Raw genomic sequence first — 72,089 nt, 5'->3', positions numbered from 1 at the left:
TCTCCATTGGCATGTATACATATTATCGATTTTTGGTGGTGTTCGTTTTAGTAATCTTTTTTATATTTTTTTTAATAAATTCAAGATTTTAATATTTGCTTCTCAGGATATTGACAATTATTTTATCATCATTCTTATATTAGTAAATTGGATTTCATACGTTTTGCCTTTTTATTAGTTTCATAATTTAAAAAATATATATAACTTTAAAACTATTTGAATTGCGGCTATGTCAACATTAATTATTAGTCTTTGCGGCCACCCCCGCACCTCCACCCCCCTTGGAAGCAACATTCTAATATCATTTTATAAACTGCACAAAGTTATCATATAGCTTAGTTCAGCTGATATTTTCTTCAATGCGTTATTCTAGTTGAAGTAGGTTTAAATGCATCATTGGATTGACACAAATGAAGAGTCTTCTTTGTTTATCCTGCGAAAATTTGGCCTCACCTCTACATTCGGATTCAATCACCATTGAGAACGGAGTTGTCTCTTTTTTAAATCCAGCTGGAAGTTAATTAGTAAGATAAATGAATCAAGAAGTTGTCATATCGTTCACATCATAACATTTCTTTAAATTACATGTTTCCATCCATCAATCAAGCAGTCAATCTCATGAACAATGATGTAAAGGCCGGACAAAGTTAGCTCGAGCCATGCTGGCCTACCATGATGCTTTATTTAGACAAATCAACATCCATAAAGTCGATATCGATTAAGATACATTCCAAACTCGGCACTGAAAGTGAGGCTCCATATCTTGACAGGTTTACGTTAATCCTGCATGTATTAAAGCTGGAAATTAACACAGCCACCATTTTGATGTCCAGCAATAATTCAATTAGGATGACATTATTCTACATCATCCATGGGTATCCAAAGTATAAGTTGTCCATGATATAATACATGAGCAGTATGTAGAACTTGTGAATCTTGAATACTTCTGCTTGGTTCAATTGTGCAAGGACAACATTCATGACATTTAAAAATTTTTTCAGAGAAAAAAAAAAAAAATCTAGAAGTTTTCAGTAATGCGACAAGTGTTACCCACTTGGTCACTATGGTCTGAGGACATGACATGGAAGGCGAGATGTACAGATGAAGTGCAGCAGCATATCCTGACTCTTGGGAAGAGATGGTGCAGGTCGTCTTCATCACTTCATGTCAATGATCATGCTTGGAGTCATTCCTTGGCCCATCAAGAGGGGTCTACATATGATGACTTGACCTACCCCTAATTACCTTTCATATCCATATATAATTCCCCACCAGTCGATGCATCCTAGTATTTATTGGTCCGTAGAGAGTGAGTGTCTTTTGGTACAGCAAGTCCAGAAAAATCAAACAACATGAGAAACTATGAGAATACTATCAAAAAAAAAAAAAAAACTATGAAAATTATCGCCAGTTCTTTTCTTATTCATGATCCCTTATCTTGGAAGAGTCTGTGCGTGTGGAATAGGAGAGAAGAAAAAAAAAACCATTTATTTACTGATTACTTTAACCAACTTGTAATATTAATAAAATTATTTTCATAACCAAAGTCTCTTAAAGTTACGTTTATACATACATCCCTACATATTATTGTAAATAAGTAATTTTTATGTCAATCAAAATTATAGGGATCTTCTCCTTCTTTCCTTGTTTTAGTTATCAATAGAAAGAAACATTGTTTCATTCGAGAAAAAAAAAAAAAAAGAAAAAAGGGGGAGAAGCAACGTAAGGATATGAGGAAAGCTAGATATACGCAACTTTATTCCAATGCGTGGGATAAGTTAATTTTATATTTCAAACATATGACACCTAATCTTATCGTTTCACCAAAGTCCATCCTGATGCAACTATCTCATAATTGTCTTTTAATAGACTAAGACATTGGTTGGATTAGCCCATTCGGTTGGTAGGTGGATTCAGGAACAATGGGAAAGTGGCAGTGGATTGTGCCAGCCGAGATGGACTACTTCTAAGGACTCTTGACAATGACTTCATTATTGCCAGTTTAAAACCAAATCTAGAAGGTAGGTGCAGATGAATCAGTTTGAGAAGTGGACATGTTTCGCTGGTCTACCCTGAATAAGAAACTGACCAAAGATAAGGTCTTTATCCAGTTGCAACAATTTACATTGGAAGTTCTTGATGCAGGACTTTGCAACTACTGCTAAATATATTATGCAAGACGTACTAAAGCTTATCAAGTCAAGATATATGTCAAAGTTCTCTGACTAACTGGTTCAACATGTGGAGAAACAATCAAGGATAAAAAAAATTCAACTGATCCATGGAAATGCTCAACTTGAAGAAGTGATCCCAGTGTTTTTACTGTATATATGATCTCTAAGGCTGAAATGAGAGACAAACTACAGATCAAACTAACTTTTCTGGCTATACCAGGTCACAGTAAAGCAATTATAGCATCAGATTTCTAATAAAGACATAATATTTGCTTTTCCGGTGCTGCTTGGTGTTTTCACCTTTTGGAAAACTTGGCAATCAAATTCTTTGTGCCTTGTGCATCAACTTACAAAGATATTTCAAGCTGTTGCCTTCTCTCTGAGTTTTAAAAATTTCCACAGTCTTGTCCATTTATTGTTAATTGTTTGAAATAGAAGATACTACATGCAACAAACTACAGGACTTCCAAGAACCACTCCCCATAGCTTCTGAATTCTTCACCTGGGGCTGCCTTCTCATCCTGAGAGCTGACTGTAGAGGATTGCTCAAGTAGACATTCTATTTGTTTCATCAAATAAAAGACCACAGCTAGATCCGGGGCACCAATTTCAGAACAATGACCACTGTAGCGCAAGTAAATGAGACCATGTTGTTAAGTGGGGTAGCTGCTTCTGTTGATAGTTGCAGGGGAGCAGCACACAGACAGCATTTACAGACCACAGGCTTAGAGGGCTGATTGGTAGAAGGTACAAGCATATGTCTGGTTCAAGTCAGGATGCTTCTTGTTTGAATGCTTGGAGATGATCAACTTGCTATAGTTTTGAGATCAATTAATCAAGTGTTTCATACAAATTAGCAGTCAATTTCCTGAAATTACATCAGTTAGTTCGCAGCGACGTATCGTGGAATGGACTTGGATCTCTCCATGCAAATCTGGACACCCTTGCTGATGGTGCAGACTATAAAATTCTCATTTCTACGAATGTTGCTCCAATTCAATACAACAAAAATGAGTTGGGGCCGAAGAATCTTTAGTTAATTTATAACTTAATTCGAACTAGGTGGGTGGTAATTCTTTCTATTGCAATGTGGGAGTCTAGCTAAGACATGCGCAAGTTTAACCAAAAAAAGATACCACTACTAAGCAAAAGAGGAAGAATGTAACAAAAACTGAACAGGACTAAAAAAGTAGTAGAATGATGCCTTGGAGCATTTTAATGGCACAACTCTCTTTCTAGAATTGATATTCAAAAGAATTAGAAGTAGACGTTCTTGGTGTCCTTCCATGTCTTCTTCTTATACCATCTACAAGCGAAATATAATGAGCAAGAATTTGGCAAACTTGTTTTGTTTTAGTATTTAATTTATTATTGTCATGCAATCTCAGTGATCAAAATTTCTCAGTATCAATTTGATAATTATACTACAGGTCAGCTTAACATTGTTTCCCACACATAAATGGAAGCACATGTTCAAAGCTTTTACCATTCAAGACATGCCTTTTTGATTCAATTGGATGCTGAAACTTCATGCATATAAGGTATTGATTAGAGTATATTGTGATCAAATTAGATATTTCTTTGTACAATGAGAAGATTGAAAGCGGAATGAGGTTTCCTTTTTTTTTTTTTTTTTTGCTTTTAATTTCTTTATGCTATCATTTTTCCAAATATTCGTAACAATATCATCTTTTATGACAGGGAGTAACTTTGAGAAAGTGAAAGAACTGACATTTAGAGGATCTCATTCTCTTAAAATATTTCCTTTTTGAACTCATTTTGGTTTACACTACGACATATATTTTCTTCATTGCACTGGGGCAAGTGTGAAGAGAGAGAAGAAAACTAGAAATTAAAAACGGATGGGTGGGGAGTTAGGCCAGAAAAAGCCCAACGAGAAGGGTTCAACCTTGGCCAAGGTCTCGGCACTCGTCTTGCCGTTGTTATTGTTTTCTGGACTTTGACACACCATAGGTGGAAAGCCATACTGATGGATTTGATGAGTTGTTATTCCATGGATTGGCTCACGAGATGGGTTAATTTAATTACTTGCCTAATGAGATGACTCCATTGGTGTCCTTTGTGACTTGTTATTGAGCTAAATAGTGAAGGTTGGACTTGTTTGGTCTAGGGGAGAAATAGAGAAATAATGGGCCAAATTTCTTTTGGAACCATAAAAAAAAGGAAACAAAAAAAAATTCTGATTTCTTTGGTTTGTGAGGAGAATGCTCCAAATGAACTATCTTCATGATGATGAACTGAAGCTACGACTCTGTTGAAGTTTCTTTTGAGAAAGGGACCATGAGGATTTCATTAACTATTTCATTATTGGAACAGGAATCCGAGAGACCTAAATTTCAACTAAAGCATATTGTTGGAAATTTTTCTATTAAAATGTTGTAAATCTCTTGATTTAATATTACTATTTTGTCTTGATTATTTAATAAGCAGCTTTCTTGCACATACAAAATAAAATAAATAAAGTTTTAGATGTTACCTGGTTGGTGAACATACTGAAGAAAAGATCAAGTTATTTGGGTGTCTAAGATAAGGATTTATATTTAAATAGATTTATGTTTAATTTAATGACTATTCTAGAACATCAAAATTTTGAATTATATATTTTATTAATAAAGCAACACATATAACCTCTATCTTGTATGCATGAAGTTTAACAGATATTTCTTTATCAACCTTTATAGCATATCAATTGAAGAAGCTAAGAAATTTGATCCATTTCAACGGCATTTAATATTTTAAATATCTAAGAATTTGGGTATATAAAGGCAGTCATAAAAATTTTTCAGTCATCAGATGGAGGATCAAGTTCGCTGTTACCATTGAAAGCTTCCAAAAAAATAGAGAGTACACCATGAGACTCATGATACATTTCAGAAAAGCTACTGTCACGAGAAAGATTTTAAAGCCTAATAAGTGTTGAAGATGTGATTTAATCCACGTCTCAGATTTCTAACCCATATTTCAGATTTTTTATTTGATTTAGTCATTTATTTTTGTGTTTGACTTAGTTGTTAGTTAGTGGATGTTGTTTATTAGTAGTGGGGTTATGTGAGTGGTTAGTGGAGAGCATTTTATAGAGGTTGTTATTCTGTTTTGGAGCTCTGTTTTGTTGTAACCATTGCTATATAAGTTATGCGCTTTAGATATTTATTATAATGCATCTTAGAGTTCTCTCATTCTAGAATTAATGAAAATTTAGTTTGTGTTATTATTATTTAGTTTCTACTTCCTTCTCTTGCTATTTTCTGTGTGTTGCAGTCCCAAAAAAGTGATATCAAGTCTGATTGTTGCAGCAAGGAGGAAGGTATTTCGGCGTGAAGAAATCATCATTAGCTTGTGGTTCTAATCATGGCAATGAATACAAATACTGTAAGTATCTCTCAGCAGATGCTTCCCATTCTCAAAGGTGAGAACTATAATTCTTGGAGTCTAAAAATGAGAATCTTCTTTATATCAAATGACTTGTGGATTTTGGTTGAGAATGGATTTAATAATGATGAGGATAAGTGATAGCAGCTCAAAAGAAGAACTGAGGAAGAACAAGAAGAAGGATAACAAAGCCTTATTCTATATTCAAAGTGCACTAAATAATAAAATCTTTCTGAAGATCTTTGGGGCTACAAAATCAAAGGGTGTATGGGATATATTGAAGAAAAAATTCAAGGGGTCAGACAAGATGGTTTCGGTAAAATTGTAAATGTGATAATCCGGTCCAATTGGACCCAAAACCAGCTCACAAAGCCCACCAGAAAAAAAAAAAAAAAAACAGAGCAGGGAGGAAGACTCCCGATCGGAGTCTTCCTCTTCCCCGTTTCCGATCAAAAATTGGAGTCCTAGGGCCATTAAAAGACCTTAGGACGAGCTCTATAAGAATCCCCCTCCTCCCTCTAAGTGTAGAGCCATCAGCCACCGACGATCGCCGGAGTTTTTCTCCGATTTTTCCAATTGCAGCCGCGGCGCTTCGACCTGTGCTCGCCGCGATTTCATGCCGGTGGGGGTCATCGGAGGTTGTGGTAAAACCTCCTTCCTCTTCCCCTCTTCTTCCCCTTCTTCCCCATGCCTGTGGGCACGATGGCCGGTGACGGGTGTCGCCGGATTTGTTGGAAAAGAAAACCTCTGTTCTCACCGGTTCTTTCCTTGATTTTCCGGCACCGACGGCTAACACCGATCGCCGGCTATGGCCTTCCGAATTCAAGGGGAGTTGTCCTTTGCCGCCGGCCACCGCCGGGCAAGGTGCGGCCTTGAACGATCGGTTTAAGGAACCGGGACCTCTAGGTCCCCTGTTCCGGCCAAAGAAGGCCACGCGAGGGAAAAGAAAAAGAAAAAGAAAAGAAAAAGGAAAAGAAAAAGAAAAAGAAAAGGAAAAGAAAAAAAAAAGAAAAAGAAAAAAAAAAGAAAAGAAGAAGAAGAAGAAAAAGAAAAGGAAAAAAAAATATATAGTCAAATAATATAATAATAATAATAATAATAATAATAAAGAAAAAAAAAGAAGAAAAAGAAAAGAAAAGAAAAATATATAAAATAATAAGAAAAAAAAGAGAGAGAAAGTTTCTCTCATCCCTCTCTAAAGTCTTTCTCTCTCTAGAATTGGACTTTCTCTCTCTACTTCTCTCTACATTTTCTCTCTCTAGATTTTCTTCTTATTTTCTCTCTCTAGACCTTTCTCTTTATTATGGATTTCGTCTCTCTAGGATCATTCTCTCTCTGATTTCATCACAGATCCTAGGATAAACTTGAGATGAAAATATGATCTGAGACTGCTCCGAAATTCGTGCAGTAGATTAGATCTTGATCCGATCTTTCTTCGAAATTGATAACATCGATCATGGTTAATCCATATTAAGTCATCCTGATATAACCTCTGATGATCTCAATCATGATTGTCACTTTTGAAGGATACGAAGATTCTCTCTCCACTTTCTCTCTCTATTTTCTCTCTCATGACTGATTTCTCTCTCTAAAAAAGATCTATGGATCCTGTATCGAGTCATGTTTTCATCTTTTAGGGGTTCATATTGACTCTAACAAGATGATCCGAAATTGCTTTGATATCCTTGCTGTATGTCAATCTCATTTGATCGTATCAAAGATCTTTCAAATTCATTATTAAAGAACCCTATTGATTGATCTTGACTTTAATTCGATCTGTGCTTCATGATTTCTTGATCAAGTCACTTGAATCTGACCCTCAGATCAGAGACCCTGAATTTGCCCTGGTGTCTGGATGGTCCGACACATCCGGTCAACAGTCCTCTTTCCTTATGATTTAATCTTATTATATTCATGAAATAAAATTGATGATGATTTGATATTTTAAATAGGATTAATTGATTCTTCTAACGAAGTCTGAAGATCTAAGATGAACGAGGTAAGTAGATCTTATGCTCCTTATTTATTTTTAAATGATCATATTTTTATGCAAAGAATTGCTATTGATGAAATCATAATTTTTCATAAAATAAGGATCGGCATATGTGATATGAAAAAATATGTTTTATTATGAGTATTGATTTTATAAATATATTTTATGAAAATAGCATGATTATGAAGCATGAATTTTATTATTTTTTCATCTATGTATATGTATGCTTTAAGAAAAAGATATAATGATTTCAAAGGCTCTCAGATGGCTATGAATGAATCCCTTCGGGAAGGTCGACATCCGGAGCTAGCATCCACACGAAACACGGCCCTGCCAGCGGGTATAAAGTTGGCACATGAATTAAGAACTCTGTCGATTAAGAAACATGGCTCTGTCACGGGTATAATAGTGACCTTAGCATGAATATCTGTGAGCAATATTTTGAAACATGATATGAATACATGATGAAAATGATTTACGATTCATAATTATGAAATATACATGATTTATGCATGCATGATGAGTTTATAACTTGTTTTATTATATGCTCTATGAAATATTTATTTTCACAATAATTGATATTTGCTAAATGATGCATTATCATAGAAAACTTATGCTTGATCCGGTAAGGAAGCGGAAGTCTACTTACTGAGCTAGTGTAGCTCATATTCCTTTTGTTTTCTTTTTGAACAGAGAAATAAGATTAGGATCGGCAAAAATAATCCAAGCTTGAAGATCGGCATAGTAAGCTGAAAAATTTGGCAATAGAAGTTTAATTTATTTTATAATCATGGATTTTAGTTATTTATGAATGTTGAGATTCGGATTAGTACTTGCTTTTGGATTTAGATGCTCTAAACCAATATTGGTTCGATTATTTGATGAATAATAGAATTGAATCTTTTTATTTGATGGATTTTAGATGATTATGATGAATTGACTTCGTGTTATCGTGGGTTCCATCCCTCGGTAGCATGGTCGTGTTATGTCCCGGATTTGGGGCGTGACAGTAAATACGTAGAAAATTTGAGTCTCTTTTTATGAAAAATTCTGATTTATTCAAGAGTTCTCTACACGCATTAGTTTGATTGTTAATCAAATTTGGTCTCTTGGTGAAAAATTAATTGAACAAATAATTATTGAGAAAGTTTTGCGTAGCCTATCTTCTAAGTTTGATTATATTGTGGCTACAATTGAAGAATCTAAGGATCTGTTTAAACTTTCTTTTAATAGTTTGATTGGTTCTCTTAAAGTATATGAGCAGTATTTGAACAGACGTATAGAAGAGGTTATGGAATAGATTTTTTAAATGAAAACTAGTGAGAAGGACAGCAATAAAGTTACAGCTAAAGATTAGTTTTCGAGATTTGAAAAAGATCGCAGAAGAAACTACAATTCAAAAGAAAGAGAAAGATGAAAAGATCGAGGACGGAGTCAAACAAGAGGTTCATATAATCAAAGTTTTCATGATTCTCCTCAAGGTCAAGGTAATAAGCATCAAAACCCTATTAAATGTCACAATTGTGATAGATTTGGTCACATCAAAGCATTTTGTTGGAGTAGAAGTAAAAATTATACCAATTTTCATGAAAAAAAAGCTAAAAAAAATAAAGGTACAAATAGTGAATCATTATTTCTATCACGTCTCTCTTCTACTGATTATGGTGAGAATGTTTGGTTTCTTGATAATGGTTGCAGCAACTATATGACAGGTGACAAGTTCTTATTTGTAGAACTTGATGAATCTGTAAGATCTGAAGTTAAAATAGGAGATGATAGGCATGTAACAGTGTAAGAAAAAGATATTATTATTGTGACGTAAAATATGGTAAAAAAACTTATACATGATATGATGTATGTTTTTGGTTTAGCTCAGAATTTGATCAGTCTTGGATAGCTTGTAAAGAAGGGGTATTATGTCATCTTTGATAATGATAAATGTACATTGTATAAGAAAGTAAATAAAAAATTAATTACTATAAATTTTATGATCAAGAACAAGATATTTTCATGAATTTTTTTAGATCTGAAAATCAATACTTTGAAGGTGGAAAGTGGTGATGTTACTTTCTTGTGGCATAAAAGATATGGGCACCTGAACTTTAAAAGTTTACTATACTTGCAAAAATATAATTTACTGACTAGTTTGCCTATAATATCACATAATGATCATAATTTATGTGAAGAGTATATTTTTGCAAACAATGTAGATTTTTATTTGAAAAGAAAAAAAATTTGGAGAGCCAAATATCTATTACAACTTGTGCATGTAGATATTTATGATCCAACAAGAACACCTTCACTCAACAAGAATTTAAATTTCTCGATCTTTGTAGATGATCTTACAAGAATGACATGGGTGTGTTTTTTGAAGAAAAAATTTGAAGCATGTACTATTTTTGATCATTTTAAAGCTCTTGTAGAGAAGCAATCTGATTTTTATTTGAAGACACTAAAGACATATAGGGGTGGTGAATTTACATCTAACAAGTTTATGCTGTTTTGCAAATCTCTTGACATTCACAGACAGCTCATAGTGGGTTATTCCCTCAATAAAATGGAGTAGCAGAGCAAAAAAATAGAGTTATTGTAAAGAAAACAAGATATCTTATGAAAAAAGAAGTCACGGAAGCAATGGCAATATCGGTGTATTTGCTGAATATCTCACTAACTAACGTAGTTGATAGTAAGACTCTTTATGAAGTATGGTATAGTTGTAAATCTTCTGTTTTAAATTTAAAAAATTTTCGGTGCATTGCATATGCTCATGTTTCAAAGAAAAAGAGAGAGAAGTTGGATGATAAAAGTAAGAAATATATTTTCATTGGGTATTCAAATGGGACCAAAGGTTATAGATTGTATGACCCTTTGACTAAGAAGTTAGAAATCAACAGAGATGTTATTTTTAACGAGCAAGATACTTAAAATTAGTTTGAAAATACAGTGTTACAGCTAATAGAGATACAATTGAAGAAGAGAATGCACCTATTTTTCGTAGTGACAACACTTCTATGGGATAATCTAATAAAAAAGGTATATTTTTGGAATAAAACGATTAAGAAACAAGTTCTAGTGATATTGATGTATCACCTAAAAGATCATCTTTAAAAATAAAAAAATTACTAGATATTTATGAATCATGCCAATTAGCATGTTTTGTTGCAAAACCTACTTGCTATGAAGATGCATCCAAGCATGAGGAGTGGAGAAAAGTAATGAAAGAAGAAATTGAAGCAATAAAAAGAAATAAGACATGGAAGCTAGTGGACTTGCCAAATGAGAAGGAAGTCATTAGATTGAAATAGATCTATAAGTCAAAGTTCAATGCTAATGGATCTTTGCAAAAACACAAGGCAAGGTTGGTAGTTAAAGAGTATACACGGGTACTAGGTATTGACTTCTTTAATACTTTTTCTCCAGTTGTTAGAATAAAGACTATTAGGACTATTCTAGTAGTGGCTGCACGAAATGCTTGGCAAGTTTTTTAACTTGATGTAAAATTAGCTTTCCTAAATGGTGACTTAAAAGAAGAAATTTATGTTAGACAACCTGAAGGGTTTGAGATCCAGGGTAAAGAGGAGAAGGTGTACAAGCTAAAGAAAGTACTTTTTGGCTTAAAACAAGCTCCAAGAGCTTGGTACAGTAAGATCAATAATTATGTTATCAAGAATAATTTTGAGTGCAACAAGAATGAGCCAACTCTTTACAAGAAGTGTCAAGGTATAACTAAAATACTCATAGTTTGTATTTATGTTGATGATATGATCTTCATATAAAACTCTATTTCAACGATAGAAAGTTTTAAGGTAGATATGATGTCAACTTTTGCAATGATTGATTTGAAAAAAATAAAATATTTTTTGGACATGGAGGTTGTACAAAATTCTTTTGGTATTTTTTTATCTCAAGAGAAGTATGCTATTGATTTACCGAAAAAATTTCATATGCTTAATTGCAAACCAGCAAAAACACCCATGAATTCAAATGATAAGCTGATGGTAGAAAATGGTTCTGATAAAACTGATGAAAAAAATTTCAGAAGTATGATTGGTGGTTTGATTTTTCTTACTCATATAAGACTTGACATCATATTTACAGTGAGCCTCATCTCTAGGTTTATGCACAGTCCAAGTAATCATCATTTTGGAGCAGCAAAGAGAGTTTTAAGATATATGGCAGGAATGGTAAGCCTCAGAATCATGTACTCCAAGATAAATGAGTTCAAGCTCTTGTCATTTGCTGATAGTAGTTGGGATGATTGTGCAGATGATCGAAAAAATACTACAGATTATTATTTTTCTCTTGACTCGGAGCTGATTTTTTTGGTGTTCTAAGAAGCAATCTATAATTGCATTATTAAGTATAGAGGCTGAGTATATAGCTTGCATAGCAGCAGTCTGTCAAGCTATTTGGTTGAAAAAAATTTTAAGTGACTTGAAGGACAAGCAAGCAGCTGCAATTTCATTGATCTGTGATAACAAATCGATAATTATATTGGCAAATAATCCTATCTTTTATGAACGCTCTAAGCACATTGAGGTCCGATATCATTTTATCCGAGAGCTGGTTCAAGATGTGAGATCAAGATCGAATATTACAACATAGAAGATCAATTGACAGATATTTTCACAAAGACACTTTAGGAGAACAAATCGAGAAGTGAAGATCATTACTTAGCTTATGTAGCTTGAATCAAGAGGCTGTGTTGGAGATGTGATTCAATCCATGTCTCAGATTTCCAACCCACATTTCAGATTTTTTATTTGATTTAGTCATTTGTTTGTGTGTTTGACTTAATTTTTATTTAGTGGATGCTGTTTATTAGTAATGGGGTTATGTGAGTAGTTAGTGGAGAGCATTTTATGGAGGTTGTTCTGTTTTGGGGCTCTATTTTGCTGTAGCAGTTGCTATATAAGTTATGCGCGTTAGATATTTGTTGCAATACATCTTAGAGTTCTCTCATTTCAGAATTAATGAAAGCTTAGTTTGTATTGTTGTTGTCCAGTTTCTACTTCCTTCTCTTGCTATTTTTATGTGTTGCAGTTCTAAAAAAGTGATATCAGAGTTTGATTATTGCAGTAAAGAGGAAGGTGCTTCGACGTGAAGAAATTATCATTAGTGGTTCTAGTCATGACAGTGAACACAAATATTATAAGTATCTCTCAGCAGATGCTTCTCATTCTCAAAAGTGAGAACTATGATTCTTGGAGTCTAAAGATGAGAACCTTCTGTATGTCAAATGACTTGTGGATTTTGGTTAAGAATAGATTTAATGATGATGAGGATAAGTGATAACAGCTCAAAAGATAGAACTGAGGAAGAACAAGAAGAAGGATAACAAAGTTTTGTTCTACATCCAAAGTGCAGTAAATAATGAAATCTTTCTGAAGATCATTGGGGCTACAAAATCAAAAGGTGCATGGGACATATTGAAGGAAGAATTCAAGGGGTCAGACAAGATGGTTTCGATAAAGTTGCAAATATGTCGTAGAAAATTTGAGTCTCTTCTTATGCAAAATTTTAAATTTATTCAAGAGTTCTCTATATGCATCAGTTGATTGTTAATCAAGTTTGATTTCTTGGTGAAAAACTAACTGAATAAATAATTATTGAGAAAGTTTTGCATAGCCTACCTTCTAAGTTTGATCATATTGTGGCTGCAATTGAAGAATCTAGGGATCTGTTTAAACTTTGTTTTAATGGTTTGATTGGTTCTTTAAAACACATGAACAGTATTTGAACAGGCTATAAAAGGGTCACGGAATAGTTTTTCAGATGAAAACTAGTGAGAAGGACAGCAATAAAGGTGCAGCTGAAGATTAGTCTTCAAAATTTGGAAGAGGTCGCAGAAGAGGCTACAACTCAAAAAAAAAGTGGAAGAGGAAAAGGCTGAGGATGGAGTCAAGGAAGAGGTTCATATAATCAGAGTTTTCATGATTCTCCTCAAGGTCAAGATAACAAGCATCAAAATCCCATTAAGTGTCACAATTGTGGTAGATTTGGTCACATCAAAGTATTTTGTTAGAATAGAAGTAAAAATCATGTTAATTTTCATGAAGAAAAAGTTGAGAAAAATGAAGGTGCAAACAGTAAATCATTATTTTTATCATGCCTCTCTTCTACTGATTGTAGTGAGAATGTTTGATTTCTTAATAGTGGTTGCAGCAACCATATGACTGGTGACAAGTCTTGTCTGTAAAATTTGATGAATCTATAAGATCTGAAGTTAAAATAGAAGATGATAGGTATGTAACAATGCAAGAAAAAGATATTGTTACTGTAAACCTAAAATATGGTAAGAAACTTATACATTATGTGATGTATGTTTCTGATTTAGTTCAGAATTTGATCAGTCTTGGACAGCTTGTGAATAAGGGGTATTATGCCATCTTTTATAATGACAAATGCACGCTGTATAAGAAAGAAAATAAAGAATTAATTGCTACAAGTTTTATGAATCAAGAACAAGATATTTTCAAAAAATTTTTCAAATCTGAAAATCAATGCTTTGAAGGTGAAAAATGGTGATGTTACTTTCTTGTGGCATAAAAGATATGGACACCTGAACTTTAGAAGTTTAGAATACTTGCAAAAATATGATTTAGTGACTGTTTGCCTGTAATATCACATAGTGATCATAATTTATGTGAAGAGTATATTTTTGGCAAACAACATAGATCTCCATTTGAAAAGAAAAAAATTTGGAGAGCCAAATATCTATTACAACTTGTGCATGCTGATATTTGTGGTCCAACGAAAACACCTTCACTTAACAAAAATTTAAATTTTTTGATCTTCGTGGATGATCTTACTAGAATAACATGGGTGTATTTTTTTAAAAAAAAAATCTGAAGCATATACTATTTTTGATCATTTTAAAGCCCTTGTAGAGAAGTAATCTGATTTTTATTTGAAAACACTAAGGACAGATCAGGGTGGTGAATTTACATCTAACAAGTTTATGCTATTTTGTAAATTTTTTGACATTCATAGGCAGCTCACAGCAGGCTATTCTTTTCAATAAAATAGAGTAGCAGAGTGAAAAAATAAAATTATTATAGAGAAAACAAGATATCTATAAAAAAAAGAGGTCACAGAAGTAATAGCAACATCAGTGTATTTGCTAAATATCTCACCAACTAACGTAGTTAATGGTAAGACTCATTATGAAGTATGATATGATTGCAAATCTTCTGTTTCAAATTTAAAATTTTTTGGGTGCATTGCATATGCTCATGTTTCAAAGAAAAAGAGAGAGAAGTTGGATAATAAAAGTAAGAAATATATTTTATTGGTTATTCAAGTGAGATCAAAGGTTATAGATTGTATGATCATTTGACTAAGAAGTTAGAAATCAATAGAGATATTATTTTTAATGAGCAAAATATTTGAAATTAGTCTGAAAATACAGTGTTACAGCAATGGAGATACAATTGAAGAAGAGAATGCACCTATTTTCAGTAGTGACAACATTTTTGTGAGGCAATCTAATCAAGAAGGTATATCTTTGGGATAAAATGATCAAGAAACAAGTTCTAGTAATGTTGATGTATCACCTGAAAGATCATCTTTAAAGATAAAAAAATTAGTAGATATTTATGAAGCATGTCAATTAGCATATTTTATTGCAAAACCTACTTGCTATGAAGATGCATCCAAGTATGAGGAGTGGAGAAAAGCAATAAAAGAAGAAATTAAAGCAATAGAAAGAAATAAGATATAGAAGCTAGTGGACTTGCCAAATGTGAAAGAAGCTATTGGGTTGAAATGGGTCTACAAGTCAAAGTTTAATGCTGATGGATCTTTGCAAAAACACATGGCGAGGTTGGTAGTTAAAGAGTATGCACTGGTGCTAGATATTGACTTCTTTAACACTTTTTCTTCAGTTGTTAGAATAGAGACTATTAGGACTGTTCTAGCAGTGGCTGTACAAAATGGTTGGTAAGTTTTTTAACTTGTTGTGAAATCAGCTTTCCTAAATGGTGACTTAAAAGAAGAGATTTAAGTTAGATAATCTGAAGGGTTTGAGATCCAGGGCAAAGAGGAGGTGTACAAGCTAGAGAAAGACTTCATGGCTTAAAGCAAGCCCCAAGAGTTTGGTACAACAAGATCGATTTAATCATTTTATTAAGAATGATTTTAAGTACAGCAAAAATGAGCCAACTCTTTACAAGAAGTGTCAAGGTATAACTAAAATACTCATAGTTTGCATTTATATTGATGATATAATCTTCATATGAAACTCTATTTCAATGATGGAAAGTTTTAAGGTAGATATGATGTCAACTTTTGCAATGACTGATTTGGAAAAAATGAAATATTTCTTGAGCATGAAGGTTGTACAAAATTTTTTTAATATTTTTTTATCTCAAAAGAAGTATGCTACTGATTTATCAAAAAAATTTCATATGCTTAATTGCAAACCAGTAAAAACACCTATAAATTCAAATGACAAGCTGATGGTTGAAGATAGTTCTGATAAAGCTGATGAAAAGAATTTCAAAAGTATGGTTGGTGGTCTAATTTTTCTTACTCATATAGGGCCTCACATCATATTTGCAGTGAGCCTCATCTCTAGGTTTATACATAGTCCAAGTAATCATCATTTTGGAGCAGCAAAGAGAGTTTTAAGATATGTGGTAGGAATAGTAAGCTTTGGAATCATGTACTCCAAGGTAAATGAGTTCAAGCTCTTGTCATTTACTGATAGTAGTTGGGATGATTGTGCAGATGATCGAAAAAGCACTACAAATTATTATTTTTCTCTTAGCTTGGGGCTGATTTTTTGGTATTTTAAGAAGCAACCTATAATTGCATGATCAAGTATAGAGGCCGAGTATATAGCTTACATAGCAGCAGCCTGTCAAGCTGTTTGGCTGAAAAAATTTTAAGTGACTTAAAGGACAAGCAAGCAGCTGCAACTCCATTGATCTGTGATAACAAATCAGCAATTGCATTGGCAAGTAATCCTATCTTTCATGAACGCTCTAAGCACATTGAGGTCCGATATCATTTTATCCGGGAGCTAGTTTCAAGGTGTGAGATCAAGATGAATATTACAACACAAAAGATCAGTTGGTAGATATTTTCACAAAGGTACTTTAGGAGAACAAATTCGAGAAGCTAAGATCATTACTTAGCTTACGTAGCTTGAATCAAGGGACTGTGTTGGAGATGTGATTCAATCTGTCTCAGATTTTCAATCCATATTTCAGATTTTTTATTTGATTTAGTCATTTGTTTGTGTATTTGACTTAGTCTTTAGTTGGTGGATACTGTTTATGTTGAAGTTTTATGGTTTCATACATGCATGATTTTACAAATCGAGTATACAGTGAAATTTTAAAAATTTTCAGATTAAATCTAATTTAATCTAAGTATGTATAAGATTATATCTTCAAACCATAATCAGAATCATCATATGCGAGATGAGATTCAGATATAAAAATCAAATAAAAAAAATAAATTAAATCATACCTGGATATGGATCAATCTTCAATATGAACGATGATCATGGATATTTTTCGAAGGTCTCTTCTAGCCGTACATACGTCCGACCTCTATGGATATCCATACAAGACTCTGATCTAATCAGAAGTCTTTTGATTTCATCGGAGTGCTAGCTCCCTTGTAGAGATCGCATCTTGATGGTTGAAAAAATTTTTTTCTCCTAAGACACTCTTAGAGAATAAGAAGATATAGGAGGATCTTGATCTTTACGCTAGAGATCATAAGAAGAACCTTTCTTCTCTTTTTTTCTTAAAATTCATGCATCAAATCTCTATAATAGAGATGTAAAAATTTTGTCCAACTTTTGGATAAAAGGAGGAGGAGACATCTATGTCTAAATATGGACAAAAGGGAGGAGATAGAGATGTCTAAACAACCAACCTTTGGTTGTTGCAAGAAAGAAGAGATAGTTGAAACAAACCTCACGCCTAGGACCATGGATGCCGCCCCTTCTCTCTTGAGTTTTTTCCTCCATGCACTTCCTTTTGAGCGTCAAAACTTGGTGCTTGTCTCTCCTTGCCGTCCCATATAGGTGGGGTTTATATAGGCTAACAAAGAGTCCTAGATAGGGTAGAAGATAGAGTCCTAAACACTTAGGATTCTTGGAAATTTTGGATGCCCGCCCACAACCAATTGACGCCCAGATTTTACACATGAAAAAAAGATGATGACCTTTCTTTCTTAACATTAGAAGGGGAGAAAAAAGTGGCGTAAAGCTGGTTTGGGCGTGGGACTTTTGGGCACACAAAATAAGTTGGGCGTGGGGCTCTTTTAAGACATAGAGAGGAGTTTTCAGAATATGGGACTCTATCATAAGATGGCTGTTTTGATCTCAATAAAACACTAATAAATCTTAATCATTTTAGAACTTGATTAGACTCAAATAAATAGGAATCCAAATATGATTTGGAGCCCAATTAATTTGGATTAGATATCTCCTAATTGGAGGAGAAGTCCTAGTCCAATTGGACTCTTTCTTGATGCTTGAGTCAAACTCAATTTTAATCCTAATCTAATTAAAATTTAGTGCACCATGAAAAGAAGATTTTTAGTCCAATTAAAAATACATATATCCTAGTTTAATTAAGAATTGGGTCAAACCCAAATTCTAATTCAATTGAGTTTAATCGTTCGATCTTTTTGGGATTATCCTATAATCCTATAGGGTTGATCAAATCAAATCCAAAATGAGTCAAATTAAATCCAATCAAATTGGACTTGATACAAGTCCCATTGCTCAATCAAATTGACCCAATTAGCAATCCTATTGCTAATTAATCCTCCTATAACTCACTAACTCTTTAGCGAGTTACATAATATAATATTTATATTAGATCAATTATCAATCAAATTGATAATCAAATCTTTTTTACGATTCATAATCGTAATTCAACCTTCTGATCAGTCAAAAACTTTTTTGTGTGTGACCTCATAGGTTCTATTCCGTTTGATAGTGAGATATATTGTGATCTCTATCATAATATCATTGAAACACTTTTCAATGGATTGGAATAATTCTAACTCTGCCCACTAAGAATCATTGATCATCAAGATGATCCTTATGAGTCTCACAATCCACCAATGACATCTAGTAGTATGTAGTGGCAACCCAGCAGAATAAAATATGAATCTCTAGGTGCAGTTAGCGTATGATATAGTCCCTCTATCATGAGTTCCAATCAGATGGAGGTGATGGATGAATCATCAAACCTCAACATCGGTCGTATGATAGATTCAATCAGCTCGAGTCTATATGTGACTCTATGAAAATTTTTTTCATCAATCACAATGCTATGGTCATATACTTAAGGATTCAATCTCTTAAATCTCATAGAACTACTTTCTTCTGCTAAGATCGATAGATCTCATCTTGATGCACACCCCACTCCTATAGTGGACCAACAGTCACTAACATTCACTATAAGGGCTCTTTGAGATCCATGTTGATGTGTCAGTCAAACTCCAGCAGCCTCACTGCGAGCAGTAGTGCCATCTTAGATCAGAGGACCAGTCATACAACTGCAGCATCGAGAAAGTCACTAACGAGTGAGCAGACATCCATGTGACTTCTTGTGTTGGTTACGCTCAGTGCTAGTTGTTCTCTAACAACCACCTACACTCTCGCTCCAACGTCTCTACACTGCAGACTCGAGACCCATCTGTTCGAAGGAAGCGATCCGTGCACTGATCTATTCAATCAATCACCATCCCCATGATGATCCTATGATCAGGAGCAATTTAGAAATTAGCCATCAATGACACATGTCTCAAATTCTTAACTTTTTGAGAATATGTTATCATCTTGTTAATCCCTTGGATGATTCATAGACATATAAACATAAATGATAATATAACTATCCAATAAGTATAAAATTATGTCCTAAAAATATAAAATATATTAGCCAAGATTGGCTTCTAGGGCATACATCTAACAGTTTATTAGTAGTGGGATTATATGAGTAGTTGGTGGAGAGCATTTTATAGAGGTTGTTGTTCTGTTTTAAGACTATTTTACTATAACAATTGCTATATAAGTTATGCACATTAGGTGTTCGTTGTAATGCATTTTAGAGTCTTCTCATTTTAGAATTAATGAAAGTTTAGTTTGTGTTGTTGCTATTCAGTTTCTTTTTTTTTTTTTTTTTGCTATTTTCTGTATGTTGCAGTCCTAAGAACAACCACAATGGCATGAGTAAGATTGCATGGCTTTGTCCTCATGCTAGATTTTTGGGACCACTTGGGGGATCTTGCAAATCAGTTTAGCAACTAATGCAGTAAAAGATTGGCAAGGCCACCACACTATGATCCTTCTGCCTAATTGAGGGAGACATTATTGGTACACTTCTAGTTTAACTATTAGTTATTTCTATGCTTGGTTCACTCATGTCTAGAAAACTACAGAAAAAATATGTGCTAAGTCAATGGCTCAGGCAAGGGCATCATATTCTATTAGGAGAATTGTATGTCTAAGTTTTCATGATATGATAGGCCGTTGAGAAATTCACCCACTAATCCGAGGGTCACGATTGTTAGTTTGGCTGTCAACAGCGAGTCATGCCTACGGATAAGATTTGTTAGTCGTTGGTGGCAGCTGCAGGTCATACCCACATTCTATAGGTTTCTGAAAGATTTTAGGGATCATCTATGTAGTCGAATAGGCCAACGACCCAAAGTCAGGGGAGAATTGGCTATCAACAGTGAGTCGTGCCTACGGATCAAATTTGTTAGTCGTTGGTGGCAGTTGCAGGTTATACCCACATTCTATAGGTTTCTGAGAGATTTTAGGGATCATCTATGTAGTGAATAGGCCAACACCCAAAGTCAGGAGAGAATTGAGGCTTTGTCATCGGATGGATTTTGATCTTGAGATTGGTAAATATTTGATCTAGAGATCGAGGAAAGCTGATATGCACGGTGGCTTTGTTGTGGTTCCTTAGATCTTCTTTTGATCTCTGAGGTTGCCATATCGGCTAATACTCATTTATAATCCAAGAAGAGTGTCGGATTGAGCGGTGAATAACCTTCACAGAAGCCAAAAAAGATAAGAGTTGGTTGGATTGGATCTTATTGAAGAATTATTCCTAGTCCATTTAAAGAAGATATGGAAAAACAAGAAGTCCATCCTAAAAACACTATCTTGGAAGTAAATAGCTTTATTTTCCAAACATATCACTCAATATATTCTTAAGAGTGAAAGATCTCTCATTATTCTAGAAAATAAAAGCTCAAATCTTCACATTTTATCAAATTAATATTGGAGTTTACCTGGTAAATATTTTTAAAAAAAATCAGAAAATCAATAGCTAGACAAACAAAAGACAAGTAAAAGAAAGCGGATCGCTAATCCACAGCTACATAATTTTGTAAATTGCTCAAAAGTCAAGATAATACACAAAAAATCTCTACATAATATATTATCATCTGATAAGTAATTAATTTCATCCTATGTTAAACTAAATATTACAATTTAAAAAAATATCTTATGTCCTTTCTGCATTTTAACTATCTCTCAATATATTGAGAAAATAATTAAAATCTTTCTAAAAAAAGAAAATTGGATTGGTTGGTAATTGTGATCATCAAGTAATATTGCATGGGTCGGACAATGCAGCAGCTCTCTCCCTAATTACTGAATTCTTAATTATTACGAGGGTTGGTTAACTCATACCATAACAACTGCCAATTAATTTTCCCTTCCCCTATTTTCAGCATTCCCAATGTATGTCTATTGTTTACTATCTATAATGAAAACTCTTTGAATGAGTCATATGTTGGTAAAGTCATGAAGTCTACCCCCTCTCTCAAGCCATGTGGTTTTGTTATCATTTCTTTCTCTATCTAGTTTGTTGCTTCAGTGTTTTTTCTCCTTCAATGGGATTGGAAATTAAAATGCCCATCTGAATGTCTCACACTACTTCTAAAGCAAGGAGTACTACTATTTAGCAATTTTAATTGATGCAGTCATAATCATTGATCAATTATTCCTTGAATAAAAAACAGCATGAAACATACAATGAGATTTAGTTAAAAGTAACTGCTAATGCTGAGAACTAATTGCTTTCAAAAAATCATTGTATAATTACTATGCCAGACCTTGTGACTAGTATCTATTATATACACATCAATGTGAATGCAAAGGCAAATAATTCATTTATATATAATTCTATATTTTTATTGAAAAAAATACTATATTTCATGCATTAGATAGAAAACTACTAATTAGATCCACCAGTACCAGCACCCATTTTACAATAGATCTTGTAGTATGCCATCATCGTTCGCCCTTAGTAGATACTGCACTAATAATCTTGTTAGAAATTGAGAACATAGGTGCAACTATTTGTCCTACTCTTAGATGCACCTTGGATTTCTGTCCCCCCCCTAATTTTATTTTTGGGTGCTTTATTTTCTTTCAGATGTTTCCTTTTCTAGCTCACCATAATCGATAACATAAATAGTACAATATGCTGACATGTCCATATACATGAATCTAAATAAATAAATATTTTAAACCATAGTCTTTATGTCAAAGATTTAGCATTTAAAAATGATGAAAGGGAAAAAGTTGGGCACTTTAAGAAAGCAATTGGTGTCTTCTATAAGCAAAGAATGTTAATAAACTTGTAAAGTTATGTACACGCATCTGACCTACAACCTGATTAAAATGGATCATGCAAAGGTGTGCAAAAAAGTTTAAAGCAAGTAAGCTTTGAAGTAATATATACATGAACTATATTCCATGGACAGCTTTGTGAGATTAGAGGATATAATAAATACATAAAAAGGATTGAAGAGATAAACAAAAATTTTGGTCATTTAATGAGGCAATATTTATGGCCATCCCATGGAAAAAATATTACTAAACTACATGTTTCAAAATGAGAAAAGTGTTATCAACAGTTTTGCATGAACTTGCGAGAAGCTTTACTATCATCATTCATCAAACATAAATCTCAAAGTTTCATAAAATGGTACAGCATCTCGGAAACAAATTCTATTTCGAATGCAGCACACTAAATTGCACACATGATTTAGGAATAATATGGTGACAGATTTAGAACCAAACCTTTTTCTAACCGGTAATATCATATTCTTGCATCCTTGTGGGTTTGAACTGACTCAAGCATCCACATCAAGCATATTAAACATAAATTGTCACGGCTAAGGACAAATGATTAAACAAGTTATCAAAGAAACCCAAATATATAATCTTGTCAATTGGCTCCTTAACGTTGGAGAAACAAAAACGGATAAGGTTGGGTCTTCTTTTTGAGTTATTATGAGATCCAAATTTTCTAATCTCTATTGCCTGACTTATTGATCGAACATATCACTGTTCACCAGAGTGATGCCTCATACAAGCTGACAGATGTGTAACACTTGGTGTGCAGAAATCTTATGAGAAATGGCGCATTCATATGATCATTGGTAAAATATCTCTAAATGACTTGGGACCACCCTCACATCTATCTATAAAACAGCCCCAATGTGCTCAACTATTCATAGCAACGGTGATATCGTACTGAAGTTGTCACAATCCAATCAACAATCGAAAATGATAGCTAGCATAGGACATCATTCACGAAAATCGATGAATATACGATATTTGATAAATGCAAACATTTTCATTAGATTGTGAAAATTTAACGTGATATCATCATTGCAATGAATATTTCTTGATGGCCAGCCACATTGTTATAAAGATATGACCTATAGATTACCACCGTAATAAATAATTACCACATGGTTGTGCACTTTAATGCAAAGATTTCAAATAAAAATTATGGAAGAAAATCTGAAAATAATTAAAATTTATTAATTCTCAGTTTCTGTGTACAGATTTAGTGTTAATGCATGCAGACGCTGTCCTTTCTCTCTCATCCCAAAACTTTGTATAGTACTTGAAGCACCCTTGAAGGCATAATATATTGTTCCATCTATTTTGTTTTCCTTTTTAACATATCAAAGTTTTCAATTTGTACCATCAAATGGTTTGATACATTTGTCTGTATTTTGATATTTGATCGTGCGAAAATATCTATATTTTTTTTCAAAAGAATTTGATCGAACCAAAATAATTTGATGGGTTATTCTTAAAATTTTAGAATGGAGGACACATAGCAGTAGTATCCAGTGGTTGGCTAAATGGTTATAAAGAAACTCAAAATACACCAAAAAGAGCCATGGAAAAGGATAGCAGACATGACATGAGCCAACCTAATAGAAAGCATTAGTTAGGGCCTGAACTTTGGTAAGACTTATAGAGGCATTCTTAAATTGCCAAAGGTGGTCTATTTGTATGTGTCTTAATAGACTAAAAGCTAATTTATCAAGATTCGGGGATGGTCTTTCATTTGACTTTGGTGCAATCCATGGCATGCAGCATATCTCATGTCACGTACATCATGCTCACATAAAGCATGAAATGATATAATAGGAAAAAAAATGATAAATACATTTTAAATAAATAAATTATTAATTTTCATGCAGCTCCATTGGTATTGACTTAATCTTGGCAAAGGAATTGCATGTTTCAAGCTTGGCATGTTTCCAATGGTGAGGTAGATTAAAAGTTTGTTTGCGACTGCTGACACCCTAAATTACACTTGCTACGTGGAAGAATTGCCTATAACATGTATGCATTATATAAAATGCAAATTCCAATTCTTTGCCCATCTCTTAGTTCGTAATTCATAATTGTCATTTTATTTTCTTCAAAGTTTGGACTTTGTTGAAGTTGTAAATCTTAACAAGAAACTTCATAAGATCCTATTAATTATATGGTAAAATCACTTCCAACTCTTTGCCCAAGGTTGTCAAAATGTCTAAGCGAGGCCAAGCAATATTAGACCTCTTATATAGCCTAAGCAAATGACTAGATGCTTAGATGGCTACATACAATAAGATCCCTTCAAGCTTTTATGATACATATATCTTTAATCATATGCTAAATAAAAGTGTGCATTTATTATACACACACACTCTCTCTCTTTTTAATCATATATTGCATCAGAGCTATTAATTTTCACATTTTAAAAAGCCAAAGATCAAGGTCCGTTGGAAGGAGAAGACCAACAACAATATTACTACTATGTAGAACTAGCAGTTGCCAAATGTATTCAAGTAGTTAGCACCTAGTAAGAATATAAGGAGGGCAAGAAGCAGTAGCCAATGGGCTACAAGTCTGCAACCCAACAATCAAGGAGAAGGAGATAGCAAGAAAAAAGAAATAAAAATTACAAAATATTAAAAATGATTGGATAAAGAGAAGTAGTGGGAGTGGAAAAGAGAGATCAGTAAAATTAGAGGATAGAAAAAACTCGATTAGTTTGAACAAATACAGATTTGCTGGCCATTAGAGCCACAACAGCCACTTATGGCTACTGTACTGGATGCCCTGATGGTAGGCACTTCTCAACTCATTGACTGCTATAGGTGGCAGCATTTGCTTCTTATCCCATATGAGAATCAAATAGAGAAAGAAAGTGGGTTTAAAAGCATGCTTTGTCAAATTAAACACCGAAGGTGCTACTTTTAATAACACCTCTTTGTCCTTTGCTTTTCCTACTCCATATGTGCATTTTAAAAGCTCCACTTTGTATATTATATTAAATAAATGTATCTTATTAACCTTAATTCGTACTCACAAGAGAGAATTGATGAGAGAAATGGCTCCTGAGACCCACCGACCTGGAGTGAATATATTAAAAAAAATTTAGTTAGATTATGAGAATATAGCCATCCATGCGACCTCTCATGTGCAGTACACGTATAAGAATGTTACGAGAATAATCATACACATAGCATATATGCACAAAGGTCTCGTTGAATGTGTATAGTTTGACATTCCAATAAAGATGACAAGTGAGCTTGATCGAGTTAAAATTTGATAATTTTTTATTAAAACATTGAGGGGTGAATAAATAATTCATTGATATTTTTGTTCTTTTTAAGATTACATATTATATGATGAAGTTAAACTACATGTCATACTCTTTAGTAGTTTATCTAGAATAATAATTATTCTTATATTTGTTTATCAAAGTTGTTTGGCAGATATAAAGTTGTTTTTTTTTTTTTCTCGTTTGTTACATAGGTTTTCTTGTTCCTTGTGTCCCTTCAATCGCCATTGGCACCATCCTCCTCAGATGCTATGAATGGAAAAGAAAATGAAGATGGCCATTTTGTTTTGTCTGTTTAACTAGGATGTTAATAATCTAATAAGCTAATAGGAAATTGATCAACAATATATATATCAGGCATAACACCTCCACTCATGTGTAGCTCTAATCATACATGTGGAAGGGTAAACAAATCAAAATATAATTGAAATGAGTCAGAATAACAACCACAATGGTTGAAATGAATCAAGATTATACCTAATACAACTAAATAAGTAATAGGAATGGCAAACATATGACTTGTAGTAAACATGAGCTCTGATGCTATATTAATTAATTAATTAATATTAAAAAATTCAAGCTAATGTGGAGTGGGTCAATAATACATTAAGCTAAATAAGGATCTTCTCCTCTTTTAGCTCCTCAAACCCTATAAATTTTTGAATCTATAAAATAACCATAATGACTGCGGCCAATACCCTTCTTACTGTTCTTGGCCACCCCTCCAAAAAAGCTTACCACTAACAACTCACTTTACCCATAATCTTCTTGGAAGGCTATAGTTCTTGAATACATGTGCAATAGTAAAATCAAGTTATAATAATCCATTTGCACTCAATAATAAATATAAAAGAAATTGGTTATGGATTGGTACAGATTTTTATTACATATTTCTTAGATTAGTTTAAGCTTTTATCTTGATTTGAAATAGAGGGACTAGGTTGAGGGTGAACCATTGATGGGTGAGAAAAAGAGATACATTCTCTACTAATAGTTGCATAATGTTAGCTAGCATAACTCATTGTCTTTACCATAAAAGGTTTTACAATACACGTGCAAATATTAACACACACACACACACCACACACACACACACACACACATATATATATATATATATATATATATATATTAGATATGAGGTTCAGATTGATAGGATTTGACTCTAAATCTGGTTAAGTTTCCAACCATCTGATCCATATAGATCTCCATGCAGAAAATAAAAAGTCAATGATCACTTTTTATTTATTTCAATTTGAAAAAATATATAAAAAAGATTATTAATATGAATGGGATAAAAAAATATAAAAAGATTAGATCATTAATGTGGATGGGGTACAAAATATAAAAAGTCAAGCCATTAATGCCAATAAAATAGAAGTTTATGCATGCTAAGCATTACAATTCGAGTTTATATTTATTGTGACATATTTTTGTTTATCCTATAAAGTTTTCGTTTATTATGGAATGCTTCTACTTGTTCATTCTGACTCATGTGCACTTATTCTAGAAAGCTATTTATGTTTATTCTAGCTTATTTGTATTATTTTTAAAAAGCTTTGTATTTATTTTAGAAAATTTTATATCTATCTGAAGATTATATTTATCCTATATAATTTATATTTATCGCGAGAAGATGGAGATGATATGCTCCATTCATATTAATGGATCATTAATATGGACAAGATATACTACTTCTATCTTCCTGCAATAAACAACAATAATGCAAGATAAACACAAACCTTAGATATAATAAATACAACCTGGCCCCTTCAGAGTAAATATATTTTTTTAAATAAATAAAAATAAGTCCAAAATAAGTAGAAACAGAATAAATATAAATGATCTAAAATAAAAACAAACTCCATACGATAAATAGAAATACTTCAGAATAAATACAAACTTAAATCTTATTCGTATTAATGATATATTCTTTTTCTATAATTTTTTCAAATATAAATAATTGAAAAGTAGCCATTACTTTAATTTTGTTGCATGGAGATTTGTGCAAATTGGATAGCAAGATGGTGAAAAATTTAACTAGATTGGAGTCAAATCCGATCAATTTGAGTCTAGTCTCTTTCTATATATATATATTATATATGTATGTATGTATGTATGTGTGTGTGTGTGTCTTATGTATATTTTATATATTTATGTATGTATATAGTTAGGTTAGCCTCCATTGTCTTGACCATACAAGTATTTTAAGCTACTCCTATGAAACATCTTCTATCTAAGAAACATGCACACATTTAGCATCATACTCCTATACCTAAGTATTTTATCTTCATCAATCGTTTTATTTTATCCCACCAATTGAATCATACTAGCACTTGATTTTCATTTTGAGAGTTGGAATGCTTCACCACTCATTGAAAAAATAAATAATCATCATAAAATTTATTTTTTAGAGACAATCTTGGAAGAGAAAGAGGAGTTAACGCCCCGTTCTCTCTCATATGGTATGCCAAGAATATAATTAAGTATTGTACTCTACTTCATGAGTTATCTTATACTTTACTCCACCCATTAAATCATACCAGCATTTGATTTTCATTTGACGGCGACATTTCTATTCCTCTCATTGAATAAAATAAATAATCATCATGATAATTTGTAATTAAAGAAATAAATAAGGTTATTTAGAACGCAACCTTGAAAGAAAGAGAGGAGTTCATGCACTAAAAAAACCTCTCTCTCCTCGAACAAAGAGATGGACACCAAGAAAAGAAAAAAATATTTCTTCTAGATTAAAGAAGATAGGGTAGGTCATATGCCACATGTCTGTGGACTCACATATTTCTTGGATATTAAAATAAAAAAAATATAGATGCAAACTTTTATTTAAAATGGGTTTGAATCATAATTATGGGTATATTTCAAAAAGCCTTAACCACCAAGCCAGTAATTAGAGGACATAAATTGGTTGGATTAAATAAATATATCATGTTACAAATATAGTTATTTTAAGCAAGATGTGGCATTTTTATAATTAGTTCTTTTCATGAAAAAATCAATCCTTTTTCCTTTTGTTGGAAAATAAAAGAAAAGGAAATATATTTCATCTCATCATTTGATATTTTTGAAACTTTATTATTTATAAAAAATAAGAAATATCAATAAATTATGTATACTTATTTAATATAAATTATTTATTGCATAATTTTTATAAAATTTAGATGATTTATTATTATTTTTATTTATGTCACAGCTAAAAGAAGTTTAGAATATAGACATATATGAATTAGAATAACAAAATAAAAGTCTATCGATACTCATGCATATTTTTCTTGATTATATTTAATTCACTATAATAAAAATAATTTTTAGTGATAAATTGCTTGTCATATTTGCCACTAAATTCTTTTTTCTATTGTATTTTGATAAAAATACTGCTATCTTTCAATAAATAATTTTTATTAATGATACATTATTATAAATATTACTATAAATTTATATTTATGGTATATAACTTGAAGTGCTGAAAATGAGAGCTACTATTATGGTATTTAACTAGTATATCGATAAATAATATCATAATTTATAAGATTTTAAAAAATTACTGTTAAATTTTAAATATTAATTTTTATATAGAGCAAGGCTTCATCATACCCATCTTATAAAATATATTATTATATATATTCTTAGTATTATTTATTTAATGATATGAATGTATATTATATTATTTTTATATGTTAATAATATAAGTTATAGTTTGATGGTTAAGAGCTTGTCATTCAAATAAGAGATTATTAGTTTAAATCCTCCCTTTATTCTAATTATAGGATATATAATTTATTTTTTAATAATTTTTATCAGCATATAAAAAATATTGCCATTAAAATCACCTACATATGCCATCGAAATAAAAATTTTAATCGATATTTTTTAAATATTTATAATTAATTATCAATATCATCTCAAGATGGTACATAAAAAAATATCATAAAAATATCTATAAAGATATTTACCGTATTCTTTCTAGCCTATAACAGTACTTAAAAATATCATTAATTATAATTTTTATTGTAATGATTTTATATTTTTATACTTAAATTTATTTTAAAATAATGCTGTCTAATTGATTAGTCTAATAAATGTAGCAGTGATCTAATCTGTTGGTCAGGTCAATTTATGGTATGATTTAAAAAGTCTAAAATTGGAGGAACAATATAGGACATGTCTTTTTAATTGAAAGTCTTTGTATAGCTTCATGATATTAAGTGATTTTTAAGGTTACCTTGTGAAAAACAACAACTATGATAGATCAATTATTGATATGTTCATTTTTATGAAAAATTTTTCTATATCTCAAGATGGAAAGTAAAAGTTACTTATAGGTCGTATGTTGGTTCTGAATTTATTTTAAAATGGATTCTTAAAATAGGTATGGCTTCAAAGAAAAAAGTTTATTTGTGCCTTTCTTCCAATTCTTGAAATAAATTAATACTAAGATGAATCTATCTTTCCATCCCTTTCAATTGTATTATCTTATTAGGTTTTAAAAATGCAGAATTGAAATGATGATAGATACTTTTTGTTGATAGAGATCTATTTTAAAGTAAATTAAGAACTAATATGGAAGCTACAAATAATTTTTTACTTAACATCATGGAAAATACAAAAAAAAATTATAAAAAGAGACATGTCGATAATTGATCTCTTATATTTTTTTTTGTTTAAAGAAAATACTATGCAAGTCCAATTACTATCATAGAGTTCTATAAAAAGTTTCGATTGAAAATGGGTCTATACTTTCAATTAATTTTAAGAAATCAATAAAATAAAATTATTGAATTCAGAAAAGAGATCAATTTAGCCAAGATGTCAGTTGTGCAATCACTGAGTTGGTCAAGCTAGATTAAATTTAAAATAAATTAATAATACTAAATATTAAAGCTTTAAAATATGTTAAATTTTATATATCTATACATTATGCTTTAATTATAGCATAAGTATAAAATTATGATGAATTGTATAAATTTAAAAATATAAAAATTATTATATAATGAAAAAATTTTCAAAATAAATTTATTATTTTTAATATTTTAAAAAAAATCTAGAAGAATAAAATAAGTTTCTATTTCTCATATTCTGTCAAAGAGAAAAATTTTGATATTACAAAATCACAACTTATTAAAAGTTTATTTAATGATACATAGCAAAATATATATATATACAATGAATACAAGTAAATCATATAGAGTTAAAGGAATAATTCTGTTTAATACCTTATTTCAGAGGATTCTTTTAAAATTTTAAAATTGATTTGGGATATGGAATATTTGCCAACAGGTCCCACTATGTTTTCGAAGGGTGGACATGCAAAATGATTTATTAATTTTTGAATATAGAAAATAGATAAAGAGCGAGCAATGTCAAATTATCTTTTCAGTCTTAGTAGAAATATAGGGCTACCGTAAGATGAGAACATGAGATAAAATATTATATATAATATATATATAATATATATATATATATATATATTATATATATTATATATTATATATATATATATAATATATATAAAGAGCTAGCAATGTCAAATTACCTTTTCAGCCTTAGTAGAAATGTGGCTATCATAAAGATGGAGAATATGAGATTATATATATATATAAAAGGTTAGTATACTTGGTTTAGCTTTAAGTAATATCATTGGATATTTTTTTTAGTCTACAATCCTAGCTTTCTTTACTATGGATTTTGCATTTAGAGCCTCAACCATCGTCATGTCTTCATTTGCTACTTTTTTCTTTATTATTTACAACTACAAGGGTGACGATAATGAGGTGATGATCATTATAGAGGAATTTAAGTTTTTATTATGACCATAACTCCTTTTGATAAGAAACTACATGATTATCAAATTAACACCACACTCCACAATAGCTCATATATAGCACTTGATATTTTTATAATATTTTTATGCCATAATCATGTGTGTCGCATATGTGCATGATGTTAGTGCTATTAAGCATAGAACTAAAAAAAAAAAAAAAAAAGGTACAAAAAGCTTTTCTATTTAAAACTCATTAGTTAAAAAATAACAAATTAAAATATAGTATTGGTATTGAAAAAACCAAAAATAATTAAATGGCCTATTTTTTTCTGATTTAGCTCTTTTAGATTTCCATGATTTTCTGAAAATTATTTCTATTGTCGATTGATGACAAATAGAAAAATTAAGACATAAATGTTAAAATAGAACAAGGAAAGCTAACTTTCCATTTTTGTTAGGTGCATGTATTGGGGCCCCTTCCATTCATCCCTCTCCCTCGCAATGCCAAGCTCTCCTCGTTTCCCCATTTAACCTCCTCCATTCCCCCCTCAAATATTCCGTTCCGTCACCCCTTTACTTCTCCTTCGCCAACCCACCTCTCCTCCTCCGACTCCCTTCAAAGCTGCCGCCTTTCTCCCTCCCCTGTCCTTATCACCTCCTCGTTGCTTCCATGCAGTCTTTTCTCTTCGACCAGTCTCTGTTGTAGGATTTAAGAAGGCTATATAAAGCGGCTTTTGTGGTCCCCGGGGAGTTTTGCTGCTGGGATTCTGGCCAAGGATTTGGTCCTCCAGCCCTCTGCTTCTCTCTGGGGTGAAAGAATGACGGAAGAAGAGGGGAGGAGAAGCATGGAGAAGGAGGGGGAAGCCACAGACGAGTTCCCTGTGGGCATGCGTGTTCTTGCCGTCGATGATGATCCCACTTGCCTCAAGTTGTTGGAGAATCTGCTTCTCCGCTGCCAATACAATGGTTCGTTCTCATATAATTTTCTGTTTTTTTTTTTTTTTCTTGCTTTTATTTCTTTTTGGCTTTCTATATATAACAATGGAAAAAAGTTTAGTTTTTTATCGTGTTTGAGATTCTTCTCATTCTTAGTTCACCGAACATTTCTTTTTTCTATTTTATTGGTCATTTTTTCTTTTGTTTTGGTCGAAAGTTATGATTTTTAATGTGATTCTGTAAGAGGTGAAAGAAATTGTATTTTTTTGTTTTTTTTTTTTTGAAAAGAAAATTTGAGTTTTCGTTTTTAGAAAAGAAAATAATTGGGATTTAAGGAGACATGGATTTATTTTTCTTCAGTTACGACGACAACTAAGGCGACTGTCGCTTTGGAGTTGTTGAGGGAGAACAAAGACAAGTTTGATCTGGTTGTCAGTGATGTCCACATGCCGGACATGGATGGTTTCAAGCTTTTGGAGCTTGTGGGCCTCGAAATGGACCTCCCGGTTATTAGTAAGTTTACAGTGCTATTCTTTATTCCTATTTGTCTGATTAAGATGAAGGCTAGTCTCTTCCTTGACTGTTTTCCTTTGTAATTTGGAAGCATCTTTTTTCTTGAGAATATATGCAACTATCAATAGCATTTGAATTTTTCAACAAGAATCTTACTCTACCTCCTATTTGCATTTGATTTGTCACATTGATACCATAATAAAAGAAAGAATAGAATCTCTTCTATGTTGCATGAAATCTGAAAAGGAACTGATGATGGAGTCACTGAACTGTGCTAATATACAATCCAGTGGTGTCTGCCAATGGTGATACAAAAGCTGTGATGAAGGGAATAACTCATGGTGCTTGTGACTATCTGTTGAAGCCCATCCGGATCGAGGAGGTTAAGAACATCTGGCAGCATGTAGTGAGGAGGAGAAAGTTTGATACAAGATATCACAATAATGTGGAGGACGGTCCGAGGGCCCAAATACCTAATTCTGAAACCGTGCAGGGGCATGGTGATCATAGTGGTAAGGCTAACAGGAAAAGGAAGGACCAGAATGAAGAAGAAGATGAAGATTCTGAGGAAAACACTCAAGATCATGAAGAATCCTCTGCCCAGAAGAAGCCAAGGGTCGTTTGGTCTGTTGACCTACATGGCAAATTTGTCGCTGCTGTTAATCAATGGGAATTGACAGTAAGAACTTTCAATAATTATTTAGTTCATTTGGTAGAAGGAAAACATAATGCTCATACTTCCATAATAATGCCTTTATTAATCTTTTGATTGGAAATACATCATAATTTTCTAAATGCCATTGTTGCTTTAGTTTTAAGCCCCATTTTGTTGTTTCTGATAACAGAGGCTGTACCCAAGAAGATATTAGATCTCATGAATGTTGAAAATTTGACAAGAGAAAATGTTGCTAGCCATCTACAGGTTAGGCTTTGATTTTCAGTCAGTTGCTAGCATATGTTTTTTTCTCTAATATTTAGTACATTGTTTGAGGATGCATTATGTCATTTTGAATATTTAATTCGATTAACAATAGAACACTTTGATTGGAAGCTATTTACACCTTAGCTCAAAGCCAATAAGGACTCTCCTACTCTGGTGATTTCCTGATAATTACTTCTGGTGAATGGATCTACTTGTCCATTTGATTAGTTCCTTTTAAAATGGTTGTAAAAGTTGTAGGCTATTATTTAATTGGGGGTAAACTTTTAGATGTTTAAAATAATCCAATCAGGCTGTCTTTTAGAAATGCATCTTTTCCCTCCCTATAATCAGTTGCTTGTTACATGTTTGTTTCTTGCTGACTGCCTGAATTTCCATCTTGTGATTGCAGAAGTACAGGCTCTACCTGAAAAGGCTCAGTACCGTGGCAAACCAGCAAACTAACATGACTGTTTTAGGAGGTAGAAACTCCTCTTATACTAATACGAGTTCATTGGATGGTTTTAGAAATTTTCATGCATGGGGGGGATCTAGGCAGCTACCAGCCCTTACATCTTTTCAACCAAATGGATTACTTGGTAGAATGAATAGTTCGACTGCATTTGGAGTGCATAGTTTGGTGCCTTCTCAGATAGTTCAACATGGCCATGCACAAAACACAAGCAATAGTATCAATGATCTCTGGAAGCTTCAGGGCACCAATCTACCAAGAAACCATCAAGGAAATTCACTTCAGGGGATGCCAACATCTATGGGACTGGATCAGCTGCGACGACTCGAGTTAGGGCAGGAAGCAAACAACATCTTGCCCTCTAGTTTATCTAGCAGTGGACTGGCAAATGGTCTTAGCGGCAACTCTTTCACTAATATGGCAAACAAACCTTTCTTAGTGCAAGCAAATAAAGAGCAGACACATCCTGGTGGTTTGGACAAATATTATTCTGTTAGAATGCCTTCCTCTGGCTCAGACCCTTTTGAGTTTCCTCTTGGGGATTCTTCTCAATTTCCCAATCTTGTTAGATGCAATACTTGGCAAGATGCTCTTTCATTAACCGATTATCATGAAACCACTTTGCCCATGTGTGCCCCTTTTAGTAATAACTGTTCATCTCCAAGCAATGTTGGAGGCAGTGTTCCTTCAACAGTCTCAAATATGGACAGGGATATTTGTGGTCAATCTTCCATCCATGCTGCAATGGCACCTATGCATGGCTCATTGATAGGCAATGATGTACACGGCCATGTCGGTTCGCTTGGTGGGAGTATGATGCCTGTTGCAATGAGTGCTTATGAAGACCCAAAGTTCCCCGACATAGGTAGCTTAGACAAATCTAAGCAGAAATGGGAGGAACAGAAACAGAATCAGAGCTTTAATTCCAATGTCATATTCAGTTCCTCCTTAAACTCTTCACTGCCCAATCTTCATAGAAATGATCCTATTGGTAGTCAGATATTGAGCAGTGCTATTGGTAACCAAAAGATGGATACAGATGTGATTGGACAAACAGTTCTTGATGCTCGGGACCTCACACAACATGGAAGTATTGATAAGTCACAATGTAACTTCAGTTCTGCTGATTGCAGCTATAATGAACCTGTAAGTGCCATGATTAAGCCAATATGATCAATTTTGTTTCCCTCACACGACCTAGTAGTCCATATCTTATCTCCTAATCTAACTTCCAAACCATGATTGAATTTTGGGGAGAAAAGATGATTGGAGCTATTCTAAAATGATTGCTGGATGGTATTTTATTCTGTCAAACACAAATTCCTAGCACTCATCTCTTTCTTAAAACTAATTGCTTCAACTTTTTCCAGAATATGAATAATGTTTTGCATTGACAAAATCAATCTTTTATGAAAAGTCTCAATATATATCCTTGTTAGAGATATTGAGAATCCAACTTATTTCCTATAGTTCACATAGATCCATATAAGTGTCAATTTAGTTTTATCAGCCAAAAGTGTGGGAAATACATGGCTTGCAACATTGAGGTTACTTTTTGCTATTGGATCTGGCTTGAAACAATCAAAACATTTTAATTTGATGGAAACCATTGATATTATCCGCACAAAGTTTTACTTTTGGTCTGACCTCTTATTTCATCCAAGAATTTAATTAAATATTAACTGGAAGTTTTTGTTTTTAAAAATAAAAATTTACACTGATATTGATTTGCGCTGTCTTAGAGTGTCACTACACTCATGCATGTGTTCAAACCTGTGTGAACTAAATGTTTGTGTCTGGCTCCTACAAATACAATCCTTGTCAAATATGTATGCAAATTGAATATGCATCGGACATGGACACTTCTCATGTAAGTTTTCTAATTGCAGCTTTTGAAATTGTTGACTCCAACATGTAGTTTGGTTAGCTATAATAATGTTAGAAGTGAGCTTTTCTCGTTTTAGATATTGGTCAAGAATGTAAGTATTAAAATAACTTTGCATAATATATGTAGATTATTGGAGAAGCTAAGATAAGGGTGTTTTTGGTTCCCAGGAAACCCGTGGTAAAAGAAATGAAAATGAAAGCCTCCTTTATGAAAAGGAAAAAACAATTGAAATATAGGAAAAGGAAGATGAAAAATAAAGAAGATACGCTAATTTTCTTTTTCTAAGAGGGCCTCTGATTCTGTCTTTCATTTTCTGGCTGTTCTTTTGGAAAATAAAAAGTTCTACTTTCTCTGTAATATAGAGGAAAAGACTATCCAGATTGATACATTTTCTGGTGAACAAAATAGATTGGACACTGTTTTTTGCTGTAAGATAACAATTTCCATGCTGTTTTTCTTGCAACAAAGATCCTAAGAGGAAAAGATGGTGGTGGTGTTATTAGACAATCAAAATTATTGATCAGAAGGTCAGAAATATCAAAATTGCATTTACAGATAACCAATGATTGGACAAGAATATATTTTATAAAAAGGTTTGGCACCATGACCTTGTCTTTCGTTTTATTTCGTTGGCATGCGTCAGCATTAGAGAGACAGAGAGGTGAAAATGTCCTAAAAAGAAGTCAAGAATGGAGGAATCTTTCTTTTTCTTATATTTTGGATGGAATGCAAACTGTTCGTGGTACGAGGCATATGCTCCTCTCCATTCTGGGATGTTCTGTTATCGTAGTTTGTCAACCAGTTGTTGATGCATTTAACATGCATTTTGGATTTTCATCTCAGAAGTTTCAGAAATTTCTTCTATAGTTTACTACAGAGATTCATCCACAGATTATTTATCCATATTTAATTTGGATTATTTTCTGAGCCTAAATTGTAGTTATGTCCTGAAAAGTCTAACCAGCATTACTTGGACTCTCATCTATAATTTTATAGGTTGATGGAGAGTGGAATGCTTCCAACAATAAGTCCAGCACATGACATCAGAAGTTAGCTTTTTTCACATTCGGAGCTTGGTCAAGGATGGAGGTATTTACGAAACTTTGTTAATCTTGCAGAATGAGACATGTATTGTCATATTTTTAATCATTTAGTGACAACATTCTATATATTTTGCTAATGTTTCTTATGATCATTCTTGATGCTAAACCCTATAATTCTACTCTATATAGCAAACAATGTTATTTTTAGTTTTGTAATTCGTATGTATGGCCCCTCTTTAAGATCTTGCATGCATCATCAATTTACTAGTGCTGCACGTTTTGATGAGCATATCAAACAAGTTAGAATGTATTGAAACTTTTGAAATGAATAGTAAAATTTAAATTAATAATTTATTAAATTTTTTTTCGGTGTAAATATTTTATTAATGAGTTGGCACCAAGAAAGGAGTGCTCCATCAAATTCATATAGCACATAAAACACCTTAATATATTTTCAGTTTTATAGTATCAAAATCTGATATAATTCTTAGTTAAAATCATCATTTTTCTAAATGCATTCTTGCATGTCTTTTTTTAACTTTTCCTCTTTCCGAGTGAGACACTTGGATATGCACACAAATCTGACACAGGTCTGTGTCTATGCAACACTACATGCCCTGATTTTCTAGCGCAATAATTCTGAATGAGTCCATTGTACTTGACAGCTATTTAAGCATCTTGTAGTGATGATGTTAACAATCTGTAGAGTCTAACATATCGAATAGGTTGTTATGGAGGGCCCAATAAGATTTGCTGTAAGGATTGTGTTTTCAGAGGATTTGTTGCTGGATTTTATTGGCTAGAACTGCTTCAGTTGACATGAGGTCTTGAGATGAAAGCTTGTGTGGCTCTGGTCAATGCCATTTGTTGTGGCTGGGTGTATGTGTGAGGTACGTTGGGACCGAACACCTTCTAAGGAACTTGACTCTGCTGGTTGGTTGTAGGCTAGAAGTGCTGTTGTTGGCATGAGGGCTTGAGACGAAACCTTGGGCGGCTTTGGTTGATACCATTAGTTATGGCTGGGTGTTTGTGTGAGGTACATTAGGATCATACACCTAAGGAACTCAACTGTGTAGGTGATGAACAAAGCTAGTAGACGGGAAATCGATACTTTCTAGATTAAGATAATGCTCTTGAGCTTCTAGGGGTTGCAAAAAGGTTGGATGTGGACACAGGAATATGAGATAACTTACCAAATATTTGTGCTTGGGAAAAAAGGAACATAGTGGTGCTCCAAACCTAATGTAACACCATAGAATGTTATTTTCCATTTATTAGTATAAGAAAGACAGAAGTGAATAAGAAGCATACTGCAAGCAGAGCTGAGAGAACTAAATCTATACGAGAAACTGCTAAAATATATGGAAGGGAATTGAAAGGGTACAGTGCAGATCATGTACAACCTAAGGAAAGGCCCAATGGCTCAAGTGAGATGAGACTTACCAAGTTCTCCACTGCACAATATAGGCAAATATAGTTTGGGATCATGCTTTTGTTCACTATACCGATTTTAAAACCTCAAAAAACTCTGAAGCAGCATAACATGATTTTTCTTTTTTCGAGTGAAAGGGAGCATAACCTGCATCTTTAGGATGAACATTTTACATCCCTGAACAGAAGAATCCCTCTGTACTTGTGATCTCAAGAATTGCTGCTTATTGTGATAGTTGCTGATTTTTATCTGGTTTTATCTTCTCTTTCCATTAATCAAATTTGAACTGCACAGTATAGTAGTTGGACATGAGTTGTTGATTCTAGGTTGTACTACTTGATAGAAGTTGACTTATTTGTTGCCTGTGTTCCCTCTCATATATCCCAATGCATACAGATTTGAGCAGGGGAGCAGGACTTGCAGTCAATTGGAAACCTGAGACTGACGGTGTGGTATATCTAACCACCCAGATATAAACATTTTCAAGTTGACTTCCCAAAACTAAATAAAATGTTAGATTCTGTAAACCACTGTTATGAGTTTGTTGTGATCAAAATTTGTATCTCTAAGATTCCCACAATTGGTCTATCTGTTCAGCACAGTTCATTGCAAATCTGAATCGCTTGCAATTGTTGATTTCAGTTTTAGAAAAAAAGTATCTGTCCATATAATTTGCAGACGGAAAGATATGTTTATGTAGCTAATTGTATTATATTTGTCTTTCAGGTGCTTAGCATTGTCAAACACTTGAACTCATGAATGGAGAATTAGGATATGAATGTGAAAGTGGAAGAGAAACTCTTCAGTTCATTGGTGGTTGGTTTGTGCATAATTTCTAAACTTTAGTTTATACTGTTATTCAGTTCCTATATGTTAAAGGTAGTATTTGCCGCAGTTGTGTTAGTTTACCATTTCTTTCTCTAGAATGCTCAACATATGTGTATCAAATGACCACTTCATGGAAAATTGGTGGTTTTGCATTAAAATATTGTACAATGGGCCTTTATGATGGTATGAATGATCCTTGTTTTTCCAATGAAATGGGCTGGTCTTCATGTTGGAGGAGCATCAGAGTGTCGTTGAAACTTCTCCATCTAATGTGGAACTGATTGTTCTGTTCCCTGTGACCACAGATTTCGACCACTTGGTATCATGGAGGAGGTGGTGGCAGAAGACGGTTACTGTATTTTCCGAGATTAAAATAAAAATAGACTCATCTTACGATTACAATCCTTAAAATTTCCTTTATTTATTAAATTATTCATGAACTCATCAGAAGCTTGAGTTTTGTGTTCAACGATAGTTTATGAAGTTTTGCATAATTTTATAATTAATTTTGATAGCTGTTGTGCATTGCTGGCAATTGCAGTTGTTATCTCTCTCATTCTTGATGTTAACGAGTGTCTCAAAACATTATTTTACATTCTTAATTTTCAACATATAATTGTTCTCTTTCCCCTTTACTTTTTTTTTTTTTGATAAAATTTTAGCTCTCATTTTCCCCTTAACTTTTGATAAATTTTCGGGTAAAAATTTTTTTCCTAAGTTTACAGTCTTTTCTTAAATCTAGAAATTTCTCTCTTTGCTGAATAATTCTTAGACACCAAACTATTGACAATTGGTGATGTTTGGTGTCGAATTTATGCTGCGACTAATGATGCTTAGTGGCTATGATTGTAGTGATGGCTGATAAATGAATGGATCAGGTTCATGGCTTGCCACTCGTGAGCATGGTTGCCAGATTCTCAGAGACCAGAAAGGATGTTAAAATTCTACCTCAGAAAAAAGTATGAAGAAAATTCAAAGAATCATGTTATTTGATTTCTTTAGTAAGTTTAAGAAACATGATCCGAGAGAAGATATATGAGACATTGAGACCAAATAAGGCTTTAAAAAGAAAGTTGAATGCAAGATTTATTATTTTGCATGCAACAAATGCAAATACTAGTTGGATGCTAAATTTTCTACCTGTATCTACAAGGATTTGGACATCGAAGTGGATTCGGATGAATAATATCCATTTCATTTTTATTCCCATATAATACTTGCAGCAACGGAACTAATTTATTTGCACCTAGACTTCATTTTAATAAATCAGGATGCTAGATCTCAAGTTTTAAGCGAGTCTGGTAAATACTCAAGCAGCTCGACTTCCTGACACTCAATTCATACACCTGTAAACAAGATTTATGGGCATATCCAGAAATCATCACTTGAGTTTTTTGGATTGCTTCCCAGACAAACGATGGCTGAGAGTAATGAGATCAATGACAGCCAATTACGTGTAGAATGTCTAACACTAAGAATTCAACAAGCTTAATACACCTGAAAGCATTTGCTTCGCCCTTCCAGACAATCATACCGCATTCAGCTGGTGACTCACCAGATTCCACTTCTGCTGATTGTATCATCAATGCAATGAGATCACAGAACTGAAACAAAATTTTAAAGGATACCAAGTAATGAACTGAAATGATTAACACTCTTATTACAAAGCTGAGGTAGCTTCCACAGTCAAATTTACAAAGGAACAGAGCACATACATGCAATCACGAAACAGCACAATATCCACAACAAAACACCTAAAAGTTTTCTGGCTTCAACCTCAAAACTTCAACAATCAGCAAATTAATATACCATAGTGAGAACAGGAGTCTTCACCAAATCAAAGTGATACTATTAGGAAGAGAACATGGGTCATGAGAATAGGCTCAGACTGACTGAAGGCTGCCTGGTATCATCTCTAGGCAACTAGTTAGGCTCATATATAGGCAACAGGCTAGTTGTGAGCTATATTCTCTGATTTCTGACAATCATCCAGTCTTTAAGAGAGACTGTCAATGTTATCATTTCTCCTACAGGAGACTTGAATACAGAAGACTCAGATAGAAGAGGAGAGGATGGTCAATACTTATCATCTTTATTCAATCCAACTCCACCAGCTGAGCTCTCCTCTCTGCAGCTTTCTTTCTAACGAAGATGCCCCATCTGAAAGCTGCTTTCAGCTTAAGCCAACTTATCGCAGCCTTTGCATTATTTCGGTTATGCTCCTGCCCAAACATGCACTCACTCTGAGGCTCAAAGTGAGCACTAGGATAAGAATAATGAGCCTCACTGGAACTACCAAAAACTCCGACTCCATTTGTATTAAAGGAGCTCAGCAAGCACTGCATGTCACCATGTTCTAAGATCTCCAAACTCCTGATGCGAATCTCTTCCATGTAATCATTGAAATTCTGCTCTTCTTGCACATGTGGCCATTCTCCTGAAGTACAAGCACCGCCATATGATGTTTGTGGGGTTGCAAGAGCTAGCAGGGCTGAGTGATTACTGTGAGTTCCTTCATTCTGGAGACAAGTTCCAGAGCTTGATGAATGGTAGCCTTCAGGGTGTGCTGTTGGCATGAGACAATGGCTCATGCCAAGGGGGGAGTTGTAGTCTGTGGTGGGTGGATGTTGTGCCTTTTGACTACTCTTTACAGAATTCAGCAGGTCTTGGCCATCATACTCTATGGCATGGTTCCAGTCATCATATGCTCTCTTGACTAACAGATCAACTGAGACCTGTTTTAGATTGTACTTTATCTCACATAAAATTTTAAATCATTCAATAGACAAGGAACCATAAACATATCTTCCATATTGCTTCAAGTAAACTAAGTTCAATATTCCCAAAATGCATGCTAATCGATGAAAATAATTTTTTTTCACAGTTTAAAAATGGCATAAAGTGAAAAAATCAATAAAACATAACTCGCGAAAGAAGGAAAAAATTTAACAAGAGAAAAACATAATGACCAATCCCTTTGATGTAGGTTTTATTGACAGTCTCATTGATAAGAAGCAGCACCATACCTTTTGATCATGAGAAAGTGATTCAACAGAGAGAAACTGGCCATTTGCAATAAGTCCCCTAAGCTCATAAATGTGGTTAAAAACAGCTCCACTGCTTCTTGTTTCATCAGAGTAGTATACATAAAGCTTCCCACCTAGCACACAAGTCTTGGCATGCTCCACTGTGTTCTCCCACATCTTATTGGACACGGCACTTCCAAGTACCTATATAGTGAAAGCCCCAAAACAATTTGTAATACAAATTCAATGGAATTAAAAGAAGCAAATCGGTATTAAAAGGAAAAGAGGAGAGAACATGAAAGGAATATTGGAAAGTGAAAAGTGGGTCCTCACATTTCTTAATCTCTGTGGATCTCTGACAAGAAATCGGAGGAAATCTTCAACAGTTAATATATTGGCATTTACCAACTTCTTGTGCAGTGCTCCATCCTTTGCTATTCTTTCCAATCTCCATACCTCATCATGTAAGGCAGGTGGGTAGTGTTTCTTGTATACTATAATGATGACAGCAAAAATAAAGTCATGTTGCATTGAAAAAGATTCAAAAAGAATATAAAAGGGGATGATATAAAATTTAGAAAGCAGAATACAAAAGCTTACATTCTCCTCTGTGATCTTTTACGGCAAATGCCTCAGTCTTAGCCTCACGAATGCGAATGCCATCACAATAACCATCAGCCAGTTTCAAACCAATTCTAAATTTTCTGCTCCTTATCCAGCTAGAGTTGTCTGTGAAGGTCAGTTCTCCCAGGGTGCCAACTCCTCCTTTGAGAGTTACCTGCAAGTCCCCAGTGAGAAGTGGCCTCTTTCCTTCACGCTCCTTCACTTCATAGCTTTCAAAGTGCTCTTGGGACCAATCATCATCAGCTTCATCATTGAAGTCACCTTCCAGCACCATTACATTTAGTTTAGCCATCGATTCAGGCCCTGATGGGACAACCATGCCAGTGTTTGCATCCAGCAGCACAACATGGATCGCTGCACCCTGTTCCCCCTCTACCTTTCCTCCAGTGAATAGGTGAGGGGGCATCCTTGATCTGAAATGAAGTTGCAGCTTCCTCCCCCCTGGTCCGTCTATTCTCAGGGGGGAGGACCTGCTGTATTTGACAGTAGTTTAAATTGTCATATGTTCCTAATAGCTAGAGCTAGATTCGAATCATCTTCTCTCCAAAAGAAAATGCTGTAAACACTAGAACAAAAAGTTTCCCATGAAGTAAACAAAATCACGCTTTTCTCCATAGGCCCATCTCCTTAAAAAGCATTCTTCTCTCAGATCATAGAAAATTCTTAATAAATCTTAGAGGAGTTTGTAAGCGAGGATAGAGTCCATACACTGGCATGAATAGTAATAATGTTGTGAGTTGTTGTTAGAGTTTTTGTACAATCAGAAGGTTGTAATGTGAAAAAGGAACCAATGATATTCATAAAATTGATGCTACAAATATCCTCTAAAAAAAAATCCCAGTGAATGAGACTCTTGCCATTGCTAGGTCCAGAGAGTGTTAGACGAATGCAGCCTTACCCCTGCAAGTGGAGAGGCTGTTTTCGCATGTCAAACCTATGACATCCAGATCAAAATAGAGCCACCTTACCGTTGTGCCAGGGCCTGCCCTCTTGTTACAAGTGACCTCTACAAGTATTAAAATAAGAAACCTGTCCTAATAATGTATTTCTTTTTAAATAACAATCTATGATCTTGATGAAGTGCCACAAGTAGGTGATTACCAGGTATCAGTAAAGGTTATAAACGTATCATACAGGGTAACTAAAGACATGTACAAGGAACTCATAACAAGATGAAACCTTGTTAGAGTGCTGTTTGGGTGTGCATACCAAGTGGTGGACCCAGATTCTCATCACCTTGTTCTTGTCACAGAAGGAGAAAATTAGAGAATTATGGTTGGAAGCAGTAGAATATGCCATTACTGCACTGTAGCAGACTTTATATATACAATGTTTGCGATCACCTATGGTTGGCAATACTCCAATCTACATGTCCAGAAATATAGTATACGAAGAATATTTACAGAATCTTTTTTAGGGGAAGGGAAAGAGACTCAACCGCTAGGTCCAAATTCTTGAGCAATGAGCATGCACCAACCAAGACTCTAACCAAGAACCTTTGATTGCTAGGAAGCAGGGTATAATCACTGAGGCAACTCTCAGTTCATATATTTACAGAACAATACTTCCATTGAAATTGGTATTTTGTAACAAATGGAACTGACTATTGATTTTTAGGAAGATGATTCATGGTTTCTGTTGTTTCAATTGACATTGTATTAGGTATTGAGATTACAAAAGTAATATCAGATCAGAACTAAGGAAAATTGAAAAGGGATGTAGGAATCTATTCTTAAGTTGAGCCAAAACCTATATATATATATATATATATATATATATATATATATATATATATATATATATATATATTGCAAAATTGTTATGAGTCCTGAGTCTAAACAAAAGGACGGCAGATATCAAAGTGTTGTCATTGCTAGAAATTTGGCTCTATAATGAGAAGTATAAAAATCTACATGAAGACTTCATGAATAAACAGCAGCAAGAGAAAAGGTGGAGATATTATGGATAACATATAATGGAAGGATCTAAACAGAATGACAAAGCCATGGCGTATGCTTTGTCATATGCAATTAGCTTGTCAATACTGCATTCTGATACAAAATTATACACATCATTGTGACTTGATACATGATAATTTTTTGTGATTGGTTGGTATTAGTTATAATAAATAATTAAATATCTCACCTTCCGGTCAAACTGGCACAGCTTGATTTTGTCAATGCACGCTCCACTTCTTCACTGACCTGTTTTTCCATGTGAAACGCGACAGGATAAGTAAACAGGAGAGTAAGCCCCACTTCCTATTTAGATCAACAGATATATAACCTTGATAATCTAATTGCTTTAGAGAGGAAATTATTATTTATGAAACAACAAATTAAAATATTCAATACCTTAACCGTTATTGTAATTTTATCTTCTAAATTGCAACATGGAATTTGGCATGATACTACAAACATATTCCTGCCATAATGTCTATATCCTTTTATCATTCTCTCCCAAAAAGTGAGCATCTTTTGAACAATTTAGCCTATATTTTCACCATACAAAGAGAGCTGCAAACTGGATTTCTTCTTTTGACCTAATCCTGCAGGTAGTTCTCCAATATACTCTTGTCCAAAGGCAATTAAAATTCCATACATAACTGAAACCAAAACTAAAAATTAAAGAACTAATGGAAGGGCTATATTGCTCTTTAGGCATCCAAACCATGCCTAAATTTCTCATCATGATTTCAACTTCCAAAACAATCACCCACGACGCCCAAAAAGGGTGTCCTAATACAAGAGGCTCTCTCTGTTGCAGGGTCTGGGGAGAGTTAGATGCACACAGCCTTACCCCAATGTACAGAGAGTATATTTTCATGCTTCAGACCCATGACACCCATTTCATAATGAAGCAACCTTACCTTTGTGCCAAGGCAAGCTCTCAATCACTAACTACATCTATACCAGCAAATTTCTAATATACCAAGCCTCCAACTTCAGAACTAAGAAGAGAAGTATGTCCAAATCTTGATCATTCTTTATGTCGATACATCATTAAAGTATTCCTGTGAACTCATTCATGTATCATTTTTTTAACATCAGTGTTATGTGTACTCTGCATTGCTTTATTTTACACACATGTAAGGTCTTATTTTAACCCACAATTGGCATCAACAGAAGCCATTCAGAATCTTTTTAGACAGCCAACAAATAAAGGAAATCCGGCACAGATGGATGCCTCCAGCATGTATTAGTCCTACAAATTTATCTCCACCAACACATATAGCCATGCCAATTCTCTGAAATTGGTTCAAGTGTTCTAACGAGAGGCTGTAGCAACAAAATTCTCAAGCAACCAAGCTAAGAAAACATGAAAGCAACATACAAATTCCAATACATCCATCTTAAATAACAAAGAACCAAAACATGAAGGATGTTCAATGACTCACGATCCGGCGAAAAAGAGGCTCTAGAGTGGAGCAGAGCCTCTGCAAGCCATCCATCTTCAGCGCTTCTACTATAACACTGCACCCACGAAACCGCTAACACTCATCACGGAAATAGTTCAAAACAACACAAAACAAATTATTAATTCTCTATCCAGTATTACGAAATTCAGGAAAACAGAAACTAACCCAGTAAGAGCTGGCACTTTAGGCCTCTTGCTGGCCACCGAGGAGGAGGTCTCCGGCGCCGCCGCCTCGCTTTCCCATTCTGTGGGTGGCAGCCTCTTCTTCCCCCCTCTCATGGTATGAGAATATTACTGATTCTTATTCTTAAACCAAGATAGTAGTTACTGCTCTGGTCGGTCACAGTAGCTGGCGGTAGTAACCTTTTCTACTAATTGGGGGCAACAAAGCGGAAGCTTCTGGGAAGGAGAATTGTGAGGCAGGGACGGGGAAAGATCTCGGATCTGGACTCTTCTGATGGGAGTTGCGCAGAGAAGAAAAGAAGAGAGGGGGTTGGAGTTGACCAGCCCATGTATGAAACGAAAGGAGTTTTGTAGACTCTTTGCTTTTATACAAGAGAGGGATGAAAGAGGACCGTTGGATTTGAATGGGAGGGTCGCGATGGCTGGGACCCAACGTGGGTGGATACCGCGTTGGCGTTCCCTGTTCGCGTCACTTCGTCCGTCTGGCTTGATGCGGACGCGGAGGGGGTGACGGAAGCGGATTCCCCCGCAACGCTATCCTTTGACTTAGCCCCGTCCACAACGGACTTCTACTCACACACGTGCGATCAAATGCTTCCACTGTATCTACTCCCTAGGATGTTCGTGGAATCAACATGGTCCCTTCCCCGGTGATGGGGAAATCATTGCATGGACCAGGTCCAAGTGAACCGGGGCAAATCGCGGAGAATATGCACGGTGAATAGTGGCGTGGCGTCTTGTCTACCGTGGGATTTGGCATGGTCTATCGGACCTGGTCGAAGTAAAACTTAGACCTGGTGATATGGCCCGAGAGGCTGCAATCGACATTGCCGTCCATGGAAACACCAACATTTCACTTTTCAGAGCTGGATTTTGTAGGACCTTCAAGGCTGAAACATACTTTCCTTTTGTCATTGGTTTTCCATTTCCTTCATATATGGTCTCTCCTACATATTCTATACATACATTAAACATACATACATACATACATGCATGCATACTAATTATATTGCGGTTTGCTTAAATGGGGTTCACAGTTGAGTCTTGAGTGATGTCATTCCTCAAGATTTCAAGCGGACAAAGAGATCAAAAAATGCTGAATGAAAATCATAAATCATGCGTCCAGGTCTCACATCAGCCCAGATACGCAAAGGTCGAGAACGGCCTTAGCCTCAAAAAATGTCAATCCAATATTATACATAGATAAACACACAAAGACATGTGTAACTTAATATATTTATATTGTTTTACTTCTTAAGTTATTGATTCAATTTCGCTTTGAATTTGATTTTATATTGGTTGTTAGATTACCGTAGTACCGATTCACTCGGAGAGAGAATGAAGCAATGCAGTCAAGCCCCTCATCGAAAACCTCTAAAAAGAAATAATAGTAAAAGATTTAGAGAATTATGAAAGTACCATTCTACACCCTTTTTTTTCCAATTTATTAAATAACCACACTGATTACAGTAACTCGTATTTGTGGTAGCGCGGTTCAAATCCTGTGATATAAGTCATACTCCCCTTCTAGCAACAAGGGATTAGAACTAATCTTTAGTGGGGGAAAAAAAAATCATATGGGACGGGCACCATTGAAGATCACATGGGACGAGACTATTTTTTATGCCATATTCCCTTCTCCTCTCATCTTAAAGAAAAAATTAAAACAAATCAAATATAAATAAAAAAAATTTTAGTAACATAATCCATTAATTCCATAACTATAAAAAAATTAAAAAAAAAAATTTATACATGCCAAAAAAAGATGCACCAAGAGAGATCCTTCTTCCTCATCAAATCTCTCCACCCTTTTTCTTCCTCATCAAGCCATCTATACCATCCATGAGATTTTTCTCCTCAGCCACTTTCTTCTCTTCAAAATCTCTATTCATTTTTCCAAATCTTTACTTCCAAAACTTCAAAAAATCTAAAGAATGATATATATATATATATATATATATATAGAGAGAGAGAGAGAGAGAGAGATTGATTCTAATGTTAAACAAAACTAAAAAATTCTTTTCATCATTGCATTGAACTTTCTCCTTTTCTTATAAATTATGCTAAGTTGGCAAACTCTTGGATGATGTTTTAAGTTGTAGCATAATTCCCATTCAAGATATATTTATATTTTGCAATATCACGTGATTCTAAATCAGCAATAATTGATACCTTACAAGCTAAACTTTGATCTTAATACAAGTACTTGATTAGAAGTCTTCACCCTTATTTTTCATAATTTTCAAAAGTTATAACAGATCTAGTAAAACTACCTATTGGAGCTCAACAAATTTTTATTGTTTTATAGATAATTGATTGAAAAAAAGACTGCAACTTGGATTGTACCTGACTTTTTTTTTTTGGTTCATTAAGGACTTCTTAATGTAAGCATCTCTCCATTTTTAGCATGCCAGAGATCATTGTAACATGAATGTAGCTTTCAATCATTTAAAATTTAGAGAGTTGATATATAACTTATCACATTTTTTTTGTATATATTTTCTCTATCCTCCCTTTTTGAAACATGTTTTATAAATTGACTGTATACGAATTGGTCGTAACATTTGCAACAAAGCAATTTAAATATTTTAAATAATTTTTTATCATCAATTTAATATTATCAAATATGCATAACTTTCCAATTAATTATATTTACTTAAAGAAGTATATTATATAGCTATTAATATATATCAAGCTTTGCAGCATATATCACGTCTATACATATATCACGTCTATATAATGATGACCATCATATTTTAAAAATTATATATCAATTTATTTAAATCTATATAACAAAATGTTGGATAACTGTATTGCTAAATGTATATCAACTAATTATATTCTTTGTATAAATAAATATTATATTTATAAAAATTATATAACAATTTATCTATAAGCATGTATTTAACTATTGTCCAATACATATTAAAAAACTTAATATTTATCAAACAATCAATGTATATCACTTGATTATATATTATATACCAATAAATATCATATTCCAAAAACTGTAAATCAATTTATCTAAAGCTATATGCTTGATCATTGAAAGGTTTGCATCAAACAAGCTTACACATATCCAAAAAACTAATATGTATTATCTGACCTTATAATATATATTGATGAACACCAAATTTTAAAAATTATATATTAATTTATTTACAAATATATATTGAAACATCCGATGACCATATTACTAAATATATATTAACTAACCATATATTGTATAATAATAAATTCTATATTTAAAAAATCATATATTGATTTATCTATAACTATACATTCGATTATTATTAACTGTATCAAAAAAACTTATAATATACACCAACAAACCATCTCATACATATCACTTAGTTATACACTATGTCCTGATAAGCATCATACTTTGAAAAACCTTGAAAAATATATATTCATTTATCTCAAAATATGTATTAAAATATAAAATAAATATTTTACTAGACATACATCAATCGAACATATTATCTACTGATGTTCTATAATATATATATATATATATATATATATATATATATGTGCGCGCGCGCACGCGCGCGCACACACGCACATAAAATCACTAAATATATATTAAAAAAAATTACCACATATCCATAAACCTTCTAGTGTGTATCATTTCATTATATCCTACATACTAATGAACCCCATGTTTCAAACACTATATTAATTTATCTAAATATATATATTAAAATATTAAATAAATATTTTATCAAATATATATCAACTAATTATATATTATATATTGATAAATATTACATTCGTAAAACTATATACTAATTTATCTATAGATATGTATTATATAATTTTTAAATATTTCAAAAAAGCTCAATATATATATATCAATAAATCTAGTACGCATCATTCAACCATGAACCATGCACATATGAGCATCCCATTGTAGAAGCTGGATATCAATTTATCAATTTATCTATCTATATATATATATAAATATATATCATTTTTTTTTTAGATTACATTTAGATACAAAGATCTTCGAATAAAATAAAAGATTTGAAAAAAAAAATACAAATTTAGATACAAAGATCTTCAAATTTAAAAAAAAATGATTTGAAAAACAAAGTACAAATGTAAGAGATGATTTACTAAAGAAAATGATAGAAGAATAGATTTCATGAAGAATAAAAAAGATTTAGACATTCTTTTCTCCTTGAAGATACCCCTCTTGAATGAAAGATAAAACTTCATGCCACCCTGAATGATCCTTTATAGCATCCACTTGATGTGATTTTTTTTCTAAAATAGTTATAAGAAAAATAACAACCTGAAATTATCTTTCAAACATACAACTAAAAAAAAAAAAAAATCCAATCCAAAACAACTGGAGTTTTAGATTTTATCCAACGAAGATGAACTAATGAGATTATATAACTAATAGTGTTTTTTAAATAAGACCAGGAGTTCTACCCTCAAATACAAACGGGACCTGAGATTTGCCGGGCATATTCCAATCCTCCAAAGGAAATTCATGTTTCCAGTGCCTTAAACCTCCCACATCACATGCAATATTTTCAAGGTAATCAACAACCTCACTACCTCCTCTTTTCGAACACAGAGCGTGTCACCCAGAAGTGGCTCACATTGAAAGATCTAAAGCTAAATATTAAAATATATATTTTTTATTAAATTTTATATAAATTTTTTACTAAAATTTTATTTTTCTAACTTTTTAAAATGTAAAATTTTTAATTAAATTTTTATAATAAAATTCTTCTAATATTTTTTTTAATTGATAATATAATTAATCTATTTAATCTTTTTTAAAATATTATTGATCTTAAATAATATTTTATTAATTTTAATTTTAAAATTTTTTTATCAAAATAATATTTATTAAAATTATTAATATTATTTTAAAAATAATATATGCATTTAAAAAAAATCAAACCATTTTATATGATTGAATATATCCGTTGAACTGTTATTTTTTACTTGTATAATTTTTTTTTTAATTTTTAATTTTAAAAATAAATTTAAATCATCAATATTAAAATAATTATTATATTTTAAAAAATATTCTAGATTAAAACAATATTCTTTCAAACTACCATTGTCTAATGATTCCAATTTTTTATCACTAAATACAAAACTAAATATATTTTCAATATATCTGAAACTATTCTATTTTTTTTTGAAATAAAAAAATTACTTGATTTATTATATATAAAAAATAATTAATTTTAAATATTTTTTAAAAAAATTTTATTATTTCATTGTAAATATTTTCATCAAATTATTTCTTTCTATACATGATAGATTTATCATAAAATTTAGACTCTATTTTTATTTCAAATATAATTTCTTAAAAAAAATTCATAGCAGACACAAATCTATATTCTCGATATTTTTTAAAAATAAAAAAAAAATCTTTTAATTATTCTATAGTACCATCAATATACATATTTTTTGATTATAAATTTTTATTAAATTAATAATAAATAATATATTATATTAAATAATCATATCCAATAAAAACTTAAAATTTTCAAATTCACATGTTACTGAGCAATTAACTTCACTTTTAATTTTAAAATTTTCACTAATTTTTACTAATTTTAATAAAATATTTTTTATTTGTGAAGTTTGAAACTTATTGCTTTAACATTTTCAATACGATTTTTTCAATATATTTATAACAATAATTTAAAAATTAGATCAAATATATTATTGTGTAAAATTTTTTATCATTTAATAAAAAATTAATAAAAATATATATTATACCACTCTAAAAAATAATATAACTTTAATATAAAAATTAACCTTCATATATTTCTGTTTATCCTTCATACTATATCCAATATAAAGCTTTTTTTGTACACGACTATACGAGTTTATTTAAAAATATATACTATGTACAAAACATCTAAACATAGCCTAATACAAACATTTGTATTAGTAAACGAAGAGGACTAAGTTTAAAAAGTAAAAAAAAAAAACAAAAGAAACAACTATGAATAATACAATAAATTCAAAAGGTATAAAAATCGTTAAAAAAAGAACATTAATCTGAATAACCCAACCAAACTTTGAACCTGAACAAAAGATGTGTAGTATGCTGAAGCATGGATAATTGACCTCCATCTATAATAGTAAAAATTTAACATGATTGTTACAAAATATGCTGTTAAAAATGAAGAAAATCCATAATTCAAGTTGAACCTTCTTTTTACAAAAAAAATAACAATACAACATTATTTCTTTGATCACGCTATTGCCTGTCCCAATTGCCACATATATCACGACTCAGAAAAAGAAAAAAAATAAAAGAAACAAACCGATCCATGAAGACTCTGACATTCCACCTTCCTTGTCGTCGCTCAGACGTTGGATGCCCGAAAACCCCTTGCCTTGGTGCCGTCGAAAGCCTGAAACTCTACCCCGCTGGAGATATCCCTCAAACGTCGAATGTCCACCGTCGAAGATCAGGAGACGCCTCTCAAGTCAAATCATTATCATCGGATGATGGGACGGATCCGCATCCTCTCTATCGATAGTGGTACCATCGATGTTTTTGATGGCCTTTTCATTGGTGTCGCCCTCACTTGCCTTAAGACCTCCTTCTGCAAGCTCTCTGATGACTCCACTGCCCGAATTGCCAACTTCTTCACCCACAGCCCCGACGGACAATCACTCTTCTCTGCCTCAAGGCGTCTTCACCCACTCCTGTCTCGTCGCTCCTGCTTGTCGTCTGTCTCGCCGTCTCCATCTTTGTCTCCAATGCCGTTCATCTTCTCGTGCCCGTAGGTGGATGACTGGATGTAGTGCAGATGGATGGCAGAGAGAGGAGGCCTGGGGCCTAAAATAAATTAAGACCTAAAGCCTTTGCTTTGGTGGCCTTACCCTTAAGCCGGCACTGGTGTCACCTTGGCCACAGTTTGAAACACCTCAAATCCACAATTAGGAGTAAAGATAGACAGTCATACCCAAACAATCATGTATCACATGACCTATCCCAGCACATTCATCACACTTTGATGCTCGATCAAAGTTGACCTAATACAACCCCGATCGTGGGAACACCTAAGAAAAACATTCAGGGTGGAGCTCACTTGAGACAGCTGCCCGCATGCGATAATTGGAAGGTACGACATCTGATGTACACCCTATATTCTGATGTAAGACAAACAGCATAGCTCTAAGAACTCAATTAGTTTAACAGTGAAAGCAAGTTCAGAGGACAAGATGCCAAGAATTCGATGGTCCGAATGTCTCAAATGGTAGCGATCAAGCATCACCGCAAATGTCCAGAGGAGTTAGTTCTATCAGTAGCATCCAATTTCCCAAAGCTGAGCACTACTAGGATGAAGCAATATTTTAACGATCCCTCTCATCAAAATTTTGGTCCTGCCAGGGTGCAACCGAACCCGATAGATCAAATCTTAAGTGACCCTGATTTTAATCCTATTTTTTATTTGAATCTGCATATTAAATTCAAATCAAATCTAATAAAAAATCAAACCTTGATTAAATTTTTTGACCCAAATCAAATTCATATACCTCCGATCATAACCTATGAAATGCAAGTTTGATTCGAATTTCGATCGGATCCATATCAACATAGAATTACCCTCATAACGGCAATGATTTTTTAACATCAATGTGAATCTCAATTTTTTTTTTCATAAAATTTTTAACCTCGCTTTAGATTTTTTGACATAAAAAAATTAAAAATAAAAAATTTGATTTTCTACACCTACTAACACCTAGCTTCGCTGAAACCTATCTTTTCAAAAAAAAAAAATAATAAAACTCACCCTCTAGACCATCTTCATATCAAAAACAATGACTCCTATATATTACAAAAAAAACTAGCAAACTATCTAGATTGGCAACAATTCAAAATGAACCCTTCCACTATTTTCTCGACACCACTCACGACTCCTCCAAATCCAATCCAATAAATAATCAAATCTGATCAAATTTTTTGATCCAATAAATTATTCAAACCAAAACCATATACATCCGATCACAATTCATGAAATGCCAATTTGATTCGAATCCGGATCAGATCCAAATCAACATAAAATTATCTTCATAATGGCAATGATTTTTTAACATCAATATGAGTCTTAATTATTTTTTTCATAAAACTTTTAGCCATACTTAGATTAAAATTTTGACATAAAAATAAATTTAAAAATAAAAAATTTGATTCCCTTTGCCTATTAGCACCTAGCTTCGTTGAAATCCATCCTTTCCAAAAAAAATAAAGTGTAAAACTACCCCTATAGCACCTATCTTTGGATCACAAACAATGAATCCTATATATTTTTTATGAATCCTATATATTACAAAATACAAATGAAACCTCAAAAATCAATTGAAAATAATGGTAACTCACGATAGCCCAAACAGAACGAATTGAAATAGATTGCATAAGTTTTCTTGAAGCTTGAAGTCTTGTCTTACTAAATTAAGTGGGCATGGTTAAATACAAATACCTAAAATTGCATTCAACAGCTAGCAATCTACCTCGATTGCCTACAATTCAAAATAGACCTAATTATTGCATTTGATATGTTTTTTGAATAGCAATCTAATTACCTCGAGAATTTATATTACTTACCATGAAACAATCTAAAAAACCTTAGAAAAAAATAGCTATATAAATTACTACTTTAACAATATTGCAACAAAAATTTTGAACAAAATTATACCTTAAAAAAAATTACACAACCCTCTTCCTCGACACCACTTATAACTCCTCCATCCCCCCCCCTCCCTCTCCCCTTCCTCTTGCTCGTGACTCCTTCGCCCTCATCCCCCAACCCCACGATTCTACATGCATTCACTCCATCCCCCACCTATACCAACAATTCACCGCACCCCAGCCTGTTGCTTTTCAATGCCACCACCACATCCACACCACTTCCACCATTTCTCATTAAAAGAAAAAAAAATATCATAACAATTATAAAAAATAATTTTATGACATTACCTACATACCAAACAAAATAACCAACCATATTGATAATTTAATAATAAAAATCTATCTTTAAAACCACCCATATTATCTTCCAAAATTATCTAGTGACGCACCCACACAACCTTATAAATATAATTATCCCATGCAAACATGACTATCTTGAAGTGGCAACTATAGATGCACATAACACATAAACATTATGTGCGGTTAACAATTATATTGGCACTTTTATTTTTTAATTACTCAATTTTTACCTATAATTTTATAAAATTATCTTACTCTAATGGTTTCACATCAAATATGATATATTGAAACTACAATTGTAGTTTTTAAAATAATACTTGATATGCTAATATACATGGGCTACTAATAATATTATTGTTTCATCCATATTACCTATAATTCAAAAATAAAACATAATGGTGAAATCTCCTAAACAAACTTAGACCAAGTTAAAAAAAGCTATAATTCATATGAGTGTCCCAATCCCTTATTAGATTTCGATCAAATCATTTATTTTAAGACCAAAATTCAATAAATCCAAATCCAAACCCAACTCATAAAATCAAACAGATCCAATTTCAAAACCTAATCCAATCCCGTAGATCCTTTAAAATAGTTCAAATCAAATCCGCGCAAATTAGATCAGATCATAAATCAACCTAACCCATTTGCACAATGGGCAAGCACCTCCGCAGCATAAATGGTCAAGGACACAATTACCAACTTGAACAATCCTCAGATAGAATACAGCTAATTGCGTGGATAGTTTTAAGTAAATAAATCATAGATAAAAGGCAGAGCCACCCTGAACGGAAATTTTCAAGTTTTTGCTTACGAGGAGACCTGAAACTTTGTTGATTGGCTCATACTCCTCATCCAAGTATTTGTTGATAGTGCACCTGTTTTGAGTACTTGGGGATAATTATCTTCATGATTGTCTCTCGCTCTCTTAAAAGTGAAAAATATAACATAAAAACATAAGTATCATGACCGAAAAAACTGTAATTTACGTGGGTGCCTTGTAATTAACGTCTTACCTAGCGACTCGCTAGGAATATCATGACCGATAAAGCTGAAGTAAAGAGAACCACCCACTTTTTGCCTGTACAGGAATGCTTACGAATTCAATGTACCTCTTTCCCAAGAGAGTTAATTTCCCACGAGTTTTAAACTTGGTACGAGTCCAGTTCAATTCAATAACGGACACCATGGCAAGGCACGAAAGCGAAATAGTTACAGACTACTAATAGAATGATTAAAAAAAAAAAAACAGATACTAACAAAAAAACTATCGACAACCCAAAGATTGAAAAAACAAAAATACCACGTAGAACAACAATCGGCTCCCATCCAACCAAGATACCATCAAATCCACCCATTTAAGAACCGATAACATGAACCAAAAACCGACGAAATTTGCAATTTAAAAGCTTTCCAGATACCCAAAGTTCGATCTACTATGATAAATGGCCCAATATATAGATCAAGGGAAAACTAGGGCAGAAAAGTCCAAAAAATAACAAAAGAAATTTAGAAAAAAAAATCAAATATGATTACAAAAAATTATCATTGTAACAGTAAATGCCGGCTTAACGAATAACATATTAATACAAAAGGAACAGAGAAAAAGCAAAGCAAGTGTAAACCCTTATCATAACATCAAGCTCTAACCCTAAATGTAAAACCTTGTCATAGCATCAAGCCCTAACCCTAAAAAATAAAATCACCATAAAAGAAAGAAACAACGAGAAAATGAAAATATAAAGGAAAAATATGGGGCGAGGCTCAGATTTGTCTTAGTCGATCACAATATATGATTCCCTTCCTCTCCCGCCCTCTTCTAAACCCCTCCAAAAGGAATGGCTGCAGCAGTTGCCTTAGCAGCCATCCAAGCTGCCCCGCCATTGATCCATTAGGATGGAAAACAAGAAGAGAGGATCAAGGGTTTAGGGTTCCACAAGCCCAAGAACTCAAGACTTAAGGTTTCCAACCCTAAGAAGCCGAAGATATCAGGATTAGAAATTAGGGTTTACACATCAAGAATCTAAAATTCTCCATCACTTGCAACGATCGCTTAAAAAGGTTGAACCAAATCACAAGGATACAAACAACATCATCATCGCCTCTCAAACATTAAAAAAAAAAAGAGGGGGGGCGGGAAGAGAGAGATCAAACCGAGCCATGGATAATCCAATGATGGATTGGCATGAAGGAAGATGAATCATTCCTTCACACGAAGGATACAAGTACGATCCAATTCCAAATCCCTACAGTGTAGTGGGAAGGGAAGGGTTGTGCGCCCTGGTTACGAATCATCAGCTCGGGAGAAGAGAGACGCAAGGAGGCGGCAACCCTTCCCAAAAACCAAACCCCCGTCGCCCTATCCCAAAAGCCTCAAACTAATGAGCAAAAATGCTCCAGCCCAAATATTTACTGTAGAAGAGCCTTGGAGACGGATCCGGTTCCAGAAATCTTATGAGTAATTCTTTGTGCACCACGAGCGGCCTAGAAAATTTAAGGTGAAGCACACTGTGGCAACTGATTGGATCACTCAAAGCTTTTTTTTTTTTTTTTTTCAATCAATTTTTTTAACAAAAATATACTCTTCAATAAAATTAAAAAAAATAATATTATTATTTTATAATATAATATTTTATAATATAATATTATATATATATATATATATATATATATATATATATATATATATATATATATATATATATATATGATATTTTGAACAATATATTTGATAGCGTGTATATATTGATAAAAAATTATATATTATTTAAAATATTATATATATTAATATTAAAAAATATTAAAAAATAAAATAAATATTTTTTATATATTATTTAAAATATCATATATATTCTTAAAAAATTATATAAAATATTAAAAAATATATATTATGATATATATTCCCATGTATATATATTATTTAAAATATCATATATATTCATAAAAAATTATATAAAATATTAAATATTATATATATTATAATTTAAAAATTATTTTAAAAAATCATATAAGACATCGGGATGTCATATATATTATATTTTAAAGATCATTTAAAAAAATCCAACAAAAATACTATGTTCGGTACCTTAAAAATTAAGAAACAAAAATACCATGTAGAATCAACAATCAGCTCCTATCCACCCAAGATACCATCAAATCCACCCATTTAAGAACCCAGAACATGCACCAAATCAACGAAATTTCCAATTTAAAAGCTTTCTAGATACCCAAAGTTCGATCTATGATAAATGGCCCAATATATAGGTCAGGGGAAAACTAGGGCAGAAAAGTCCAAAACATAACAAAAGAAATTAAAACAAAAATCAAATATCATTACAAAAAAATTATCATTGTAACTGTTAATGCCGGCTTAACGAATAACATGTTAATACAAAAGGAACGGAGAAAAAGCAAAGTAAATGTAAACCCTTGTCATAACATGAAGCCCTAACCCTAAATGGAAAACCTTGTCATAACATTAAGCCCTAACCCTAAAAAATGAAATCACCATAAAAGAAAGAAACAAAGAGGAAATGAAAATATAAAGGAAAAAGAGGGGGCGAGGCTCAGATTCGCCTTTAATCGTCGATCACATTATATGATTCCCTTCCTCTCCACCCTCTTCTGAACCCCTTCAAAAGGAATGGCTGCAGCGGTTGCCTTGGCGGCCATCCAAACTGCCCCGACATCGATTCATTACGATGGAAAACAAGAAGAGAGGATCAAGGGTTTAGGGTTCCACAAACCCAAGAACTCAGGACTTAGGGTTTCCAACCCCAAAAGCCGGAAGATATCAGCATTAGGGATTACGCATCAAGAATCTAAGATTCTCCATCACTTGCGACGATCGCTTAAAAGCTTGAACCGAATCACAAGGAACTGGAGACAAACAACATCATCATCGCCTCTAAAACATAAGGGGGGAGGGAGAGAGAGAGAGAGAGAGAGATCAAACCGAGCCATGGATGATCTAACAATGGATTGGCTTGAAGGAAGATGAATCATTCTTTCGCACGAAGGATACAAGTACGATCCAATTCCGAATCCCCGCTGTGCAGCGGGAAGGGAAGGGTTGTGGGCACTGGTTACGAATCATCAGCTTGGGAGAAGAGACACGCAAGGAGGCGGCAACCCTTCCCAAAAACCAAACCCCCATCACCCTCTCCCAAAAGCCTCAAACTAATGAGCAAAAAATAAGCAGAAATGCTCCAGCCCGGGTATTTATAGGACAAGAAATTCTTTGTACACCGCCTGCGGTATAGAAAATCCGATATGGAGCGCACCGCCTCGTCCGATTGGACCACCGCCTAATCCCTAATTCGATCGATCACACTATATGGTTCCCTTCCTCTCCGCCCTCTTCTGAACCCCTTCTAAAGGAATGGCTGCAGCGGTTGCCTTGGTGGCCATCCGAGCTGCCACGCCATCGATCCATTAGGATGGAAAACAAGAAGAGAGGATCCAGGGTTTAGGGTTCCACAAGCCCAAGGATCTCAGGATTTAGGGTTTCGAACCCCAAGAACCTGAAGGTATCAGGATTAGGGATTAGGGTTTACGCACCAAGAATCTGAGATTCTCCATCACTTGCGACGATCGCTTAAAAGCTCGAACGGAATCACAAGGATCTGGAGATAAACATCATCATCATCGCCTCTAAAACATAAGAAGAGAGAAAGAGAGAAAGAGAGAGGAAAAGGGATCTCAAACCCAGCCGCGGATGATCCAATGGTGGATTGGCTTGAAGGAAGATGAATCATTCTTTCGCGCGAAGGATACAAGTACGATCCGATTCCGGATCCCTGCGGTGCAGCAGGAAGGGAAGGGTTGTGGGCATTGGTTAAGAATCATCGGCTTGGGAGAAGAGACACGCAAGGAAGCGGCAACCCTTCCCAAAAACCAAACCCCCATCACCCTCTCCCAAGAGCCTCATACTTAAACTAACGAGCAGAAATTAAGAACCAGTAATCCATTCCCCGGTACTTATAGTAGAGAGAGCCTCGCAGAAGGCCCTGGAAGTCGGCAACTTGGATCCGGTTCTATCAGCCCCGTTCGGATCGGATGAAGAAACCGAAACCCGAATCCGACCCGATCAAGCCTGCCTAATTTTGTTCTCTTTTTCTCTTTCCCTTTTTTTTTTCTCCCAGATGATTCACGACCTGAACATTATGATTTTTAAATAATGAATTTTGCTCCTTTTTTTTTTTTTTCTGGGGGCCAAATATTTTGAGTTTAGTAGTGCAATTTAAAGTCATTATCTTGTGAGGAAAGGAAGCATACATAAATGTTACTTATATGTTACTTATGATCGATACCTTTTCTCCAATCGCCTCAAAATCCTACGCCTTCAAATGCTTGGAATCAAACTGAACATCTTACACTGTTGGACATTACGATATCCAATCCGTGTATTTTTCCTCATGAAACATTACAATGTTGAAGATCTCTGATGCAACAGAGGACGTTTGGACTTTGGAGTTCATTAACCCTGCCTTTTCGAGATATAATAAACTATTTAGTCATTTAAAATAATAGCTTCAGATTATTGGCACCGAAATCTTGTTTTCTGATTTCCAGGGCGTCTCCATCACAATGGTAATGGCCATCAACAAAGCAAGTTCAAGCAGGTATTTGAAAGTTCACAGATACTTGTTGGCATTTGCAAATTTGGAGTCAGCAGGGCTCATTGCCATACACAAATAGGAGCCTGCAATCAGTATTACGTATCTTTGAAGAACATGATGTAAAGAGACTAACAGATCTTCACTAATAGCTAGAACGTCTCAACAACTGGCTGACTCGTGTCTCCCCACACCTTGTTCTCCTTCCTAGTCGGGAGGCAAGATAGCCCTAAGCCTATACTGGTAAGGAGCATGCATCCGGGCCATTCCGACCGACGGTCAAAATTTCTTCGAATATGTCTTTGAATTTATTCAAGATTTGAGGTTCTTCTCCTACCAGTATCGAATAGAACATGCTGAACAAAATCTTCATGTAAAACCTGCTCGATTTAGATCGAAAAAATCGTACGGATTTTGCATAATTCGCTTCTGATCTCGATAAAGCTACTCAGAATCAATTGGCAAGAGGTCAACGATTACGTGAGTTGCTTAAACAATCCCAATCAGACCCTTTCACGGTGGAAGATTTGAAGACTTTATCAAGGAAAAAAAAAAATCTGATTTGAATAAGACTGCTTCACTTATTCACAGCATCAGTTTAACAATTCTACAAGTCACAACTGCAGGCATGCCCTTTCAAAGATCATATGACCCTTTCAGACATCCTTAGACAGTGATCCACTTCAGTTTCTTGTTAGATTTGCTATCGACAAAACTTAAATTTAAAAAAAAAACAATTGTGAATATTCACTACTTGAACTATATAAATGCTACTGTAAAATATTTTTTTTAGGAAATGACCAGCCTTATAGACCCTATAAGCTAAATACATCTAATATTCCGACGTGTGCACAGACCATTTGCTGATAAGAGAGGTCTAAAGATAGAATAAGTTCAATCAATTATAATGACCACTAGTTAGGAAAAATATCCAATAACCAGTGATCTTGGAATGAATGGACAAGCCACCAGGAAAATCTTCCAGTCGGCAGAACTAGCTCACAAATCCATGGATATAACCCTGGCAAAATAATTTATATCCCCCGCACAAAATCATTGTACTATCTCACTCCAGAACTCTAGTGGCTAAAGGATTTCCTCATTTGGCTATGCCAGTCTATTCTGGTGACCCAAATCAAAGGTCAGCTTGTTCTAGAATGAACACGCAAGAATGCATTTCAGTACAAAAATCTGTAAATTCTTCAGCTATGTGAGCATGATATCTTCATTAGAATTTGGAAGAGAGCTAATGCACACTGCTGCTGCTACCAAAATAACAATTTGGACCATGCACATCATCTCCTGTCCATGAATCCAATAAAAAAATAAAACAATAAATACAGCCAAAGGATATGGGCCTCAAAGGGAATAGATCATAAAATGTAGAAGCTTAATGGTTGACAGTTTTAAGGGCACTCAAAGGCAGACATTACATACTCGAGCAAATGATGAAAATACTTTAAATTAAAGACAAATAGGCTATTTGAAATTGTACTAACTAAGCATGAATGCAACTACTGATAAATGGGACAATGAAAGCACATGATGGGCACATGGAAAACTGCATAGATAGGGGAGGAACAAGAGACTTTGGGGGCATCATATATCACAGTAAATGACAATCAGGAATATGGTCATACTAGGTAGCTGCTGAATTAATCAAGAATAAAGACCAATTTCTTTTCCTCAAATATCTCGATATTTATAAGTAATATATCCTGCTCTCCACCAGGGACCTTTATATGAAAATGCTGGGAAAAACCAATCCTTCGACTTAATAAAGCTGCATCCTAATGTTCTGGCTGTACTCATAAAATCCTAAACATGCTGTGTCCTACACAGCTACATCAAGCAAGATTGCAATTAAATGAAACTTCTATTATTTACACCCTACCCCCCAAAAAAACAGCAGATTCAGAGCTATCATGCACACCAAGTATGTGGAAGCTTCAAAGAAGTAGCTTCCAAGAACTCTGAAGCAGCTTTTAAAAAGTTGTTGGCTAAGATACCACAGCAAAGTTTGCATTTGACACCCGATAGTTGTCACAAGCATCTGCTGCAGTTTGGACATGAAATAGCAGACCTGTGTCTAGTTCTATTTTGTATCATATCAAACAACTCGAAGATACTTCAAAAATCAAAACTTTGCAAATATCAAACAAATTATGATGCAGTGCACTAATTCTTTCAGGCAATCTAACATATACTATTTTGCTTTTGGTTGTATCATAGTAGCAGTAAAAAGTTCTAACTTCATTGAAATGATGGGTGCAGTCCCATTTGTGTCATTTTAAAATAAAAAAGGCCGACACTTCATTGATGATGAAGATTGAGATCTTCCCCCCACTACTTTTCTAGATTATGTTGCACTCGTGTATGTGCTTGATAACTTTATGGAAACCATAACATAAAAGTACACTGTAGTCACAATAAACATCATTGGTATCATACAATTCTAACAAATGCCTTGAGCTTCTAAAACCATTGTTTCAAAAAAAATAATTCCATTTCAACCAAAGTTAATCAAATTCTAATATATTTCATCTTTATATAATGAATTGACTTTTTAAAGAATTTCCAGTCCAATAATTCTAGTTTTCCATAAGTGTCCATATTTACTTCTCATCATATAATCTTTTCCATATTTTCTTGCAAAATTTCTAAATCAAACCAAGTGGTTGATGAGTCATGCCATACTACCTCCAATGGAGAAAGTGAAGATTAGCTTGGTTGATGAATCACTACGAAGATAGTTTAATGTAATCGAAAACTTGTTCAACTCTAGTTGATAAACTATTCAAACCTGGTAGTCTACCAATTTTCTGTTATAGTATATTATGAACCCTATACCTTGTAGTCTAACCAAGCCATCAAGCAGCCACCCCTCATGTCCTCATTCAAGCCACGAATCAACTGCCCCTCAACCTAAAACATCAAGTAATGCTGAATGACTTTTCTCCTCCCCGACATTCCCCACCGAGCATCCACCCCTCATATCCTAATTCAAGCCACCAAACAGACACCCCTCTCAAATGTATATAGTCAACACATGCTCAATATCTTTCTCCTTCCCATCTGTGTGTTTCCTATCATTACTGCTATCAATATTGCCCCTCTGGTAGGGCAAATGACACCCTTTCCTAATAAACATGACCAACTATTACATGCTCGTCATTGAAAAATAGTTGAAAAACAATGACCACCTGCAAAGCTTTCAGTGGAGACCACAACAGCAAATGGTGAGAACAAATCATTGTACTCCCCAAACAAACGATGAATGTCAACTTTCTACTCATCAACCCACCCTTGAAGCTCAAAACATAATGCAAATTTTTATAGTCAAAGTAGATGGTCGACCAAGTAGCTGCAGTTATCTTCACCTTGACTCACAATGGAGAAGTAGGTTATCAAAGAATAATATTGTATCGAAAGAAGCTAGTACCTAGTATGCATATTTAGGTTATGTCTCTGCTATTGATTGCATGAAGAAGCTTTATTTGCTAGTCTTTTGCATGCATCAAAATCTTTAAACCCCATCATCAACGAACCACCATGCTGTAACTCACACCATGAAAGATGGTAAATGGGTTCTACAGGGAGAAGAAGAAGGTGCCTATAGAAGGAAGAGGAAGTAATAACAACATAAATGCAACCCAAGCAAAGGATATGGATTCTAGAGGGCATCCAACGGCGATTTTAAGCATGGAGGCATGAGAGATGGAAGAATGGGGAAAGATTTTTTTTTTTTTTTAAGAGAGGGAGGGAGACACAGCCGTACTTCAATTATCCAAGTCCACATTTTTGAGGATGCATCACCCAACAATCAAATCTAGAAACTCCAGTTGCTAAACAAAGGGATGTGGACATTAAGGCAAGATCCACTTCACAATGGGGAAGGCAGAATGATATTGCAATGTTGTTTGTTCCATAGGATGGCTCATTACAAAGATCTAACAATAATACATCTACCCATCCTTGATGGATCAAAAGCTATTTGGGAATATCAATCTTCCCCGGCTATCAATTGCCAAGTAATTTATGATTTTCTAATCCTCATACAAATGCCAACAACTATGCCCACTCTTCCAAGGCAATGCTTTGACATAGCATGTAGGCATTGCCTTAAGTAGGGTAGCCCTCGGGGTGCTTTGCTTAAGGGTGCAACTGAACTAAGCATGATAGAGCTTGGGTTTAATCAAGGTTGGCTTGACATTTTTTTCAAGCCTAAAGTTTGAGATCAAGCTCGGGCTGACATTATTTATCATATTTTAAAGGTTGGCTCCCAAGCACATAGAGAAATAGACTAAGGATGACCAATCAATTAAAGCAGTGACCCACAAGAAAAATATGGTAAATGCATGGCAATGTCAAGCATGTCATTTAACAAGAAAAGAAGAGTCAACATAGTTTGAGTTTTATCAAATTAGTGATGTCACTCTCAAAACTTAAATATTAAGCTCAAGAAATGAGAAGGAAAGCTTGAAACGTTTAAGAGTTATGCACATGCATACCTTGAATGGTACAATGTTCTTTAATAGGAGTTGTTTTTTATTCGATGAAGCATCTTTCAACCTTCGAGTGGATGGAACACTAATAATCAAAAGATACTTCAGATTGCCAATGTTGCCTGATGGAGCAACAATCAGAGCTTGAAGAATGACCCAGAAAGAAGACTCCTATAGCATACCTGCCCCAACTCAAAAATCTGGGGAATAATGATGATGATTCACCACAAATTCATGAAGAATAAATCCATGAGATGCAATCCTAAAAATCTAGCATGCACAAAAGCTATAGATAAGGTAATCAGCACCAACCAAGAAGCCATCGCTTCCACCAACCAAAGATATATGTAAGCAAACAGATGAGGAAAAGATCACCCCAACATGTATTCACCAAAGGAAACTGTTTTATTTTCTTCTTTTTTTTTTTGTGAAATTCATTCAAATCTTATTTCTAACATTTTTCCTTTTTTCCCAAATATTCTGTCAAGTCTCAAGACCATACAACAAGCCAGAATATCTCTCAATGGACCCATCAAAGTGCTTCTCCTTCAACCTCCAAAAGACCCGAGCAGTAAGCAAGCTGTCGGAGCCTGCCTGGTGGCAGACCCCAATTCGCACAACATCCAGCTGCTCAGCGACGTTGTTGAGCCCCCCGTAAAGATGGTCACAGTATCGCAGCAGGTACTTGATGTCATAAACTACAGGAAAGAAAATCCTGACGAGTTCGAGGAACCCCCCCATGGTCTCCGGGAGCCTGCGGCAAGTAAGGATCTTGAGGAGGTACGCAAAGTCATACGCGCCATGGAATGCGATCCACTGAACCGAATCATTAAGCACGACCCCGGACGACATGAGGAGCTCGGCGAAGCGGAGGGCGTCAACCCCCCGCTCCCGGTTCTTCTTGAAGTCAATGCCGGAGCGGCGGAGAAGCTCAACGGAGTCGGGGTTGCAAACATCCCGGTCCACGTCGAACTCCCGGAAGTTGAACTGCCATATGCATCCGCGGCCGCCGCCGGAGGGGGAAGGCGGGAGGATGCCAGCGGCGTCGGAGAAGGAGAGGCCGACCTGGATGAGGTGGAGGACGTCGACGTTGGCGCGGAGGTTCTGGTAGTTTCGATCGGCGTTGTTCTTGATGTCGTAGGCGACCTGCATGGCGACGCCGGGGAACTCGGTGTCCATGGCCACAAAGGGATATTCGTCGACGATCTCTCGAATCACGGCTATCTCCGCCTCGAGGTTGTCCGCCCACACCTCCCGGATCTCGATGACGTCGTCGGTCTTCTCCGGAATCGACATCAAAGCCTCGAATCCCTCGGAGATCGAAGGGACATAAGAAAACCTAGCCGACGTCAGGATTCAAGAAGCCCTCGATCTTGAGGAAGACGGATCGAAACCCTAAAATCGGTGAGGAAGGAGAGAGATCTGATGTCCAATCTAGAGAAATCGACAGAGAATGGGATGGATTTATGGTGGGAAATTTAGAATTTCTGAGATCTTTTTGAGGGCAGAGAGGAGAGGGGCAATGGGACGAGGCGAGTCGTTTATTTATTTCTGAGGTCAAAGAGGGCGGCAAGGAGGGAGGACAGCGGGCGAGGGCGAGACGCGTTTCGGCCCCCCTTTCAGACACTAATCATCGAGGCGAGGCGAGGCGAACACGGTACGATGGAGAAAGGAAAACGAAAGGGGGAAACCTAGGGGGAAGATAGAGGAAATTGCCACGGTGGGATGTTCCGATGGAACTGGTTAAGTGGGAGAACACCGATACTTGGTCAGCTTTTGTGCGCTCTCGAATGCCAGCACCATCACCGACGCTTAGGCAACTGAGGTGGGACCCGCGTGAAGGCGGGAGGGTGTGCCCGTGTGTTCGAGATAATTCGGTGTGTGTACTTTTTGTCGTATAAGAAAAGTGTCTTTTTTGTTTTTTTCTTTTTTTGTTCCCACCGGTGACTGGTGCTTTTCGGACACGTGGCGTTTAGGAATGGTATGAGATTGTGGGGCCCGGAGAGTCGGGTCCGTGCGGTTAAGTTTTGTAGTCCTTTTGAGCTGGCAGGGATGGACGATGGATGATGCGAGGTGTTTGGTAGATCACTCGGTCGAAGATGTCAATCCCAATAAATAACAAGGGATAGGCTCAGGCTAAGACTGAGGCAGCGTTTGGCCAGTGAATAAATCCAAATCAATGCTGAATAAGGGACTTATTTAACCAAACATGAAATTCTTATTCATCTCCAGTCAACATAATTTTATTTTTATCAATGATAAATAATCATGTTGATTTATGTAATCGATTCCAACTAGAAGGGAACTATTCAACTTCTTGAATGGCTTTAATTCATCTCAAACTGTGACAATATTAGCAGTTATTCATTTATTCCAAGTTAGCTAACCAAATAGCATTGCAGCTATTCCAATTTATTCAGAGATTCCACTCAAAAACATTACAGGTTTAGTCATATGAAAACAAGATAAAGTTGAATTTGGAGGAATGCAGAGAAATAAAGTATCTTATTCGCATTTTTCTATTTGTGAACCAAAGATGGTCTGAGAGTATTATCACTAAGAACATGCCAATGCAAGTGATAAGAAAGCAAGATAGATAGCCGTGATCTAACTTTTTTTTGAAACAAAATACGGTATCTAAAGTGGCATGCATGTGATAGATAGCCTTGTGAAGAGCGTCCTGCTTATACAATAGAATAGATGCAATTGATATTTTTATTGCTCTTATTCACCCACTCTACAACTAAATGACAAATCAAGGATTGGAAACAAAAGCACTATTCCCTCAAATATCAAGGAAAATTGAACCAAAACTTCATCGAAATCAGTTCAATCAAGATATGATTTAAGTGTATACTAGCACATATCATCTTATTTCAAGTATTCCCCAACATAGTCCCAAATTCACTCGACCATTGCAATTAGGCCATGCCATATACACCAAAAATATAGTGAATTCTTGAACTATAGTAGATAAATGATGCTTCAATATTGATCGCAAGCTAACTTGGCAACCTGGCTTCTCAAAGACAAACAAATCCTATGGCACAATTATGTTCATGAACTTTCTCTTAGCAAAAGCCAACCACCACTTATTAGGAGTACCATTAGGTCTATAAGCACAGCTTAGTAGTCTTCCACTTGTCTCTTCTCTTATCTGCTTCAGATAGTTCCTGAACAGCTCTGCAATTCCACAATAAAGAAAACCTCCATATTACTTTATATGCACCAAGATAACCAAGAAATTCTTCAATTCAAGGTAATTCTTATGAAAACATAAATATATAATCAAAGTCAGGTGCTTGGAACTTACATCAGATGATTAAGTATAAACTTTCATGTTAAATTACCAAGAGACTTGGAAACATACCTGCCTCTTGCTGAGATTGAGGAAGGGCAAATAGACCAGGAAAAGGAAATCCTGGCTCTCCAGGCACAGGGACCTTTTCAAGGCCCAAATTAATGATTGCCTTGGTCCCTACAGCCAGCGTTCTGCAACCCTCCAGCCGCTTCAAGGCCACATTGATGTAAAGTGTCAAGTATATAAGGAGCTTGTCAGCTGGGCTTTTGATGTCGAAGTTCCTAAAGAAAACATTGGCTCGAAAGAAAGTAATTGCTTCATCTACAATGTCAATCTTGTCTGCTATCACGTTTATGCCACTCAGTAACAACAAAAGAAATAATTATTGGGTAAAGGAAACGGGAAACCATGTAAAGAGACGAGCACTTGAAGAAACCTGGATCTGAGAGTGGGGCAGGACCCTTGATGTGACTTTTTAATGGAAGAAGAGGGCACCCACAAGCTTTGGTGATACCCTCTTCATCAACAAAACTAGAGTGATACACCTGTCAATTGTGATGCCAACACTGTTGTCAGTGTTTACCAAGCATAAACAATAAATAGAATTTGTTCACAGCATGGAGTATAGGGGAAATCAGTGAATGAACTGGAAAATGAAATACTATGGATCCTTTCGCTGAGCACCCGTAATCTGTCCAATGACTAATCATTCAACCGATTTTGTAGTTCATCTAGCACTCCACCTTGCTTGTGCACTTATCAGCATATCTAAACAGGTTTGATGCCAGGTGTAACAGCAGGATGCAAAGAGGGTCCATAACCAAATTCATGTATAGAATACTACCATTTGTTCTTTGCAAGTTTTGAGTTATTGGCCAAGAGTTCTGCCCAAAGAGTTCAAAAAAATAGAACCTTTAGAGCAACTGGAAAAACAAGTGCGGACATAGGACAGCCTAATTATCTCAGAAGTGCAAAGTCAATGACACACCAAATTCAGCTAGTGGGAGCCAATATACCTTACAGGTTTGTTCCACTAGTTTACAAAATCATCAGACAAAAAAGAACTCCAGTCATGGTCTAAATAGTGGACAGCCAAAATGTTCTTACACATGGGGAGCAAACACATAAGAATCTTTCAGAACGAAAAAGTCACTGAAATGAAAACTCCATAGAAGAACCTTTGCCAAGATAATGTAGTGGATTAGCCAAGGAGGAGAAGTCCAAGAGATTAACGGTGTCCAAGTTAAGTTCACCTAATGGTGCAATACTACTAAGGAAAACTATGGCAAGCCTTATCACTTCACATTGAAAGATTATCACATCTTTGTCAAAAAAACTGAAGATAAAGAAGGATGTCTTAAAAAGATCACTGTAAATAAAATAAAGATGCACATCCATACGTAGGTTTGGCATAAACAGGTTTAGGTCATAAACAGGTTGACACAATGTAACCCATTTATTAAATAGATTGGATTCTAGCTAAGAGTTCTAACCCATCTACCCATCTCAACTTGTTTAATAGTTTGGTCAAGTTGACATGGTTACAACCCCAACCTTTTAAGATACATTCAATCCATTTAAACCATTTAAGATCCGACTAAAGCTTGTTTAACCTGATTAACCTGAACCAACTTGTTTATTAAACAGGTTATGCAGGTTAGGTTGGGTTACCAATTTAATAAAGGGGTCAAGTTCGCAATAAGCAAATATCCTATCGGATCTGCATCCAACCCAACCAAACCCACCCATTGCCAACCCTATTCTCAGTCATAGGGTCAAAAAGAAGAGAGAGTATAACCAAAGAAGACTACAATATAATGTGAAAGCATTTTAACGATAACCCTAATTATGTAGAACTAGATTTAAATAAGCAAATAAACACATCATACGAAGCCTAGAGTTGAAGCAATACATGATAAAAGTTGGGACAAAACATAGTGGATAAGCCCAAAGGAGGGGTCTGGTTCAACTTGCATGGTTCAAAAAGAAGAGTCAGCAACCAAAGAAGACCAAGCAGGTAATGTAAAAGAGACACTAGCTCCGGTTTCATAAAAACAGATGAAGCTTGTTAGAGGTGGCCCTAGATAGATGGGATCAAGCTTGTTCTTTATGGTTAGGATTTAGAAAAAGATGAAGTAACATTTCACTAAATCATCATCATGACACACATGTACACACCTTTTACTTATGGTTTGTAATTTATTCAGCATGATCATAAACGGTAAAACAGAATGTAATTACTTAAGCAAAAGGAAAAAGTGAACCACAACTGCTAGTGTAACCAACTAAAAATTCTTAGGAAATCAACCCTGTATGCAGTATGATTGCATCACCACTAAATAAATAATTCAATCAACTAGCCTATGATATGTACTTCTCTATATCTCCATATCTTAGTTAGATCATCATCTAAAGCCTATAGGCCATATGACTCTCCTCCAAGAATTTCAGAAAGTTAAAGCATTAATTATTTCTCCTTCCATAATGTTGTGTCTCAAGTGTCAAGTTACCACCCCATCATACTTGAAATGCTCCATTATATCATTCTGCGTTCTGTCATCGATGTTACCAGTGGCAATTACATAAAAGATGTTTGTGCATGCATGATTGCATGCCTGCAGAAACTACCCCCAAATTACAAGCCACTCATGCTCTTCTACACTTCCAAAATGGTAAATAATATAATGAAGACAACCTTGTGAAAAATACTCGTGCCATATCCAAGTGTGGGCAATTATCCTGGTACAAATCTATGCAACCATACAGCAAGAATCATCAATTCCACATCAACAAATTGTAGAGTGTTTGATCTCAGATGAGTGTTTCTTCACCATTTTGCCATGGTTTTAAAAATCTAACCACATTGCTGTTGCAATATATAGGCAACATTACAGTAGATAAGAAAAGTTTTTAGCTAAAGTAAACTTAACGCGCCTCATAAACTTTTAAAAAAAAATGGGGGAAAAGCCTATTTCCACTGAGCACACCTTAATGCACCTTCTATGCAGATAAACGTCCGTATCCAGATCTCCTAAAACTCCCAACCCCCATTTTCTTTTGTTTTGGCTTAAATACCAAATTAAATGCTGGCCTACTCAGATCATATCATAAAAGCCATTTTCTGACAACAATTATAAGACTAACACCTAA

At 34.3% G+C, this 72,089-nt stretch overlaps 4 protein-coding genes and 2 long non-coding RNA genes across 8 annotated transcripts in view; 1 reads left to right on the top strand and 5 right to left on the bottom strand.

Annotated features, from left to right (window-relative positions):
* The first annotated feature begins 31,784 nt into the window (after positions 1 to 31,784).
* Positions 31,785 to 39,731, top strand: LOC105049543 (two-component response regulator ORR24). The gene is given in 8 exon segments (XM_010929219.3): positions 31,785 to 32,217; positions 32,548 to 32,700; positions 32,991 to 33,365; positions 33,368 to 33,379; positions 33,546 to 33,622; positions 34,032 to 35,237; positions 36,976 to 37,068; positions 39,181 to 39,731. Coding segments are annotated over 7 exon segments (2,016 nt in total). The 5' UTR covers positions 31,785 to 32,069; the 3' UTR covers positions 37,021 to 37,068; positions 39,181 to 39,731.
* A 1,186-nt stretch (positions 39,732 to 40,917) lies between these two features.
* Positions 40,918 to 48,130, bottom strand: LOC105049544 (calmodulin-binding protein 60 E). Of its 2 annotated transcripts, none has more exons than XM_010929220.4 (7): positions 46,516 to 48,130; positions 46,330 to 46,405; positions 45,078 to 45,136; positions 42,909 to 43,405; positions 42,642 to 42,802; positions 42,309 to 42,512; positions 40,918 to 42,017 (listed from the first exon to the last, which is right to left on the bottom strand). In XM_010929220.4, exons 1-7 carry the CDS (start codon positions 46,626 to 46,628, stop codon positions 41,379 to 41,381), a joined length of 1,749 nt encoding a protein of 582 aa, XP_010927522.2. In that variant the 5' UTR covers positions 46,629 to 48,130; the 3' UTR covers positions 40,918 to 41,378. The 2 variants fall into 2 exon arrangements, with proteins under 2 accessions (XP_010927522.2, XP_010927523.2); XM_010929221.4 differs by having other exon boundaries at positions 42,909 to 43,402; positions 46,516 to 47,454.
* Positions 48,131 to 52,618: 4,488 nt separating this feature from the next.
* On the bottom strand, positions 52,619 to 58,114 carry LOC114913665 (uncharacterized). The gene is made up of 2 exons (XR_003799576.2): positions 56,532 to 58,114; positions 52,619 to 56,442 (listed from the first exon to the last, which is right to left on the bottom strand). It is a non-coding gene; the product is annotated as an uncharacterized lncRNA (long non-coding RNA).
* A 960-nt stretch (positions 58,115 to 59,074) lies between these two features.
* LOC105037850 (uncharacterized) lies at positions 59,075 to 60,708 on the bottom strand. Its single transcript, XR_830621.4, has 2 exons — positions 60,223 to 60,708; positions 59,075 to 60,140 (listed from the first exon to the last, which is right to left on the bottom strand). It is a non-coding gene; the product is annotated as an uncharacterized lncRNA (long non-coding RNA).
* A 5,314-nt stretch (positions 60,709 to 66,022) lies between these two features.
* On the bottom strand, positions 66,023 to 67,314 carry LOC105049545 (probable CCR4-associated factor 1 homolog 7). Its single transcript, XM_010929222.4, has one exon. The coding sequence runs from the start codon at positions 66,932 to 66,934 to the stop codon at positions 66,122 to 66,124; it is 813 nt and encodes a 270-aa protein (XP_010927524.1). The 5' UTR covers positions 66,935 to 67,314; the 3' UTR covers positions 66,023 to 66,121.
* A 1,138-nt stretch (positions 67,315 to 68,452) lies between these two features.
* The window catches only part of LOC105049546 (actin-related protein 2/3 complex subunit 3), a 6,787-nt gene continuing 3,150 nt past the window's right edge, over positions 68,453 to 72,089 (bottom strand). Inside the window, exons 2-4 of one of the 2 annotated variants that reach the window (XM_010929223.4) lie at positions 69,376 to 69,484; positions 69,009 to 69,281; positions 68,453 to 68,821 (exon numbers count right to left, since the gene is read on the bottom strand). In XM_010929223.4, coding sequence (XP_010927525.1) covers positions 68,679 to 68,821; positions 69,009 to 69,281; positions 69,376 to 69,484 — 525 coding nt within the window. In that variant the 3' untranslated portion in view covers positions 68,453 to 68,678. The remainder of the gene's footprint in view (positions 68,822 to 69,008; positions 69,282 to 69,375; positions 69,485 to 72,089) is intronic. The other variant, XM_010929224.4, reaches the window with a different exon arrangement.

This window comes from Elaeis guineensis, chromosome 8 (assembly GCF_000442705.2).
Source record: "Elaeis guineensis isolate ETL-2024a chromosome 8, EG11, whole genome shotgun sequence".
Classification (NCBI taxonomy): domain Eukaryota; kingdom Viridiplantae; phylum Streptophyta; class Magnoliopsida; order Arecales; family Arecaceae; genus Elaeis; species Elaeis guineensis.
The sequence above is the reverse complement of the archived record's forward strand: the minus strand, read 5'-3'. Positions and strand labels throughout refer to the sequence as shown.

Bases quoted from the DNA above. Each gene is read 5' to 3' on its own strand.
- LOC105049545 (XM_010929222.4), bottom strand. From the start codon at position 66,934: ATGTCGATTCCGGAGAAGACCGACGACGTCATCGAGATCCGGGAGGTG.
- LOC105049544 (XM_010929220.4), bottom strand. From the start codon at position 46,628: ATGAGAGGGGGGAAGAAGAGGCTGCCACCCACAGAATGGGAAAGCGAG. The intron at 45,137-46,329 runs GTGAGTCATTGA...ATGGAAAAACAG, and splicing joins AGCCTCTTTTTCGCCGGATC to GTCAGTGAAGAAGTGGAGCG. The intron at 43,406-45,077 runs GTGAGATATTTA...TGTCAAATACAG, and splicing joins TGTGCCAGTTTGACCGGAAG to CAGGTCCTCCCCCCTGAGAA.